The sequence below is a fragment of the Cryptotermes secundus genome, unplaced genomic scaffold, assembly GCF_002891405.2.
Source record: "Cryptotermes secundus unplaced genomic scaffold, Csec_1.0 scaffold517, whole genome shotgun sequence".
Taxonomy (NCBI): domain Eukaryota; kingdom Metazoa; phylum Arthropoda; class Insecta; order Blattodea; family Kalotermitidae; genus Cryptotermes; species Cryptotermes secundus.
In genome coordinates, this window is record NW_019725008.1 from 568,624 (window position 1) to 631,102 (window position 62,479).

Consider the following 62,479-nt stretch of genomic DNA (forward strand, 5'->3'; position numbering starts at 1 on the left):
CGTATAGGGAGTAGTGGTAAAATTGTACGCACTGTTAACCTCGAATTAGATGAAAGTGTCAGCTTAATGCTTCGGCCCCTATACCACCGAGGAAAAATCCCTTGATGTTCACTGGACAGAAGGATAAGTAAGCCTAAGAGACGGTCAGTAATCAGAAGAATCGGGTTCGAATCCCGCTTCCAAGTCTCGTAGTCAACCCACTCCTTTGTTCATGGGTACATTTAAAGGTAAATTTATACTTGGGTTTAATTAATTAACCACCATGCCATGAAAACTCATGGAAGAGTGGAGGTATAACTCCACCATTCTTAACTTCGAGAGTAGATGCAGGTCAGTTGTCAGCCTTATGTCACTGCCGGTGCCCCCCCCCCAGAGCAGTAGGCCCCAATACACATTGTATAGGAGACTGGGTGGGCGTTAGAGCCGGTCTGAACGTTACGGAGAAGCGACGTATTTGTACTTTGTCCAAAAAATGATCAATTACTTTCGTCTTTGGTATTTATCAAACCCCTGTTTACCCCAACGTTCGTGTTCACACCTTTATTTTGTCTGAACCTCGACTTATATCATATGACATTGAAATATTCTTCTTCGTGAATGACATTCATCGGTGCCTTCACTGTTGATGTTTCCCCTAGCAGGGCAAATACTTACTACCCCATAATATTTTATTTAAGCATTCTGTTGCATCAATATATCTCTTGTACACATATATTTCCGTCTTAAATGCAGCTTACTTTCTAGTGACAACCACGATAAACACACATATAGTAGTTATGTTAAACCGCCACCACAACAAATGTATACTCGCTTTAATGTTTACACTTAAACAATTATTTTGCTACATGTTTCGGTCACATAGGACCATCATCAGGCAGTTAATATGGAATAGGTCTAGTCACTGAATTACTAATATGGAGCCATACTAGTTGCAACCTGTCATATTATATAATTACAGACATTTTGCCTCAAGTTCGTAATAGGTATTACACTTAACTATACATATGTTGTGGTGACGGTTTAACGTAACTACTGTGTATATATATATATATATATATATATATTTGGAACACACAACACGATGCACAATATTAAGACCACAATAAATGACATTAAGATGTTAATAAATTTATTTAAGGTTACCTTATTTTAATTAAGAAATATTGCGTTCACACGCGACAATTTTGCCGCAAGGCGCAACAATTTTAGCAAGATATAAGACACTTAATTGTGGACTTATACAACAGAAACACGTAGGGAGAAAAGGGGGTCTAGATAATAAGTTGAATTTAAGGAGAAAATATATATGTTCAAAAAATTATATTATCCCATTGTATTATGAGTATATATATCATTGTGCATTATAAATACTGTATTAAAATTTCAGCAAAAAACTGAATTTGTGTAGGGCAATATTTTTTTAAACAGACTGTATATCCTTCTGCACATTTGTATCACAATACTACCTTCACGTAGCGTAGTCCTTGAAAACCTGATAGTCATTCATGTAGTGGAGAAATTCTCACCTTTTTTTGAAACCCGAAGGCTAGTTGTCGTGTTCTCAGCAGCTTAAGCCTTTCGCGAGGAATTTACGACTAAAATTCTGCATGCAGATTTAAGCCCCTCATGATATGCAAATTTCATCCACCTTGATGTGATCACACTAATAAAATTTATCCAGAATTACAAATTATCAAGTGCATTATTATGCATTTACTTTCGGCCTCCTATCTCAAGCTCAAATATTCATTAACAAATAACTTCAGTTTGTGTTATGAATTTTAGACCCACTTTTCAAATATTAAATTTTACAGGAAAGAAATCAGTTCTGTTTAAATAGAATTCCTAAGTATACCCAAATAATGAATACAATTCCAAACATCAAAATTTACTATCAAAATAACAGCACGACCTAGTGAACTTGTCATATTAAACAAGTTGAAATATCTGCAAAATATCTCTCCTTTATTTTTATATTTCAAGGAAAAAGAAATATTTCGCCAAAAACTTTGAAATTGAGGTCCTTCATCAGAAAAAAATCACATCGTTCTGTATCATCGCAAAAGATATCGAAACAATGCCTCTTTTGTTATGTTAACCTAACAAGATTCAGGCAGTGTCTTTTTTAGGGCCCCATAAAACCATATCGAAAGCAGCTTCTTAAATAAGCTGTACAGAAATAATGATATTGTTGTGCTTGTTATAACCACCCGACAAGCGTCAGCAAACATTCCGTTGACCAAATTTACATTAATTAATTATTTACGTATGCGATGTCGCTTGGTAATAATTATATGAATAAATTTTGAAAGCCAGGAAATAAGATTTGACGTAATTTGTTCTCGCACTGTAAAAATATGTTATAATTGTCTAGTAAACACATCAAACACGGAGAGAAACGAAGATTATATATGTTAGATTTATTTGACTCCGGTATTTACCTCTATTTTCGACGCGTTTAATATTTCAATTTTTGCTTACGGTATGCCACGATAACAATGGATCCGTAGGAAGCAGTTTTTAAAACAGTTTTCTAAACCTTGAATCTGTCACGTCATTTTTATATACAAGGATATTAAGAGATTCACTGGACAGACGTTCGGTGTTCAGCAATTCCAGTTATGTTACCGATTATTTTTTGCAAGATTAGTGGAATAATTTTAATGTAGCAAACATTTTTAATTAAAAATGTATGTCATGGTAGACCTGTAACTCTTTATAATCTTATAGCAAGAATAAACAAACAAAAAACAAACTCCGTGGTTTTAGTCCGCAAGCGAACTATACCGACCGAGCGACCGCCACTTATCGGCGAAGTTAGTGCCAACTTTAGCGGATAGAAGTTGTCGCGTGGTCAGCGCAACGGATTCCCACAGCCGTTAATCTCGGTTTTCTAGACCGGCCTTATAGTAAGAATACGTGTAGAAAATCAGAGGCAATTTTATTTCAAATGTTGGCGCAGTACTCACACGGTAGTAAAACGTATCTTATTTCTCTATGGAATCGCATAGCTATGGAATGCATGTCATCCAACAGCCCGCAATTTTCATGATTTCATCAGAATACACAATTTTTTGTTGGACATTCAGCAATCATTGGACCGCTTCTTACAATTCATAGTTTTTATTTTAGATGCAATTCCAGCAATGCTGTTTCGCCATTTGTCTTGGTCACGCTAATTGATCTATTCCTAGTTTCAACACATGTTACAGTAGATGGCCATCCAGAAAGCGTACCGTAACGTCGTCAGTCTAGCCGCTGTTTATTAAATCTTCCCTTCCCTTAGTAAACTTTCCTCTGACTCATATCGCGATACTGAACTGATACTCTTTCCCCATAAAACTTGCATCATAACGCGTCCTGCTTCTTTGATACACTCCACTAACGCAGTAGCCATATTAAACGTTCAGTAGTATACAAAAGACAATGAAACAAAAAGGGGAAGGGTAATAAAGCTAAAGTTGTGCCTGTGCTTATCTAATTAAGCACAACGCCATGAAGACTTAAGGAGAGTTGATGTATAAACCTACGTTTTCTTCACCTCGGCACTAGATGGAGGTGAGTGGTCAGCTTCACGCCCCGGCCGCTTTACCCACTTGGAAAGAACCATAGTTGCCCATTGGATAGGAGACTGGGTGAACCTCAAAGCCAGTCTGAACGACTTGGAGAAGTGAAAATTCTTGCCTCCACCGCGACTCGAACTTCAACCCCTGAGTACTCCAGCCTGTAGCCAGTCGCTACACCAAGTACGTCATCCTGACTCTTTACATCCACTCCCCCATACGCCCTTCTTGAGGAGCCGCCAATTCTGCAGCTACTCAAGAATTTCCCAGCATTTTATGGAACCCGAAGGTTCATCACCGTGTTCACAAGAGCCCACCACTGGTCCCTATTCTGAGCCAGATTTATCCAATCCATACCATCCCATCCTATCTCTCTAAGATCCATTCTAATATTGTCCACCCACCTATGCCTTGGTCTTCCCTGTGGTCTCTTTCCTTCTGGCTTTCCCACCAATATCCTATACGCATTCCTCGTCTGCCCCATTCGTGCTACATGACCTGCCCACCTCATCCTCCTTGACTTCATCATTCTAATTATACATACTCTTTATATCCGCCACTATTTCAGACATGATTAAAGGAACTGTTTTTATCTTTTTCTTAACTTCTAGGATTTAAGAGACCTGTATATAATAAGCATGTGGGAAAAATGTCGATACAAAATGTTTGTTGTAAACGTTCAAAAGAAGCGACCACTTTAAATGTGTTGATATTGGTTGCAGTATAAAATTATCATTTATCATAATTTCTAACGTTTAGAAGTATACCAGGATAGGGCCACAAGGCGGATCACATATGGATTCAGTAAGAGGTCATTTCTTGCTCTGGTCATTACCTGCCAACATCCGACTGACATTCATTTATTAGAATTCATTAGAAGTGAAGATCCTGCAATATTCCTTGTAACTAAAATCAGTCGAAATAATATCCGAGGTAAATTTATGTAACATGCACGTGTTAATGCAAAGTAGACTTAGTCACCTTTGATCATACAGGAATTCCGATCAAGAAAGTAAACGCCTTAACATTCATATAGAGAACAAGTGGATATTTACTTTTATTAACATTAGCGTATGAGGGAAGATTACATTTCTACTGATAATAAAGAGAAATTCAGTCTTATTAGAGAGTGAAGCAAATGTGTAATACGAGTCTCTTCCGAACGGTGTTAAACCAAGGGAAAAATGAAAGTGCAACAGCTCTTGATATCCCGCGCTTGTACAAGGGCTGGATGGACGTCACTTCCACTTGTACCGAGCCTTGCATAAGTGTATATTAATTTTATATTTCCATATATGTAGTTTGTTCTATTGCGTTAGCGATGTCTGTAGTTACACACGTGGATGGAAGAAGGATTACTTCCTAACTGGGTAGAACATTTGGCGAGAAACCCCGTTAACGCGCTGTGTATTTCACACCTGTATCCGAGTGACCTAATAGCGAGCAAAATATACTAATGTTATTATTAAAACTGAACTGGAAGAATATGATTATAAACATAATTATTCAGAGAAGAATACCGTCTTGTTGGATGTGGTGCAGTGTAGATAGTGTGTAAACCGACGTTTCGGAGGATCGTATCGCCTCTATCTTCAGGGTATAAAAATCCGCCAGCGAGGAACCAGCGTGAGCATATGGATATAGTCTGAAGATGGAGGCGATACGTTCTTCCGAAACGTAGGTTTACACAATATATACACGGCGCCACATCCCAAAAGACGGCATTCTTCATAGTCACCGCCGTTAAAACCTCAAATCTTACATAATTATTCAGGCTTACAGAAGGCTGGAGAAATGTGTATAATAAGGAGCTTCATAATATACACCCTTCGCCAGATCAACACAAGAAGGAAAGGATTGGCAGGGCATGTGACACGCATGGAAGAGGAAACATGTGCATCAAACGTTGTGGTAGGAAACCAGGAATAAAAGAGAGAGCTATGAAGGACTAGACACAGATAGAAATGAACTATTAAAATGGATGTTAAAGAAACAGGATGGAAAAATGTGGACTGGCTTTATTTGTCACAGAATAGGGACAAGCAGCGGGTTCTTGTGAACGTGGATAATGAACTTTCGGGTTCCATAATAAGTTGGGATGGTCATGAGTAGATGAACAACCATTAACTCCTCAATAAGGACTCAGTTCCATAGAGTGAACTGTAATAAATGAACTTCATCATCAAAGTGAATCATTGTGGCATGCTGCATGATGCATGACGCGTGTTTCTCCATTAATGCGACCTTCGAGACAGAGTCAGAAATTTACCAGCTGAGTTACCGAACCTCCCCAATCCCACAGCCACAATAATCTACCCTGAAATATCAATCCATCCATCAGAATTACCCATATGAACCTCATAATCCTCCGGGTTGACTTGGCCGGTTTAAACAAGAAAATTAAATTTGCAACTGGGTCCACTCGGCACGGCGGCTACTGATTGGCCTATTGTAGCCTGCCCCGGGTGATTGTTATGATGGAGAATTTGGTGGAATGAAAATTGGCAGGCGAAACCGAAGTACTCGGAGAAAATCCGCCCCAGGGCCACTTTGTCCATCATAAATCCCACTTGACCAGACCCGGGATTGATCTCGGGCCGCCGCGGTGGGAAGCCAGAGACTAATCGCTTGAGCTATGGCGTGGCCTTCTGGTGGAGTTTGTTAGGATAATGGTACAGTGCCAACAAACTATATGGAACTAAGTCTTAACCACAGTATCCGGATGACAGAGCGACTGTGCAGCGCGTATGGAAAACAGAACGTGTAGGCTTAACACTTATCGTGACAATAACACGTGACAGGACGCAATTCTGTATTCCAGAATATACTACTCTGTGCAAGCAGGCCGTTACGCAAGTGCAAGAGACAGTTATTCAGTAGGTCACGTTGCTATTTGCAGAAGATTAAGAGCGCCGTGTAAGAATCGCTTCACGATGCACTGACAACTACCAGAGTCTTAAGCTTGGTTGCAGGCCTCTCTCTACATTTGGCAGCACTAGTTGGACTCTGGAAAACCTGAACACATGCAACTAAGCAATTATTATTATTATTGTGTACGCGGTAGCGTAGTTGGTTGAGGCACTTGCTACAAGCCGGAAGGTGGCGGGTTCGAGTCCCGATGCTGTGGATTTTTGCAATTGACATAATCCTTCCAGCCGCAGTATGGCCCTGAGGTCGACACAGCCTCTAACAAAATGAGTACCAGGAATCTTCCTGGAGGTTAAAGAGCGGCCGACGCTTAAGGCTGACAAATTTACCGCCATCTGTGAGCCAATTGTCTAGAGAAAATGTGGAAGCCTCGACGTCTCATATCCCTATGCTCCTTCACGGCCTGTTTTAGGGATAGCTTTATCTTTGTATTATTATTATTATTATTATTATTATTATTATTATTATTAATATTATTCGTGGTGTCGGGTGAAGTTAAGTCCAGTTGGTATGCCGGCGGCTAGTGGGACTACAGCAACCAGCCCCTGATGATGATGATGATGATGATGGAGCACTTGGTGGAATTAGTATTGGCATGGGAAACTGAAGTACCTATCTATTGCTTTATAGCCCTTTGTTGGACCTTGGCCGCATTTTCAGTTTCTTGATCTATACACAGTCGGTAGAAGTCCTTGGACTGGGGATCAGCCCGTCGCAAGGCCGCTAACTGCTCACAGGGCAGCACAAACACACAATAAACGCATACAGATATCCACGCGTCAAGTGGGATTCGAACCCACGATCCCAATGTTTTAGTGGGCGAAGAGAGCTCATGCTTTAGGCCGCACGGCCACTGTGATCGGCAAAACTGAAGTATCTACTCGAAGAAAACCTGCCCCAGTGCAAATCTGTCCACCAAGAATCCGACGTGACTATTTTTTTTTCTATAGCTAGTGGGGTGGGACTAAGTCCCTTGTACTGCGGCCACTTCTGGCCTATTGTACCAGCCCCAGATGATAGGTGAGGGTTATTGTGGAGCAATTGGTGGAATGAAGATTGGCAGGGGAATCCGAAGTACTTGGAGAAAACCTGCCCCAGCGCCACTTTGTTCACCACAAATCCCACTTGACCAGACCCCGAGATCGAACCCGGGCCGCCGCGGTGGGAAGCCAGCGACTAACCGCTTGAGCTATGGCACGGCCAGCTATATAACTAACTCTATGGAACAGGTTCGTACCCTCGGACCCTCACAACCTACGTTACGTACTTTCCTAACGTGCACTTTCATGTTATAATCACACCTTCTTCTAGACCTTCCTTGTAATATAGTCTCCTATACTCTGCTATATTTCTTTCACGCGCAAATATTACCAACAAGATGGCTGCAGCGGCAACGCTTCGGACTTCTATTCGTGAGACGCCCGGTTCGAATGTAGGCTGAGACACCGACGCCCTGACTATTTTCGTGTAGTTTCCCTTAGCCTTAGACCCTCCAGAGAAGTGTCCGGATAATACAATAAATTACTCCACGACTGCTTCAATATACTATACAAAGAAACAAAATTATATCCACGAATTTCTGTTGCCCAGGATATTTCCTTGGGCTATAATATTTCTAGAATTTACCATTCAAGCCAGCATGCAGGAGCCACACACTTACATTATGATGAAAACACGGATTTTTTAAAATGAAAGGAAAAATCCAACGTAATAAGAAGCTGCTATCTCTTTGAATTCTGAAGAGTTGTTATAAACACTTGGACCACTCGAACACTAGGATCGAGGCTTAGAATTCCTTTCGGGTAACACTTACACAAGTCGGTCACGGTAGCCGAGCGGTCTAGAGCATGCAATGTCTTCGCTCATTCGGAAGCCAGGATCGTGGGTTCGAATCCCACTCAGGGCATGGATGTTTAGTGTTTGTGTGTGTGTTTGTGTGTGTCTTTCTGTGTTTGTATACAGGTAGAGACCTTGCGATGAGCTGATCACCGGAACAAGGAGTCCTATCGAACGTCTAAGATCTAGTAAACCGAAGTGAAACGGAGAGTTTCTTTGAGGTAGGCCAAGGCCCAAATTGGGGTTTTAGCGCCAAACGAAAAAAAAATAGGTACTTATACATCCGTTGACCGCCTATATGGTCTAGCGGTCAGAGTTCCTGGCTACAAATCCAGAGGTCCGAGTTCGATTACCGGTGCTACCAGGTTTTCTGAGAAGTAGTGGGTCTGGAACGGGGTCCACTAAACCTCGTGAGGATAATTGAGGAACTGTTTCAAGGAAATGGCAACTCCGGTCTAGAAAACCGAGACTAACGGCCGTGGGGATCCGTTGCGCTGTCCACGCGACACCCTCTATCCGCTAAATTTTGCACTAACTTCGCCGACAAGCGGCGGTCGCTCGGTCGGTATAGTTCGCTTGCGGACTCAAGTCACTGAGTTTTTATATACATCCGTTTCTTTCTGTGTTATGGTTTGTTGTTGTTTGTAGTTAATGGCTTTAAGACAAGCGGATCTTCATTCGAAAAGCCATAGCAAATGTCTAAACTATTCACAGTTTTCTAAATGAATTCTTATCGGAACAGAGTAATTTTTTTCATATATATATTTATTAGCAATCATAATTAACAGAGTAAATGGCCTACTAAATCGTGAACGTCGATGAAGAAGAATTTCCGCAGGAGTGTGATGTGGACTTACCGACGGTAAACAGGTAGTGAAAAATTCATTTAACTGTTATTAGCGTAAGTAATGAGTGGTTTCAACAAGACAGTGACGTCAGAGCAGCGAGAAAGAAAGAAAGAAACAAACAAACAAACAAACAAATCGCGGAAGGAAAGGAAGTCTGCGTGACAGCAAAACACTTAACTGAGTTTGCATGCGTCGTAGAAAATATGAGGTACGTAGATATTCTACTTTCGTTTAACGTAGTTATCGTTTCTGCACATTTAATAAAGTTATTTCAACTGTAGAGATTTTAGACACGTGACATTTTTCTTCTACAAATTCTGTCCATTTCATCCTGTCCAATATAGTGGCCTTAATAATAAGAGGTGAATAGTACACGACATGGCGTTTCTCATTACGAAATTTTCCATCCTCTTGTTACTTCCCTTCTGCTGGGTCCATGTCCCTACTTTGCTCAGCCTTCTTTCTCAAACGCACTATCAATGTTCTTTCCTTCGCGCAATAGAAAAACTTTCATACACAAACAAGAATGTAAGGTAAAGTTGTCCCTATGCTTAACTAATTAAGCACTGCGCCTTGAAGGCGTATGGAGGAGTGGATGTATAGATTCATATTTTCTTGACCTCGGCACTAGTTGGAGGTGAGTGGTCAGCTTCACGCCACTGTCGCTTTACCCTCAGGAAAGAGCCCCCGATACCCATTGGATAGAAGGCTGGGTGAACCCCAGAGCCGGTCTGGACGACGTGGAGAAGATAAAATTCTTGACCCTACCGGGACTAGAACTCCAACACCTCCCGTCGTCCAACCCGTAGCCAGTCGCTATACCGCCTGTGCTATCCCGGCTCCCACAAACAAAAAGTAAAACTGTAATTTTTATATTTTAATCTTGATATCTTTCAAATATCCGAAGGGAAAGAAGCGGTTCCAAACTGAATGATAGCTCGTTTTTCTAAATTTTTTTTTTCTCTCTTGATTCCTATGTGAACGTGATTCCTATTTGTTACGGTCGATTGAAATAATGAAATTTCATATTTTCGATGAATTTATTAATCATTTTTATATCTTGATGTGACTTTCATTAGATATATTGTCACGTGTAGGGTGGTACGCGCGACAAAAATGGCGGGTTCTAGTTCAGATGATTGGATTTATTAGTATCTTGGTTACAATCTCTCTCAATCACATACAGCGCTATAGCTGATTTACATACACACTGGTCCTCTCCTGGTACCACAACTCATGGGGGCGCATGGCCAGATATATATTACTGTTTGACAGTTACGGTCTTGTTTCTGTAGGGCGCCCTCTCTGACGAGAGGACGGGTCTGTCTTTTGTATATGCTGCTGGCCCCTGCCAGTGCAGTCTTTCTCGGGTCCGAGTCCCTTAGTACTGGCGACCATATTTTACTGTCTTAGATTTTAGACTTCCCTTTTCGTCGCCTCCTACGACTCGCAGGGTCACGGTGGAGGTATTCGACCCCGCCTCCACACGGGTATTCTGTCAGTTTCTCAGTCAAAGTCAAAGTCATATTGCGACTGACCGTCAGTCAGTAAGCCCAGAACTGAATCATAGCGCCGTTTTTAAGATAACTCCTTTGCACGGACCCCATCGAAAACAGCCTCTATTGTTGAAACTTCTTTACCGAATCATTGTATAGTAACGGTCGCGGCGCGTTCCCCGCAGAAAACAGTATCTCTATTATTGAGGTTTGTTTACCGAACCTTTGCTTAGCAACGCTCTGATCATCCACGTTACAATAAAAAAGCTAATTTCCCGGATATACAGGTATCAATAAATGTACAACATATCAAGAGTAACTAAATTTCATTGCTGGAATTGATTATTTTTCAATGTTAAAGAACATATCACTGTTTTCATCGAATAAGAAGTTTATGGTCGCCGAAGTAGAAGAGAAAGCGTGGAAGCTGCATACATTATTTTCTGTTCTCTCTTCCGGAAGCGTCTCTTATCAAAATGCATAGAACAGGAGCGTTAATTGGTTTACGACAACTACCAAAGAGGAAGGACACTTTCACCACGGTGGACACGGCTCTGTTCCATCTGTCTATTACTACCATATAATTTGTTTTCACGAAGTACTCCATTACACTGTACAGTGTGTATACCTATTAGAGAGTTCAATTATAACAGTGAATACTATTTTTAAATAAATCAATTTACATGCATTTTATACAGGCGTAACAATTTATTCACAGTACAATTTGCTTCAAACTGTCTGCCATAAGCCTAAGGTTATAAAATCTTAGCGAATTAAATAAATTTCTGACTCGCAAGATTTCATCAACTGCAAAAGATTCTCTGTCCGAATGTCATATAATTAGGTCTGCTTAACACGAAATTTTTCTGAGATCTGAAATAACACACCGTAAGGCCATAAATTAAAATTCTGTCGAAATCCGAAGGTTCAACACCACTAATACTAAAGCCCAACACTAGACACGAACCTGAACCAATTACCTCCAACTCTAACGTCGCAACCAAACTATTTATATTATGCCATCTGCTTTTATGTCTTACAAATGGCCGCTTTCGAGAGGTTTCCCCGTTAAATTTCTTTATGAATTTATTGTCACTTCATACAAACCACATATAAGGTCTAAAGCAGCCTCCTACACTTCACTATCCTGCAATACAAAACATCTGTACTATGATATTTTTTTCCCTGACTCTACAGCCCCCTTGGGGCCTGACTTTTGATTTTCAGTTACATGATCATTTTACAGACCGTAAGACCCCTTGGACTAATGATGAGCTCGTCGCAAGGCCTCTATCTAAACACAGGACATCACAAACACAGAATAAACACATACACATATCAAATATCCATGCCTTGTGTGGGATTCAAATCCACGATCCCTGAATCAAGCGAGCGAAGACCGTAAATGCCTTAGACCACTCGGCTACCTTGACCGGCACTACGTTTTATACATGTCCTAAATTAATATTCGTCTTGGTTTTCCCCAGTTTCTCCAGGAAAATTCCGAAATAATATCTCAAATTCTGTTACTTTTTCTTCCTTCGACGTCCTTCCCAATTCATTACTCAAGAATTGCCCTGTCACTCAACGCGGAATACTCTGAGCTATTGATAACATCTTTAAATAAACTGTAAACAAATAAATTAATAAAATCGTAAATTGATTCTAGGGCATTAAAGGAAGGAAATGAGGAACGGCAATTGGAAAAATTGCAATGGAATTTACAGACATCGTATGAATTACATGAATACTCAATGAATGTTTGTACACTCGACATGATCTCAAGAACATCGGGTTTGTTGACAGATGACGTATGCTGAGAGGTTGGTCAGACTGCACATACAATTCCCCCTTGCCTTCACTTTGCCCCTCTAGAGTCCAAGGTCCGATGGAATCAAACACAAGAAGCCCTTAAAAAATGTATGCATCAACATCATTTGCGTTGTTTGTGTGTGCGCGTGCGCTCGCGGATGTGAATGATACTGAAGCTACAATTACTAGGAATTTAAATAGAATTTAATTCATAATCTAACGGAAATTCTAAGGAAGTAACTTCCATGAACGATATGAGAATATGTAAACTCTATATGAGAGTCAAGAATTTGACGGCGGTGAAATTAATCGGAAAGTATGTGGATGGAAGTGATTGTGGCTTGATTTGAGGCATTATCTCAGCATTTACTTGGAGGGACCTAGGAATACCACGATAGCTAATGTGCCACTCGAGATCTGAAACTGCCACTTCCCGAAAAATGAGTAGGAGTGCTACCCAACCAGCCTGGACGATTGGTTCCAATCTACAACGCGTGGAACTTCATATGCACGCCTCTTAAACGCCTCCACAGTGAGTCATGTGAGCACGGGGGTGGAGGGGGCGACTTCTTCTTTACCTTGTACCTGAGTTCTTGTCTAGACAAGTCTGACGAAAATGTCACTGGTTGTACATACGAATTTTCGTTTATAGATAGCGTCCATAAAGATGTGAAGATAAAATTAAAATTGTTCCAGTCCTCAAATCATTATGTACCACTTCACGAAGACGTATGAGGAAATGAGGGCGTAGTTCCACATATTCTTAACCTCGGCGTTAGATAGAGGTGAGTGATCAGTTTCACGCTCCGGCCTCTTTGCTGCTGGGAAAAGAGCCCGGATTACCCATTACATATGGGACTAGGTAGGATTCAGTGACGGTCTGGACTCTGCAAAGAATATAAAAATTCCTTGACTAACTTGTGTATTTGGACTTTTTCCATCGTCCGGAATTCTAGGTAATAGAGGACACGACGTTTCGGAAACTGGATCTGTTTCCGTCTTCAGGTGAGAAAGGAAGACACCTGCTCAGTTGGGCCCATTATAAAGAGTTAATCTCAATCACTGGACCTAGTGTTGTGCATTATATGGTTTTTTATGCTAGTGGGGTGCGACTAAGTCCCATGTCCTGCGGCCACTTCTGGCCTATTGCACCAGTCCCAGATGATAGGTGAGGGTGATTTTGGAGCAATTGGTGGAACGAAGACTGGCATGGGAAACCGAAGTACTCGGAGAAAACCTGCCCCAGCTCCACTTTGTCCACCACAAATCCCACTTGACCAGACCCTGGATCGAACCCGGGCCGCCGCGGTGGGAAGCCAGCGACTAACCGCTTGAGCTATGGGCGCGGCCAGTTATATGCTGTTAGTATCTAGACGATACACGCATAGCGGTAGAAGGTAGGATAACAGACGAAGAGAGATTTGGAAGGAAGCAGCAGGCATTGCCAGCAGGGTCTGAGTAAAGGCACGAAGAACCGTTTACATATGGTAATCTTCCCAAGGGTTTTCTCAACTTCAGATTTTCTGACAAAAATATTTAAGCGTTTCTCACCTCCCCCAATCCTGTGTTATATTCGTCTTTTCCTCTCTGATTTGATCACCTTAATAACATTTGAGGAAGTGTACAAATTAAGAAGTACCCCATTACGTAATGTTCTCCCTCTTCTTATTATTCCCCTTATTTAGAACCCAATATTCTCTTCAGTACTGTGGTCTCAAACAACCTCGATATATGTCTTCTTCTTGGGATCAGAGACCAGGTTAGCACACACATATACCAGCACAAGTCAAATAGACAATTTTGACTATTCTGACTTTTAGGTATTTAGGCAAGACATGGAAATATTAAATGTTTCTAACTACGTAATTTGCAGGAAATATATACCGAACATAATATGCTTCAATGCGTCAGACCTGAATACTCTGTCACGATCGCAGCGTGACTATAAACGGGGGTTTGGATTGGTAATCGGATTTACTGGACTCTTATAACCCGGGACAGCGACTGGCTACGTGTTGGACGACCGAGGAGTCGGAGTTCGAGTCCCGGTATAGTCAAGAATTTTCTCTTCTCCTCGTCGTCCAGACTGGTTCTGAGGTTCACAACAACCTCCTATCCAACGGGTACACGGGGATCTTTCCCCGGAGGTAGAGTGGCCGGGGCGTAAAGCTGACCACTCATCTCCAGCTACTGGCGAGATCAAGAAAATGTGAATCTATACATCCACTCCTCTATACGCGTTCGTGGCGTAGTGCTTAACACTCACGTATAGGTACAACTTCACATAACAATCCGTAACTACAAATGAGGATTATGCTCGCACTGTTCTACACACTTCACAAATCACTATAGGTCATACTAAGTCTTCTCAGACTGTTAAGTCTTCAATAGCCGTTGCTTGGTAACGGCTTTAAGCGGAGGACGTTCCCTTTCCCCTGAGTTCCCGAACGGACCCCGACTTCAGTTACCAGTTCCTAACAGAAAAAAGCTTAGAACAGCTGAATCAGTTATATGTTTGTATTGCATCAATTTGTAAATAAAATAAAATGAGGAATTGCTCATAGAAATCTGGTAGTTTGAGATGATGGCCAATAACCGTTTACCTGTTAGCTTTCACATAGTCTTACGGAGTTTAAGAGAATGTGACTTTTGTTGCTAATATTATTCCCTCGCTGCTTTATAAGTAGAGCTGTACTTTATATAACGACTCCATTCAACGTTAGTTCGAGTAAATCAAGGGGCTTGCCCTACAATTCAAAACACATAGTTCTGGAAAACAAAAAATATCTTCAGAACAATTCAAGGTTTGTTCGCGAATAAAAACCAATATTGCTATGATAATTAAGAGGTTGAGGCCTTTCAGATTGTAGAATAATATCTGTAATTCATGTGCCACTTCCTGGTCTACGTTTTTGTACTTCACGGTCAGTACTTTTTAACGTCTACTGGCCAGTTGTAATTTTATGTTTGCAGAAATCTAACGGAACACAGAAGACGTACCAGAAAGCAAAGAGCAAACACAGAAACAACATCCAGACCTTTATACTCGTATGGTGAGTAATTCTGCAAGAAGTTTCTTCATTGAACCCAGATTCATAACGCACTGAATTAAACATGTAATATTGAAGAAACATGCGAAGCTTGTACAGACTTACATTTTATCCTGGACGACAGATTGATGTATTTATTTCGCATTTATAAATATATATATAAAGTATACTTATGCGATCTCCATTTTCTGTGTCTTTGTGAATCCCCCTGTTAACTTTCGAATGTCTGAACCAATCTTTATGAATCTTGGCATGAACATCATGGCACCTGAGCCCAACTCAACGGCGTGCTTCGTAAATCCCTGCCATAAGTCTGTGTGTCTGTATGTGTAGCCCTCCTATCGTTGGTTGGCTTGAAAGGATTCTGACGATGGTGTATACTGTACTTCTTCTGGCTTGTTTTGGACTTCGTCCATCGTCTGGTATGTAAAAGACAAAAGAACACAACGTTTCGGAGACTGGATCTGTCTCCGTCCTCAGGTGGGTAGGTCAGGATAAACCTACTCAACTGGGCCCGTTAGAAAGAGCTAGTCTCAATCACTGGACCTGAGTAGGTTTATCCTGCCCTACCCACCTGAGGACGGAGACAGATCCAGTCTCCTAAACGTTGTGGTCTTTTGTCTTTTGCATACCAGAAGATGAAGCCCAAAACAAGCCAGAGGAAGTACCCCCTATCGTTGTTAGGCAAAGGCTCGGTGAGGTATGTCCTTCCTTTCATTGTTGGGCAATGGCTCGGTTAACATTATCCTTCGGAAGGAATACATGCAGCAATAAGAGAATTGTTAGGCGCGTGTGTCTGTGTATCCTATCATTGGTAGGTAACAAATAGGTAAAGGCATTCCCTTGACAACGAAGAATTTTTGGAAGCGTCGTTTTCTGTGTGGTCTGTGCCGTATCAAATGAAAACATGCGATTATTTCTTTGTTTTACTCGACTTCTTCGCGACTGTAGACACCGTCTTTTAAAAGCCCGATATAATAGACTGGAAAAAAAAAATCAAAATGAAGATCTTCTTGACATGTACTCTTCGCCAAATATAATTAGAATGATCAAGTCAAGGGGGATGAGATAGGCAGGAATGTAGCACATATAGGGAAGATGAATGCACACAGAGTTTTTGTGGGAAATCCAAAAGGAAAGAGACTACTAGGAAATCGTAGACGTAGATTGGAGGATAATACTAAAATGGATCTTAGATAAATAAGAGGGGCGGTATGTTCTGGATAAAGCTGGTTCACGATATGGAGCAGCGGCGGGCTCTCGTGTACACGGTAATGAATCTTCGGGTTTCATAAAATTTGGGGAAATTCTTGATTAGCTGAGAGGCTGGTGGCTGCTCAAGAACTCAGCTCCTTGGAGTTAGTCAGATCTTACCAAGGCGTTTTATTTCTGTAAAGGACCATGAGTAAGAAGCTGCAAGTGTCTTTTCCTGGTGGGCGAAATCCTTCTACATAAGGAGATGGAAGTGACAAAAGAAAGTCCAATTAGAATTGAAATTCCTTCGGAGAGGCAATATGATTCAATCAGAGGGCGCCATATTGCATGCACTACCTCCATCAACGATGTGAACTATGAGATTTAAGCAAATGTTTCAAAATTTTACAAGTCCTCAGTGGAGGAGGAATATTTCTAAGTAACCTGTTTGGTACCAGCAGAGATCTTGTTTCTCTTATAACGGTGCCACGGTTCAGATGATTCACACAAAGCAATGTACATTCATCATGATCAAGGATTAACCTTACCTTATACGCTTGACGCACAGACCAACAGAAACTTCACTCGAGAAAGTTACCAGATCAATGAGATGCCACTCGGTAATACTCACATGTGTATCCATATTTATATTGACTATTAACCATCAAAATTCTTCGGCGTTCAAATTAATTTATTTCCCTACAGTTTTACGTACGTATAGGTTCGTTGGCTCTTTAATCATTTTACAACTCTACATCTTCTGCAGAGGTTATAAAGTGTCAAAAAAAAAAGATACGGTATAATTGTAATGCTTGGTGTATCGAAAGGTATGTCGGAGCTGTGAATTAAACTCCGTGGTTTCAGTCCGCAAGCGAACTATACCGACCGATCGAACGACCGCCGCTTGTCGGCCAACTTTAGGTGATAGAGGATGCCGCGTGGTCAGGACAACGAATCCCCACGGCCGTTAATTTCGGTTTTCTAGACCGGCGGAGATTATTGAATGAAATTCGCCGGAATTTACATGGAGATACTGAACAAAACTAAGAACACAGTTTAAAGAGGTTTAGATTAGAGGTTTTGGATTAGATCAGACGTCCCCGTGTGGAGGCGGGGTCGAATACCTCCACCGTGACCCTGCGAGTCGTAGGAGGCGACGAAGATGGAAGTCTCAAATCTGAGACAGTAAAATATGGTCGTGAGTACCAAGGGACTCAGACCCGAGAAAGACTGTGCTGGAAAAGGCCAGCAGCATATACAAATGCCAGACCCGTCCTCTCGTCAGAGAGGGCGCCCCACAAAAACAAGACCGTAAGTGTGAAACAGTAATAAATATATGGTCATGAGACCCAGATGGGGCTCGACACCAAGACTTACTGACTGACTGACTGACTGACCGTCAGTCGCAATGTGACTTGGACTTGGATTAGATCAACCGTAGCCCTGCGAGTCGTAAGAGATGACGAAATGGGAAGTCTGAAATCTGAGACAGTAAAATATGATCACAAGTCCCATGTTACTCGGACCCGAAAAAGACTGCGTTGGTGAGGGCTAGCAGCAATTGTAAAAGACAGTCCTGTCCTCTCGTCAGAGTGAGCGCCCCATATCAAGAAACCCGCAGCTGTCTAACAGCAATGAAAATCTGTTCATAAGCCTCAGATGGGTTCTTGATTCCAAGACAGACTAGCCGATTGACCGTCGGTCGTAATATACGACCCAGATTAGATTAGATCAGAGATGAGTATGGAGAGAACTGGACCAGAGTTCAGTTGTCGGTGGGATATAGCCACGGGAATTTCGTAGTTGAAGAAGAATTAGAAGTCGTCCGATGAAGACTTAATGTGTGATAAGAAGATTTAGTCACAGTGAGACTGTTTTAATTCCGTTGCCAGGAGACGACTAGTGGAAACTGAGAATCCTGGTGCGTGTGCAACAGTGAACTGTAAATTGTGTAAATCGGCGATAGCGCTGTATTGATAGTAATTAAGAGAGAATGTAACCGAAGTTCCAATAAACCCAATCATCCGAACTACAACCCGTTATTTGTCACGCGCTCTCCCCACACGTGACAGTATTATCCTCCTGTCTATGCCTATGTCTTCCAGGTCTTCCTAGTGGTACAACCCCTTCAGATGTCTTTTGCGAGTTCTTTTACACTCAGTCAATAGGATGACTGATTAATAATGGATAGAAAAAACTGGAAAGAAGAGTCGTTGCTGAATCGAGTAGTATCTCAAAATTTACCTAGAGGGACTGAGGAAAAGCACAAAACCCTCAGTCAAGATACCGGTTATTCCTGCCGAGATTCGAATCAAGCACTTCTAGGATACGAATGTAGATAGTTACCGCTACGCCAACCACCTTGGCTTCACTCTCATTCATCAATGCAACAGGATGCTCAAATATAATATTACCTTGTGTTCAGGTTCTCCGGCTATAATTTTCAATGTATTATTAATCTCACCCATGCGTGCTGAAGGCTCCGCCCATCATATCCTCCTTGCTTTCATTAGATCCTATTCTTTGTAGGAAGATGCTACAGACTGAATGAGCGTCAAGTCTCCGAGAAAAGTTTAAAGAACGCTCTGGAGTATGCGTACATTTAGCATGCACTTTCTCTGAAATTACGAAGGCCGGAATATGCCTCGCACTTTGCGAACAACTTATTCCGCAGATTTGGGTGGAAATTCCAGCCAAGGATGTAATAAGCCTGTATGACAAGTACCAGCATAGTTACAATGCGGGTGTTTCTTTATAAACGCATTTGTTACAGGCAGTGAAAACATCTGAGAAGCGCATTGCTCCGCGTTTCCTGGTGAAAGTTTTGCTGGGAATGACAGTATTACCGGTGCATAAGTAGTCTACGAACATTTAATTCAGTTATTTAGTCAAGCAGGCATAACTCAGGGAATGTTATAAGGAGATGAAGTAATTCTTTCTAGTAGTTACTATAGGATTCTGACGATGGTGTATAACACACAGAGATATTGGGTTTTCGGACTTTATCCATCGTCCTGGTTTTTAAGATAACACGACGTTTCGGAAACTGGACCTGTTTCCGTCCTCAGGTGAGGGAAAAACACCTATTCTGTTGGGTCCCTTAGAAAGAGCTAGCCTCAATCACTGGACTCAACGACTGTCGTGTTTTTCTTAGTTATCTTAAAAACCAGGACAATGGATAAAATCCGAAAACCCAATATCTCTGTAATTCTTTCTAGTTCGAAACAAGAAAACACCCCGAAATATTAACTCGTAATTCTATTCTTTTGGTTCTCAAGCAGAGTACGACGAACATTTCGTTTTGATATTACTGAGGACTTGAAAAATAAATGTAAAGTTGTCCATGTGCTTAATTTGGGTGCAGTATGCTGTATTACTATGCTGTAATATGCGGTGAAATAAATTTGGGTACAATTGTATTTTAATATACGTTAAAATAAATTATGTAGTACGCGAATAATGAACTTTATATTTTTAAAAGTAGAAATAACTAAAAAAGTTATGGATTGAAAATATAGGAGCCTACAATATTAAAGTCACCCTTGTGCCTAAGACCACATTATGAAGAGGTATGAGAGAAGTGCAGTAAACTTCCAGGCATTCTTAAACTCTACACCGTACATACCGATTAATGGCCAACTTCACACTGTAACTGCTTTACCCCGATGGAAAGGAGTTCCCAGTACCCATTCGATATACCGTATTTACGCATGTATAGGCCGCACATTTTTTGCCAAAAATTCAAGAGGAAAACTGGGGTGCGGCTTATATTCGAAATATTCGAAATCACACTTCATTTATAAAAAATTATATTCATAATTAGTAATACAGTAATTTCTACTCCTGAAATAATATTCCAAGAAAATTATTTTTTCTATAATTTCTGTCTGAAAATTGTGCTGCGGCCTATACATGCGTAAATACGGTAATTCTGCATGGGTTGCATCGCTGATGTGGACTTTATTTGGCCACCCTAAAAATATTTAGTGAATACGACACATTATAATCTCTTTGTGCAACTTCCTCCAACGTCACCGCTTGTTATCTGCAGGCAAATTTGCGCTAAAGAACTTAATAATTGAAACTAACCCTGTGCAACATGTTCTTATATAGAACAATATTCAAAATGCTCACGCCCAGATAGCAGCTGCCACGCCTAAGAATAATAACGACAGAGACACAGAAAGCTGTTGCTGCCCAGGTTGTGAACTGCTACATTCTCGACATCACAAGGGCCAGTGAACCCATCGGTACAAATAAGTCGACTCCGTGTGTAATGGCAACATATAATCTGCGCTCCCCATGATCGAATCGGCACGCTCTCTGAAGATTAACGCTGTATGTCTCAGAATTGCCTGGCTTACGGGCTTATCAAACCCGTTCACTTTCTAGAGCACGTTTTAATATGAAACCTGTTCCGAAGTATCTCAACAAAAGATATTACTTCACTTCAGTGGGTGGACCGCATCCTGTTTTGCATATAGTAATAAACAGAATGATCCTATCATTACTACTACAGAGCAGCGTTTTTGTACTCAGCCTTCAATAAATGAAATGAAAATCGATAAGGTTTATTGAACACGATTCTCGGGTTATTTGGAATAACGTTTTCACCTGAACGTCGAACAGTTACAAGATTTTATGAATCATGAATTTGAAAGGATTAAGAAGGAAGCGATTGTGGTCTATATTAAAGAACTATCTAGTATTTATAAAGAAATAGTGAAGAATCTATAAAAATCCTGAGGATAGCAGGCTAGGAATTTTCTTGACCAACAGCCGCATCCGGGTTCTCAAGGACTGTTCTCTGAAGTTAGGCAGGCCCAAGTCAACACTTGCAATGCGAATGTTTGTCATATTAAATATAACTGTGCGTCCAATTATTGACGCTTCTAACTAGCACATTTAGTAGCAACTGAGAATGAAAGAAACAAAGGAATAAATAATGTTCAAGCCCAGTACCCACAACATCTGAAACAGTAATCCTGTAGCCACTGGAACCGATTCGAAACCAATTCAGTCTAATCCACATTTTCAAAATTCATACTCTTAACATTCTTGTAAGATTTGAGGCTTTCACGGCGGTGACTATGAAGAAAGCAGTCTTCTGGGATTTGGCACCGTGTATATGNTCTTCTCTAATATCGTACGAATGTCTCATTCCCGGCGCTACGCAATCTCGATTCTGAAAAACAGTCTTTAAATAACACGCAGCTAAAAAGGGAACACACATCACAAGACACGGTTTACACAGAATATAAGAAAAACGACCCTCATAGTGGAAGAACCACACGCAAGTTTTAATTAAGACACATAAGATGAATAATCTTAACAAGTTTTAGTGTGTGTAAATTTATTATAGTTGACGAATACGCAATTTTTAAATACTTTTTAAATAATTTTATAAAGACATATAATGGCAAGCAATGCAATAGATTAGCGTAATTAGGACACCTGATGATGGCACTATGTTGCCGAAACATGTCGTGAAGTAACAGGTGAAATTGAGTGCACTACAAGACGGTCACTGTATACATACCATGGACGCAGAAGAACATTATAGCACAGTCGATAAAGTGATTGCTTACATGAGAACATTATTATCAGGGAAGGAATCTTTCTCTTCATCATCATGTTCAGACTGGTCCGGGGATTCACCTAGCCCCCTGGGATTTAAAAACTATAGAGTGATCATTTATCTTCACCTAGTGCTCAGGCTAAGGATTCATAGAGCTTTATTTCCACCCTCCTGTGTATCTTCGTGGCTTGGCGCCTCTTTATAGGACAGTTTATGAATTAAATGAGGGCTGTCCAACTTGAAACTACTGAAGAGACGCATTTTACCTTACATACAGTACTTACCCGTGGGCCGCATTATAAAACACACACACATATGTATTTCCAATATGCCTACACAGATATCTACTCTGCAGTCATGTGATATCAACCGAAAAAATGCACGGCATATTTAGTAAGCAATTCTCGAAAAGTTTTCTTAAAAGTTAACTGTGTTCTTATATCTCAAGAAAGTGTTAATACAGTTTGGGGAAGGAAATATTGCTTTCGCGGGTCTCATGTCACTCCCGTGCCGCCAGTTTGGCAACCCTGGTTTAAAAGACTTCCTAACAACGAACTCCGACAACTTCGTAACGTCATATACTTGTATACAACCGTTTTAACACATTCTTCTAACAAACTAGAATGGCCAGTGGAAGATACGCAAAATATAACAGTAGAATGCGCAAAACCAACTGGAGTTTTTACGTCCGTATTACAAAATGTTTTCGCACTTGAGTATAATCACTACTTGCAATGTAAAAAGAGAGGAAGAACAGAATTTCCGCTCAAAGCTTCATGAAGAAATTTCTTGTGAAAAAAGTAGACTCTTGCGTAATGTTAGCATTGGCATCTCGATGGACTTCCTTTCTCTTAGTGGTCCAGACGCAAGACATTTCAATGATCCTACATTGCTATAAGACTAGGTTCTCAGTTCTCATGTTGGTAACCGCTTGAAACATGGCCGTTTAAGAACAAAGTAACATTTGCATTAAAACCTTCCTAAAGTAATAAAATGAAATGAAAAGAAAAAACTCAATCTGTAACCACCCAAGTGTCCGATGGGGGATGAACCTCGTCAGGGCTATCATACCTAAAGGAGAATGGACGAGTGTGCAACAATGATAGAATAACTATTAGCAGGGTGGGGCACGCGGTAACGTTTGGTTCAGGCACTGTGCTACAACCCGAAAGGTCGCGGGTTGGAGTCCCAATGAGGTGGATTTCTTCAATTTACCTAATCCTTCCAGCCCCACTATGGTCCTGGGGGTTGACTCAGCCTCTAACATGAATGAGTACCAGGAATCTCCATGGAGGGTGAAGGGTGGCCTGCTCATAAGCCTGACAACCTTTTTGCCATCTGTGAGCCGATTGTCTAGAAAAATATGATAGTCTCGACGTCTCACAACCCTATGGGCCTCCATGGCCTGTTAAAGGGATAGCTTTACCTTATAAGCAGCGTAAAGCTGATGGAAGTCGGCCAAAACTTCTTCCACTAGGAATCTGACACGAAATCAGCCAGGATTGAACTCGAGCCTCCAAGGTGAGAAGACAGTGCATAATCACCTGAGTTATGACATATTCCTCTCAGAATTACAAATAAGAAACGTAGTTATGACGGCGTTGAAGTTTATTTCTATAATGCCCAAGGGCCGAGTTGAATTTCTTGGATGATATGATTAAGTCCCTTGTGTTTGAACAAGAACATATCCCTGAATAACATTTCCCATGTTTCCCGTAAGTACTGACTGCGACTGTATTATGGTCTTCTGGGCTATGACACCATGTAGTCTAATAAGTGATTACCAGAGCCCGGATTTTGATGACCTGAAAATATTTAAAAATGACCGAAAAAATAAAAAAAAGACCTAAAATATGACCCAAACATGTAATATGTCAGAATACCTACTAATTATTTTAAAATGTATTTTTAATCTTTATTAACACTGAACTCATCTTTACTCTTTTAAGTTCGTCCTCCTTTTTATGTTGAAAATTAAGCAATATTGATTGAATTTGAAGCTAAATGTTTTAATACGAGTTTTGTATCGTGTTAGAACGCTTACCAAATGTGCATATACGGTATATATTCCAACATTTAAGTGCCACCTCATTCAGAGTTGCAATAGATGACAGTCAACATTCGGAGATTCTCGAAAGTGAGAGAGCGCCTATTGTCCGACAGCACATTCTTGTGCTTGGAGAAACTCCTTTCCACATCTGCAGACACAATGGGAGCGTTCTGCAAGTGTACCAGATCACTAGAAGTAAGTTCTTCTTCAATACTGAAAGCGCTGAAGGACTCTCCTGACNTTAATACGAGTTTTGTATCGTGTTAGAACGCTTACCAAATGTGCATATACGGTATATATTCCAACATTTAAGTGCCACCTCATTCAGAGTTGCAATAGATGACAGTCAACATTCGGAGATTCTCGAAAGTGAGAGAGCGCCTATTGTCCGACAGCACATTCTTGTGCTTGGAGAAACTCCTTTCCACATCTGCAGACACAATGGGAGCGTTCTGCAAGTGTACCAGATCACTAGAAGTAAGTTCTTCTTCAATACTGAAAGCGCTGAAGGACTCTCCTGACAGAATTCGAGAAATTCTGCATAATGTTTCATAACCTGAGTTTTTATCCAGAACACTTTTCATTTTTCTTGACACCATTTTACCAATGTCCCCTGACACTTTCTCCAAATCATTGGCTATTTTTTTCACCAGAGCGAGCGAATCTTCTAGCGTTACTCCTTTCTCCTGCAAGCATTGAATTCCTTATGTCAAGGAACTGAAATGTGCCTTTTTGAAGGCCAGCTGTATTTCCATTTCGATGCACGAGAACTGTTCCTGAGCAGCTTCAATTGCCCTCGCAGCCTCCGTCTTCATTGAATCTACAATGTTTTCCACTACCTGAAAATGATCGCAATAGTAAAGTGCAGCATCAATCCACGTTCCCCACCTTGTAATGACGGGTAAAATTGCATTTTAGGACCTGGAGCCTTGACGAAAATCTTCTTCGTCCTCGACACGAGAGCATCCACTTGAGGAAATTTTGATCTCACTTCCTCCGTCACTCTATGCAGTGCATGAGCTAGGCAAGTAACGTGCACCAATTTCGTATAAAACGACTTGATTGACTTGCCTTCTTTTACAATATATGGAGCTGCATCGGTCACAAAAAGCAAGACGTCGTCGTGTCGTATACCCTCTGGCCACAGCAGAAACATCGACCTGTCGAAGAGTTTACAAATTGTGGAATGATTAACGGATTCTAGCACCTCACTCGTAAGCAGAAACACTTCACCTGGTCCGCCAATTTCCAAGGTTCCAATGATGACGTCTGCCACGTAGCGACCCTCCGTATCGCAGGTCTCATCAAAGGAAACGAAAATCTTCATCCCGTGCACTTTATTCCTAATCATTTCTAGGACAATGCTATAGCACTGGGCAAGATAGTTCTTCCTGAGTGTGGATTCATCCGGGATGGAACGACCACAGTTTACTTCCAGAAAATTTATCAGTTTTCCATTGTTCAGAGCCCAAAACGGAATATTTGCGGACGCCAGAGCATCATACAGATCTCTGAAAAAATCCAATGACTTATTTCCACCTACAGATGAACACTGTTGCAGTAACATTTGCACAGGTTTCTTTTTGTCCGAAATTTGCACTGCTCGTATATGCTTGTCGCGGCCGATATGTTGTACCGTGAATCGTTTTCTGCCGCTACTTTTGTGTCACACATCTTGCAGTATAAAATGTCACCGTCAGTTGAAAATATACCATCTCCAAACTCAGCTACAAATTGCTTTAAATGACACGATTTAGTTGGCTTTGCTTTTGGCATCGTGATAAAATTAATCACTCTTGCGCAACACAGAACTGAACTTTTCTCACCGAGAACCTTTCGTCAACTGTATCTTTATCTATACGGTCAAGGGCAAGGAACTGAAGACAGAAGGAGTTTTATTGAACAACAATGTCATATGAAGCAAGAGATTCCGACTACAAATATGTGTAACTAAGCAAATTGCTTTGTACAATGAGCCGCAGTGTGATTAGTCATCGCCTTACTCTGTTTTATGATATGTATTGTCAGCACTTCCGCGAAACGAACGGAAAGGACGGATTACAACCTATTATTGTATACTATGGCGTTTGTAAAGAGCGCCTAGGAGAAAGAGAAAGAACACTTTGCTTCCATATTATTCATATTTCAGAAAACATATGAAGAAAAATTACCTAGAATGGCCAAAAATGACAAAAAATACCTTTAAATGCACAAAAATTTACCAAAAAATTACCCCAAAAATGAAAAAAATGAGCTTAAACCTAAAAATGACAAAAATTAACTATAAAATTTACATTTCTGTAACCAGCAGCTCATATCCGAGATTTATATATTTAAGAGCATCGCATAGGATACAAGGAAAAAAAGATGATATGTCATCAAAATCCGGGCCCTGGTGATTACCCACATTTCGGAGAAACCTGCTGCTGCAATCTTCCAGTCCTTCTGAACCGGAAGAGCAGGTTCCTTTAAAACGCTGATAAGCACCTACTGGACTACAAACCACATCTGTACCGCAGTAGAAACGCCAACTCTGATAACGGCTGTGTTTTTAAGAAATAAGATGCGCGTAAATGTTTACAAATTATTAACTGAGATCAGATTATCCAATATCTCGACTGTCTATTTGATAGGTCATGGTTTCCAGTGTTGGCCAGGAGACTAGCCGTCCTGCTTGAATTTTTGCGTGGTTTTCTCAGTTCCTAAGGTCAATGGCTAGTTCTAGATTATAAGTACTTTCATGGACTGCGCTGTTGGTAACGCGTCGGTACAGGTAACGTAAAGTTGTCCCTGTGCTTAACTACTTAAGCACTACGCCATGAAGGCGTATGGGGGAGAGGATGTATAGATCCACATTTTCTTGACCTCGGCACTAGTTGGAGGTGAGTGGTCAGCTTCACGCTCCGGCCGCTTTACCCCAGGGAAAGAGCCCCCTGTACCCATTGTATAGGAGGTTGGATGGACCCCAGAGCCGGTCTGAACGACATGGACAAATGAAAATTCTTGACCCCACCGGGATTCGAACTCCGACCCCTCGGTAGTCCAGCTGTACTCGCTGCACTGACTGCGCTATCGTCGACAGTGTAATAAACCAGACGCAATAGGACTTTCGTCGGTTTCGTCCCATGGTCGTAGCTAATTAATACATACTGTGACATGTTGCGCAACGGAGGACACCCACCTCCCCAGCGGTACGTGGCGGTAACGTAGCGCTCTCGTTACTATGGTATAGTATATTATAATATATATATAATAATATAATACTATATTATTTTATAGCATAATATAGTAAAGTGCAGTGTAGTGTAGTGTATTATATTATAGTATAGTATGGTATAGTATATAATAGTGGTGTAGTGTAGTGTAGTATAGTAAACTGTTACCTCTTCATATTTTTAGATAAAAATTGACATTCACGATTTTAAAATTCGTGTCACGACTACTCATGATAAAGTAGATTTTCATGTGATAGTTCTCAAATATTTGCTCATATTACGTATAATGTGGTTGAACGTAAATATTAAAAATATGGAAACCACTACTATTTGATGACCCGATGGATATATTTATTTACAGACGGCATTATAAACGAAAACTGCTTTAATGACGCACCTTATATATTTTGTCAACATTTCCTCTGCAAGAACAAGATCCTGAGCGAATACTGCAATAAATTATAGTCCGTAATGTAGGGCATTTCATGTTCAAAAGAAAAATTAATTTTGCCTCTCATAATATGAGTTTTAATTAATTCTTATACCACAAATTATATGCAAACATATATTTTGTAACGTATCCACTAAGAAACTGATGCCTATATAAAATAGTTATAATTAACTAAGTCCACGGAACATAACTCTCGCATGGTTAAGAAATTCTTTACCTTTCATGGAACTCTAAGGTTTATTGTCGTCTTCATAAGGACCCGGCACTGGGTCCCATACTGATCTGATTCAATTTCACGTCATCATACTTTAATTCCTTTAATATATATATATTTTAAGTGAAAATAGGTTGGAGAAAAGTGCATAATCAGGAGCTTCATAACTTGTACTCTTCTCCAAGTATAATTAGAATGCTCAAGTCAAGGATGATGAGGTAGGAAGGGCATGTAGCACGAATGGGGAGAAGAGACGTGCATATAGAATATTGGTGGGAAAGTCAGGCGGAAAGAGACCACTGGGAAGACCAAGGCGTAGGTGGGTGAACAATATTAAAATTGATCTTAAGAGAGATAGAACGGGGAGGGTATAGATTGGATTGATCTGGCTCAGGATAGGGACCAGTGGAGGGATCTTGTGAACACGGTAATGAACCTTTGGGTTCCATAAAATGCTGGGAAAATATTTGAGCAGCTGCAGATTTGGCAGCTCCTCAAGAAGGGTTCAGCTCCATGAGTGAATTAATGAATAAGTGAATATATACTTTAATATTATCCACACCTCTACATCTGTCTCCCAATTTGTCTCTTCCTTTCAGGTGTTTCGATTAATTTTGGGTATTTCTCATTTTCCCCGTGCGTGTTACATGTCCCATTCAATCACACACTTCATGGTTTAATAATCCTAGTACATAAAGCAACTACAGCGTACCAATATAAGCAGAAACTGTAACTCACCTCAGCATATATTCCTTATTCACTCCAGTTTCAGTTACCGCATATCCATAAAAAATCCATCTGCCTCGATAAACAGAACCGTTGGTTGTATTCACTTTGATTATTAGATCAATGCCTTCAAACATAACTTAAACCGTATATTGCACAAGATGGGTTGCATTTAAATATTACTCAACTTCATTTCCGATCTTGTACTCATTAGTGCGTGTACTTTCTTTTTGTGTCTGAAGCATTCAGAGATCACAGATTTTGGGGAGTTTTACTACAAAAGCACCAAACACGCTCATCACCTCGACAGAAAATCTGTGTACCAGAGGTTATTTCCGACTGCGAACAGTGAATGACTTCTCAAGAAATCGGAGCACTGCACTAAAGATTCCACATTTACTGACAGAAAACTTCCATTAAACATAATAATGACTTTCAAGACACATACGAAACACATGTCGTGTTCTTTTTTATAAGAATCACACAGACCATGACGTTACAAGCAAACGTGTTACACAAAATTATTTTAGCGTCTAAAAGCTGCAGTTCCTAGACTTGCCTGTCAGGTAGAGGGAGACGATTACACGTAGGAGGAACTCGTGCTACTCAAGAGTTATTGCAACAACAGTTACTTTCAAACAAGGCTTTCTCAATTCTATATTTCCCAAAGAGCAGGAATGACAAATAACTGCATTACCTTTACCAAAAGAGTCAAATTCAGCTAACCACTTTCTGATCACCATTTCGTAAATGTACATGTGTCCTGTTGGAATACTATTGTTCGAAAGTTCATGATTAAACTGTACAACAACAACCTGCCATTGCGCTCGGTAAAACCCAAGCATTATACAACGGACATTTTTATTTGTTGAAGAAAAGAAAGGAACTTTCCTATTGGCCACAGGAAATCATTATGTTAGGGATGAAGAACGCCTTTCTCTCCTACCAAACAGGTAGAATCCTATGCATAACCTCACCTGTCGTGTTCACTAAACCGATACACACACCGTTCTGAATAAGTCTACCATGAACACATTTTGACTCGTTTATTGCAAGGGTTATGAGAACTAGCAGATGAAAGAATGAAGAATGTAGAGCTTTTTTTTTTTGCCAAGTAATAGGAAAAACAGACAGACATTCAGACATTTATAACGACTTTAATTTGCAAAGCAACTAAAACAGACGCAAACCTCGTGTGGAATTCGAACTTCTAGTGCCAGCATGCCCTCAGTCATACAACCGTACCGCCACCGAGCTCGGCTAATAAGGCATTTTTACAAAGCAAATCTACAATTTTCTTGTAAATCGCACCGTTACGTTCACATTCATATGTAATGACAGCCCTACCGATCTTGGCCAATACTAAACACAATACGCGAGCCATCTGCCCCCCTTACAGATGATTTATAATATCAGCTTTGGCATTTGGTAATGTCGAATGAGAGACGGGAATATCATAAAATGCGAATGATAAGGAATAGGAAGGAAGCGAGCGAATTATTCTCCACTATCTTATTAATTTGCGGTATAATATCTGTCATTACACCTCGCTACCATTACAGTTGATATAGCATCAGAAGTCAATGTGTAGAGATTAGTACTGTTGTACTAGGCCTATATTCGGGAGACTCTGATATCAGATTTGGATAAGAGATCATTTGCCTTGATTACATCTTTTCGTAGTTGCCCTGGGTTCATCCAGATATAAGCTGGAAACTCTGAAAGGAATTCGAAAGCATTCGGGTCTTTGCTTCTATCTGAATTTCTATGCGGTTTTTCTGTTTCATTTTCTTCGTATAAATGGGAAAAGCACAGAAATAACTTTAGAGTGCACTGAATTATCTGAAAAAACAAAAACAAAAAACTACACATATATCGGTTACTATAACGTCAGAAATATGTTTAACTGAATCTGAATGTAATAACCTTCAGGCGATATTTAGCTGTTTTTTGTGTGGTTTAAAGTTCATGGTATCAGAAATACTTTTTAGGAATTTTCAGTTCTTCTGCGACTTTTTGAATAAAGCAGAGCTTTTTCAGATAGTTTCAAGTTATTCTTTCTGTCTGTTGTTTAATATAGCTGCCATTTCGAACGATTCCATGATACGTGTAGTTCCATTTTTGTTTCAGTGAAGTTTAATTTGGTCATTATGACAACGAATTTCATTTTTGTCTGCCCGGACATATAAGAACTCAAGCTGTAATCCCTCAACATTATGCAAACATTTTTTCTTTCTCTTTAAAATTCAAGAAGAGCGAAAATCCAACCTCCCCTCTCCGGCTTAATACCATTTCAGTGATTGATTTTCATCATGACAACACCTCTTCTCTGCTAGCCATAAAAGGAGACATTGTTCTGGTGACTGTTTTCATGCGAAAAGAGCTGTGGGTCCCATATCAACGCTTGCATCTGAACTTCCCAAATATTTACCTTACAGGGAGTTCAAAAAGTAACTCCGTGGTCTTAGGAGACTCTTTCATTAACTGTTATAAATATTAAAGAAATAATTTGCTTCAATTAATTTGAACTCAAAACGTTTCAGTGATATTCCCATGTGCAGTCCTTTCATAGCACAACAGATATCTAGGCGATAATTGATTTTATCTCATCTCTCGAGTTGCTTTTATCAATAGCTGCAGTGAATTTTGTTTGGTCACCTGTCCTTTACACTCATATATGACAGGCGATGGGACCTCACCTCCATACCCACTGTTTAGGTCCGGTCATTTGGCCTCCGAGATCACCCAATTTCACGTCCCGCGGCTGTTTCTTAGGGAGTTATATCAGATGTGCCGTGTATGGGTGTTCTGCGCAGGTGGCCAACTTAGACGAACCGCAACAGCAGTCACTCCAGCTGTGATAAATAACTCCAGAGATTACCTAAAACGAGATATCGGCTAGATATCCGTCCTTCCGCGAAATGAACGCATGTAGAAATTTACGAACGGAAACTTTCGGAGTTAAACTTCATTTCCGAGAAATGTTTCTTTAATATTTATAGTAGCTAAGAAATTACCCCATAAAAACCCAGAATGACTTTCTGGTCATACTTTGCAGTTTTTACACGCGTCCGTAGCCCTGCGGATAGCCTATTAAATTCATTCCGTCAAGGATTTTCATGAAATTTAATATTGCAGAGTTTAAAAAAAAGTCGAGATATTCTAACATTTGGTTAAAGTCGGACAAAAATGACACTGTACATGTGTTTCTGTAGGTATGTTGATGGCAAATTGCTAACTACACGTATTTATCGGAGCTGAAATATTCCGAACAAATGGCAGAGAAAAGGGAAATATATTCTATGTTCAATACACGTTTTCCTTAAATTTTAAAATTGTTTAAATAATACAAAAAAAGCCACACTACCCGTAAATTTTCTAACGTGTATATTGAAGATTCAATAATATTCTCCAGAATAGTCGCGAAAATTACCATAGTCTATTATTCTACATAACCAAACGAGCATCACCCTACCTGAATATGTAGGTTTACATGAACTAGTTAAAATACAACATATCGTGCTACCGAATTATCTTAGTCTCAGTCATAATTAGCCACTCTACAGAAAAACAGCTGCTTCAATTTTTTCAGCAAAAGATCGTAATTAACAAAAAAATATGCAGTTGTAGTTCTTTGTAGCATGTGAACACACCAACCACAACACATGCACACATATCAGAGGGACCTGCATATGCAACAGCAACAAATGAAAGCAGCGATTTCCTCATTATCTATATTTTTAACACCTGATGATGGCCATGTTGGCCGAAACATGCAATGCATTAAAAAAAAAACTTGTACAGGGGACAACTTTAGTGGAACGCAGTGTTGCACATAAGATGGAGAATGAGCGACGCAAGTGAAAAGTGCAACAGGATGCTATGATACAATACTACAAATTTAATATTATTACACACCTACTGGTAACACTAAACTTTAAGTTGATGAGATCACTCAACACCCTCTACCATAAACAAATAGGGAGACCAATACAAATGACAGAATTATGGAATCAATAGACAATTTGATGCAGAAAGTATATTTCACCAAGGCCATAAAAATATTCTCATTAACATTCTGATATTTTCTATGCACTGAAAATGGTTCCACTCCTTCAGTAATCATGACTCCATTCCAGAAGTATACACTTTCACATAAGAACTGCAAACTCTAGTATCATTCTCTCATATAACATATAACATCAAAGAGCAATGTTCTTCTTGGAAAGACAACACTCAGTTGGTTGAGAAGGTCCTCATTTTTTATGGAGCTCAAAGGTTCCCAGGAACCCACCAATGGATACTATCCTGAATCAGATTATTCCAGTCTTTATCCTTAAACCTTACACAAGGAAAGGGCACAGTCCACTAAACCAGATTGATTATCCTTTATTCAGGAGAAAGTCAACTCTGCCGTTACAAAAAAATGGAGGTAAGAAAGGTAACTAAACTCACAAGTATAACATATGTACAAATTTTACTTTTATTATTACTTTATACATATCACACTTCTGTACACAGACACTCCGCACTTCATCTCAGTCATCAGCAAACTTCACGGAGAAAATAGTTTTTCTGCTCATGGGAGCACATATCAGATATTTAAATAGTTACAAATAAAATAAAATTGGATGTCTGAAACTCACAGGCTCCGACTAGTTACCCGTCTCACATGACTGATATGCCTTTGATTTTGTACATACCTTTCTTTTGTTACGGTCCAGTCAAGTGGACATCTGACTTTTTCTTTCAAGGCAGTTCATGTCAAGAAAGCACTGCTATATTCTGCAAGCCTACTGTATGGCATTTCACTATTAACAGTGACCAATCATGGGTCCACATTTTTGTACATGCAATTTCCATTTCTAACATTCAAATTTTAGAAAATATTTTACATAGTGCCATAGAAAATTCTTGGTGGTGTAAGTTTTTAATGATCATTACTGTAACTGGGGCTATGTGTGATTAATTACATATATGCATCTAACAAATTATAGTACAGACAAACCTCTACTTAGGATCTTTAAAGAAAAGAACAATTTGAATTTATGAACATTGCACAGGCTAACAAATTGTGACTTCCAATTCATTTAACGAAAACAAAATCCTACGCATATGAACATTTTAACAAATGTAGTACTATATCTTATGGAAAAAATAAATTCAACTTACACATTTCAAAGAACACAACATGTTCATCTGTAGTATAACATTTCTTAGATCCCATAAATTATGTAAATGAACATCCAACTCTTCTGTCCTCACATTTTAACACAAGACTTTTACCAAAGCTACTTTTCCTGTCCTCGTCATAGAGTATTTTATTGTCATTTACACTGAAAAGATTAAGAAATAAGGATTCTGCAATAGGAAATTTCTTTCGGTGAGATAAAACATGGGACATGGACAATGATCCTGCCATAAGGTCAGTTACATACATGATGTAAGATTTGAGGCTTTCACGGCGGTGACTATGAAGAAAGCAGTCTTCTGGGATTTGGCACCATGTATATATATATATAAATATGTTGTTAACCGACGTTTCGGAGGAACCTATCGCCTCCATCATCAGGTTAGAAAGAAAAATATAAGAAATCCACAAGCGAAGAGACCGTGAGAACCAGTAAAAGCAGACTGCCACTGCATGTATAGAAAAGAATATATCTCTACATTCACTACTAAAACTTAATCATTTACATCAGAAAGTTGATCTGTTATATGGTTTAAAGCATGGTATGGAGGCAGTTCTCAAGTATGGCACCCAATTACAATGATGGCATAAGTACAAAACATAATGAAAGTTTGTGCCATGACTGCAGGAATTTACAGGCATAACCTGGTATAATTTACAAAAGTAAAGCATATACTACAAGTATAATTAAATCAGGTGGACCTTCACATTATCACCAGAGTCTCCTGTAGTCCTTTGGAGCAGCATGCTTCTCTGAAATGTAGGTCTCCGCCCACAGAACTACATTGTGTCACAAACCTGAAGAGCACACTCTGATCTCTTCTTTTTAAGATAGTCAAGTGACCGGTCTTTGTCACTGCACTACCTCTGAAGAAGGAAGAAGAAAAAAGAAACACTACCCTCCATCTGATAAATAAAACATTACATTTATGTTTACCTAACATCTGTGTTATATCATCTTATGATTAAACCATCAGCCTGAACAGTCCTAGCTTTCAGAATCCCTTTTTTCTCTACAGACATTATATTCAATGATCATAACACTGTCCAAAGACAAGATCAACAAAAGGAAGTGCTGAAAACAACCATAAAACTAAAAATTATTACATGGTTGCGAAACATCTATGAAATAACATCAGTACAAATTTCCATTCTGAAAAACTTCTAGAAGTTTTGGTTCATCAATATGAAAGTTCAATACATAGAATTTGATCTAAGCTTGGCACACATGTACAAGAAACTTTCAGGTCAGGAACATGAATTTATCCGCACTGTGAACTTAGCAGGACCTCTGTGCTATAGGACAAAGCCCAAACTAATAACCAAAGAATGAAATACAAGCCTTCACATAACCACATTTCAGGTGAAGCTTCATATGTATATAACAAAAAAGTCACATGCTACTCAATGTCATCTTGGAATGTTTCCTGAACTTAGAATTTAAAGGCCACATATCATAATTTTTTACACTGACATTAATCTCCAAATTAAAATATGGCTCCAACCCCATAGTACAGGAAGATTTAAAATCCCTGTTGTTAGACAATAAAGGTTCCTGCAAAAATTTTAGCACAATAAGTTTGAAATATACAAATTCAGAAATATTTCTATTCTGAAAATATCAAAGAATACTAAGCACTGAATTCTGCAGAGATTTTCCATAAATCAGAAGAAAATATACTTTGATAGAAATTACAAAAACAGCTAGTTATATGTCTATTTACCATAACAGGGGTTGGTTAGTTAGTTATTGGAGAGGGTGGGTTTCCCCATGCACTGAGACCTGTATTGGTCCATTGTGCTTCCCTCTATGATTTCTACCAGTCTCTATATCCTACCGGTACTGGTGCTTACCATCAGTCCCGCCCAGCCAGCAAGACCGGCTCTACTAGCTGAGAGGTATCTATAATGCTTCCCCATCTACCAGAGGTATTAGAGACTGCTGTTGGGCAGGAAACGTCTGTTAATTTGGCTCAGTGACCTCCTATGGAGATATGAAGTTCTTTTACGTGCTGTAAAGCTACGACACAGGACCCACGGCTTAAAGTCCCTCCCAGAGGACTTGTTCCCTGAATTTTTCCGCCCTTAAAAATTCGACAACCTCCGCCAGCTATTTGAACCCGCGTACTACAAGTCATGAGGTGGGAACGTTACCTCTAGACTACGGAGGCCGCTATAACAGGGGTTACACAGGCTGTTTACTTTCAATTATATGATTCAAATTCGAGTCACTGAACTTCCATTTGGCTTCATTTGCATCACTAAATATCTGGCACATTTTTACAAATGCTGGGAGCATATATATATATATATATATATATATATATATATAGATAGATAGTGAAAAATGAAGTGATGGCCAGCCATGGTGCAACAGCAAGCAGACAAAACACAATTGAAACACTAAAGCCATCAGAGTACAAAATATCACAACAGTGACTCCACACACTGTGAGATGTTAATCCTTTATATATATTCTAACCCCAGTACAACTGAGCACTGATTACACATCCAAAAATAAACGTGTTCTGCTACTGCCTGATCACTCAGTAGAAAGGCTGAAGGTCAAAGCACAAGATTATGTAAATACAATATAAATGAAATAAAGAAAATGAGGAACTGTAATTTATCCCTTATATTACAACAGTTCTCCTCATGTAGAGGTGGGCTAAAATACTTCCACTGTAGCACCGTGTCACAGAAGGTGACAAAAAGGGAACCCAGTGTCCGGGGATATAACTGGGCCACGCTGTCACGGGAGGACATAAATACATGTACCTGGTCCTCCAGGTTGGGGGTTGGACACAAGGCTGACAACCTTGCTCTGTAAAAAAATTACCGTCGCAAAATCCAAAGAGTAAAAACTGGAGGCAAACTGGCAGAATCTTCTAAGGAAGACTATGGTTTAAAAAATGGCTCTTTTGTCAACACTGAGTACAACAGTTCAGGATGCTTCACATAAAGATCAAATGAGAAATTAGGCATAACAGTAATTTACATATTATTCCATAACGGGCTAGGTGATGGGACTTATGTGTAAACAAAAATTCTTACCAACTGTGCTACACAGAAGATAACCTATCAAAATTAACTCTGTGCAGAACTTGCAGACGTTAACATCTCTTGCAGGATTCTCTGGTAGCAATATCTGACACTGCACATTGTGCTTTCCATAAACACGTTTTCTTTCACTGCCATTGTAAAAAAGATCTTAACAAGAGATCCTGTTTTACTTAAAATTTAAAAAAATGCAGTCTTAGTTTAGCGCTTATGTTGCAGACTTTTCTCACCGATTTGACAAAAAAAATCAGACAAATACAACACACTATTGAATTCCTTTACCACAATCTGACTTCACAGGACCCTACCAACATAACAAAATCCCACAAAGTTCCCCCCAGGTCATAATATTGGGGCCATGAATAACAGACACAGCAACGTAACAACTAATGACTGGTAGCTTACTGAATATTGTTCAATTCATGTTACTGTTAATGTCTTACAATTCAGTGCTTATAGATCTGTGTAGGATAGCAAGTTGTGAGTTATCTCTCACTCTCAGTTGAAATGGAACTTGAACTGAAAGGGACTACCATGGAAGTGAGGATGAAATGGGTTGAAGCCTTGGTTTCCTTGTGCTTCAGGGTCCAGTGGATCTTCACCATTATCATATTTGTCACGTTTCTCTGCAAAGAAAACAAATATATGTGTGTGTTTACAGATATGAATATTTTAAAACACCAAACAAACAGAAGGTTTCGTAAAAAATTTTAAATTTGATTTGTTTCATTCTGGTCCGTCACACTAACAGTATTTTAAAAGATAAAACAATTCTATCCAGTGTGACTGGTGAAGTTTTTCTTATTTCAATTCTTCATGCCCTTACATGTTTCGGTCCTTAGAGACCATCATCAGAGGGACATCGATACAGTTTGGAAACCACAATTACAATGGGTGTTCTGAATGTTAAAATATACTACATACAATGCTGACAATACACAAATGGATACAAAATCCAGAGTTTTCACAACTACAGCGGCTGTCTTGATATATTGAAAATTTTTAAAACTTTTGTTATTTAAGTTAGAATTTATAAACCAAATAGGTTCGTGTCCTCTCTCTTATCACCTCTCTTGACAGGGGCCGAACTTGTGCCACCTGACTTTCTTGAGAAGAAGGTTCTCCTACTTGGAATGAAAACTGACTGCTGAAGACCAAGATTAGAAGCAATCAATCAGAAGAATTAGCAGCAACATTAGGCAGCAGCACAGAGGTGTGAAAAGCTATCTAACATACACAAAACTGTAATTGCACTGCTGGTTTCTGCCTGTTCTTGTTACCATGGATCTAATAGGGAACACCCTAAGATATTACAAATTTTACTCCTTACTCTTGCCAACTGTATGGCAGCCATGGCTGTTAAAATGATGCATATATACTTCAGTACAACTTTTGGATGCAATTTGAGTCCTCTTTCCCAGGTATTTCTTTTAATCCTCATCACCAGGCCCCGGATTTTGATGACATGTCATCTTTTTTTCCTTGTATCCTATGCAATGCTCTTAAATATATAAATCGGATACGAGCTGCTGGTTACAGAAATGTAAATTTTATAGGTAATTTTTTGTCGTTTTTTGACATTTTTAGGTTAAAGGTCATTTTTTCATTTTGGGGGTATTTTTTTGGTAAAATTTTGGGCTTTTAACGGTATTTCTTGTATTTTTCTTCATATGTTTTCTGAAATGTGAATAATATGGAAGTGAAGTGTTCTTTCTCTTTCTCCTTTAGGTCATTTTCCTGGATTTTTTCTGTCATTTTATATGGTCATTTTTTAAATATTTTCAGTTCATCAAAATCCGGGCCCTGCATATTACATTTTTGGGTCATATTTTAGGCCATTTTTCTGGATTTCTTGGTAATTTTTTAAATATTTTCAGGTCATCAAAATCCGATCCCTGCTCATCACCAATTTTTCTTCTTTAGCCTATTTACCATATTTTGAAGGGGGGGGAAGCAAAAACAAAAAGGGAGGTTTATGAGATCACCTTGCCATCTGTCTGTGTGTGTGTGTATGCTCTCCTACTGTTGATAGGCAATGGTAAGATAAACCCATTACTGCAACAATGAATACACAAGCAACAGTAGAAAAACGGTAGGGTGGTGCGTTTTCTATGCAGCACATGTCATAACAAATATTCAATATGCAGTGAAAGGAAAGTAGGTGATTAGTTCTTCCCAGAACTTCTTGTATTATATACGTATACTCTAATTTCTTAATTTGAGTTCATTCTTTCTTTAATATTTCAGTTACTATATGCTATGTATTGACCACAAACACAGCCATAATTGTGGCATAAACTGAGAACTTCTGCTAGTTGTTACTAAATAGTGGGAGATGCATATTAACTCTCTCTGAAATATTACATGGTGCCTGTGTGTTTAATGAGCATGATTCAACCTTTCAAGGATGTCTGCCATGTTGCCCAAGACTTCATATCTAACAGACATGCACAAACAGAACATTCATTATTTTCTAGAATTTGTTTCAAACACGACAATTAAAATTAGGAAGCATTAAATACCCTACCGATGTGCAGAATTACATAACAGGGTATAAGATTTAATCATTACCAATGCATCTACTTTATCTTCACGTCAGTGTAATGTGATATAAACCAAATGCAGCATGATATAAAATTTATGAATAAACTAGAGAGCCATTCACTTGGAGGTGGCTATGAATTAATAATTATAAATCATGCAATAATTTACTGATGAAAATGGAACTTGGCAGCACTGTGTACTTTGCAACACTGAGCCCAAGTCTGCTGGGTTCACATCATATCCTCAACTTCTAAAATTCCTCTTGCCATGCTGGGTGCAGCTTTCATGAACATGAAAGTTACATTAGCTTGCATCTCCAGGTGGAGGGAAACAAATTTCAACACCTTCTGTAATCCAATTACCTCCATATTTACTAAGGTATGCAGTTGTAAGTTTCATTTCCATTGGTAAATTACTGCGTGACTACAATTACTGATCTGGGCCTCCTCTTAGAGAATCATCCTGTAAATCAGTGTTCATGGTACATTGTTTCCTATTATCAAAACTTACTTCTGACTTACACTTTAGCCTGAAAGTAGCAAACTGGGCACTATTAAGTTTCATCGCTCAAGCATGAACAACTAACAAAGTGCATATTGAAATTCAACAGGATACGAAAGGAACATGAATTTAAGCAACTTCATTTTTCCACTTACTGTCCCATACATCAAAAGAAGCATATCCTGTGAATATATGTCATTAAGTTTGCAAAATCTGTGTATTATATGGCAATGAAGAATAAAAATAAATTCAGAGTAGTCAGCTGTGTACCTCAAACATAATTAATTGCCAGGGTTTGCAAACGCTATTACTGTTATGGTCTCTTGTTAATATGTACACAAGACAAAGCTGGTCCATCCTATTCTGCAGAAGTGTAACATGTCTTCATTTAAACTGATTGTTCAATAAGCATCAGCACATAATTTTGGCAACAACAGTACTGACTACAGAATATGGGAGCAGTATGAAAGAAGCCAGTTATCACAAAAATGAGCATCTCTTTGCAATAACACAGACATAATTTTATTTACTTGATTATTACTAATGTGGAACATATGCAACCAATTTGGAGAGATGGAACATACTTCATAATAATTCCCCAAGTATATTCTTATTTAAGAGTACCATCTTCTGGGATGTGGTGCCATGTAGTTTTGTAGAGGTTTGCCAACATTTTGGTCGAATGTACTGCCCCCACCTTCAAGGCTGAACATCATGCAGCTGCACTGTGTACTTAAGATATATACAGTATACATACCTCAGACAGCACCATTCGTCTGCCTCAACCACAGAGAAGAAGGTGACTGCACTGTATTCTAAAACAACTTCAACACACAAGCAGCCACACTCCTGAAGTCAAAATTATTCATGTTGCTTTTTATGGGTCTCTCAACCTAAGAGAAAATCACACACTGATGGTGTTTGTGAATATGGTGCTGCAAAGATTACTTTGAATATCCTATACATTCTTAATCTTATAACAATGTGCTGAAACCCCGAAGCATTGGCTATATATTTTTTAGTTCATCTAAAATAAAAATAAGGTTTACCTTGATCTGTTAATACTTCTTTGGCTGCTGCTATATCTATAAATTTCTTCTCTGCTATTTTCTTTTCGTCACCTTGAAAATTATCAGGATGCCATTTTTGGGCAGCTTTCCTGTAATTAAAATTAAAACATACATTTAGAACTTTTCTCTTTGCTGTACAGTACATAATATTACCCTGTTCATGATAGAAAATACTATATATCTAGTGTTCTTATTCTTACCTATAAGCTTTAATTATATCCTTTTTGTTGGCTGTTCTGCTGACACCTAGTATTTTGTAGTAGTCCCGCCGCTCTGCCTGCTTTTGTAGCTTTTGGGCCCGCTGCTTGCCTTCTTTTGCTCGATTATAGTTTTCATCCAATTCTAATGCCTCCTGATAGTCATGTATAGCTACAAAGGAAAAGAAAGTAATCTGCCATCAACCTTAAACTTTGGTAGAATAATGTACATATGAATGTTAAGAAATAAAGTATGATCATTAAATTTCAATTAACAACAGTACGACTGTAACATTTAGAGGGACAGAAGGCAATTGATGAAAGTATATGCCACTCTGAAATTGCTATGTGGGAAAAGAAAAGACACAGAATAACTAAAAAAAATTACAAAAGGGAAAGAACACTCACAAAGTCAAGAATCAAGTTAGTTACAATTTACACATATTTCTAATATCATACAGCTACACCCCATATATCATTGCTTTGTACAACACTATTTCAATATCATGTTTTGAACATCGTTGATGCTTCAGATTTACACTGTTGAACAAACACAATCTGTACCGGGAAACTTCCATTACAGAGACAAGCTTAAAGCAAGTAAACAGAAATCACTTGACTTTCATTTTAAAAGCCCACTGCCCTTGATCCCAAACTTTGCTGCTGAACACATGATAACAGTAATTATAGTGGTTAGCATACAACAGCTGTTACCTTCACTTCTCTTGATTGCAATGAGTGATATGAACAAATCCAAAATAAAAGTGATAATATGAAAACAACAAATTCCTTTATAAATCATTCAATTGTGGATGTGGTTGGAGGGTGTAGTGGGGAGGGGGGTAGCTATGAAAGGAAATGTAGTTGTCAGATGTATGTAAATGGATTCTCAATGACTAACACACCATGTATCCCAGTATCAGGACAAGAAGTTAAAAAGCAACGGGTACTGATGTAATGGATGGAAGCAAAGAACTAAATGTTTTGCGAAGTTATATGAGTCAGAAATAATGTCTAAAGTTTGTTAAAGAGCACAGATACAAAATGCAATGTGGAAATTGACAAACATTCAAAGTTCTTCAATTATCTTTGTACTTCTGCATCCTGTTATGTGACGGTATTAACTAGGTACTGCAATAACTATCAACACAACTTATATTAGTATAAATGTCAATAATAATAAATTATTTATTTAAACCATTACAAGATTTGATCAAGTCGGTTATCCTCCGTTGAGATAATTTAAAAAACTATTATTGAATTACTACCTTGCTGAATGCAGAACCATTTTCGATAAGGTTTACAAAGTATTGTAAAACTGTGAATCATATTTATCAGGTACATGCTACAAACTGATTTTAATTATGCACTGAAACTATCTGGGAGAGTAGTCTATCACAGTGAAAGTGTTTATCTTGATAAAAGAAAATGATGTTATAAATCAGTATAATTAAAATGTCCAAGACTAAGACACTAAAAATATATATAATTAAGTCTTAAATTCACACAGGTAAAATATGATTGAATGAATTAGCTTAGATAAGGGCACACCTTCAGTCTGAGTTTAGATTAGGTGTTGGTGTGTTGAAGTAGAATCATAATTATGATAAATAACAATAAAATATCATTAAATTGTTAAGAAATACATATACTGTGATTACTGCATAAGACTGTGACTGACTGGATTCAGACTTAAATTCCATGATTGTTCCAGGTATCTGTAATGTGCATATTGGATAGAGGATTATCCTTTCACAAGTTCCAGGGCTGCAGTGTTATTGTCTGTAGTTGTTAAGGAGTTCCTGGTTAGGTCCAGGTAGTTGAGCTGCTGAAGAGAGAGACTATCGCCCTTAACAGTTTTAGTATATAATTAAAATCACTTCACAGTATGAACCTCATAAACATAATTCACTATATTTCAATATTCTGTAAACCTAACTGAAAATGAATGTATATTCAACGTGGTATTTATTCAATAAAAAGGTTTCCTATTTGATACCTTCTGCCTGATGATGCACAAAGCAGATGAAACATACAGTGGTTCAAACAAATACAAGGTGGTTCAAATACGACCAGGACTGATTTTTTTTTAAAAAACCATAATTGCCAAACACTTACTTGCACATGTCAGTCTTCAATGTACTCCCCTCCGGAGTCAACACATTTTTTCCAACCTTCTGGAAGCATCCTGATGCCCTTTTCAAAAAAGGCTTGAGGTTGGCGGCATATCCACTCCCGAAAAGTCTGGATGACAACGTTGTCTACAAACCGCATGCCTTGCAAGTCTGATTTGAGCCTTCCGAACAGGTAGAAATCACTTGGGCCAAATCAGGACTGTACGGCGGATGTGTCAGAAGGTTCCATTTCAATTTCCAGAGGACTTCCATTGTTGTTTTGGCCATATGGGGGCGTGCACTGTCTTGAAGGAAGGCTACCCGCTTTCCACCTGTCTTCCGCTTGGATCGGATGTTTTCCTTCAGGTCTGTTGCCAGGAGGTCTGAGTAATAAGCTGCATTGACTGTTCTGGCATCTGTCAGAAAGTCTACATGGATAACCCTCTGCCAGTCCCAGAAGAACGTAGCCATCACTTTTCCTGTTGAACGGCTCCTCGGTGCTCTCTTGGGTTTGGGAGAACTGGTATGCTGCCACTCGCATGATGACTACTGGGACTCGGGAACGAAGTAGCGTACCCACGTTCCATCAGTGGTCACTATAGACTTCAAATATGCACCACCTTCGTCTTCAAACTGCTGTAGGAGACAACTGGGGGCTTACACGCGCACCATTTTGTTCACATCCATCAAAGTGCATGGTACCCACCGTGCATTCACCTTGCGATAGTGCAGGTGGTATTTCACGATGTCTTCTACACTACCAACACTGACGGACAGCATTGCTCCAAGTTCCTTGATAGTAATGCGCCTATTCTCACGAATAAGCGTGACTGCACGATCAATGTTTGGCTCGGTGACGGATGTTCACGGCTGACGATCATGCGGTTCATTCTCCACGCACTCTCTGCCCTCTCTGAAGCACTTACAACACTTAAACACACGGGTCCTTGAGAGACACTCTTCCCCATACTGTTTTTGGAGTCTGGGGTGAATTTGAGCGGACGGGACGTTTTCTCCGAGGAATTTGATCACAATGCATTGTTCCATGGTCCGCGGTACCTTCTGTTCGCTCACTGCTCTAACAACTCCCAGACAGGACTGAACAGTTCTAACCAGAACAGGAGGAAGGGTGGAGGTTGTGGCTTCACTCACTCAAGGTCGCACAGCTACTGCGCAGTGCGGCTTGTTTGCGCACAAATCAGTCCCGGTCATATTTGAACCACCTTGTATATATATATATAACACACACACACTCTCTCTCTCTCTCTCTCTTAGAATACCAGAAGTTCCTAACTCAACAGAAACCTGGATACATACCATCATCATACATTTCACTATTTATGTATGCCTCAGCTCTGTCACAATATACTCTAGGGTCCTTATTGATCTCAAGAGCATCTCGACAGCTCTGAAGACTTAGTGACAACTGATCAGTATGTAGGTAACAGTGACACAATTTCTCCTTTGCCAAGAAGATTATCATCTTTACTGATGTTTCCAATTTCAGCACCTGTAACATCACTGCATTATTCATATCTCCTTTTTGTTATGGTAACATTCACTGTAACATTTTATTGCATTTTCTCTGACTATTTCTTTCTTGACACTAACTGACTGATGGGGTACTTACAAATGTGTCAATTATACATATTATTTACCATTAGTGCCCAATTCATGGATCACAGTGGCCGTGCAGTCTAAGGCATGAACTGTCTTCACTCAATCAAACACTGGGATTGTGGGATCAAATCCCACTCAAGGCATGGATGTTTGTCTGCATTTATTGTGTGTTTGTGTTGTCCTGTGTAGGTAGTGGCCTTGCAATAGGCTGATCCCCCATCCAAGAAGTCCTACTGACTGTCTTAAGATTAAGAAACTGAAGTGAAACAAAGTGTTTCACAGATGCCCAATGTTCTTAAGTGAGATCAACAGGAAGAAGACAAAGAGAGAGCCCAACTCTGTTCATTTCTAAGAGTTGAATAAAGTCTAAAAGTATCTTAAAGAATTTAAAAAAATTAAAAATGTGATAATCTTAAATACCATAATGATACAGGGATATAACGTGATAGAATCTGGAACTTCATACTTGTAGTTCACGTCCAAGGGCAAGAAACTTTCTTTGCCCATCTGGGTTTAATTTTACTGTAAATTGTTTAACATACATTACTGACTGAGACTGCCCATAGGTCTTTGTACATAATGTGTCAGATTGTGGATGAATGAGTTCATATGGAACAATGAAGCTGCAGAAGCATATCAGTCTACAGAAGCACTTTCTGTTAAATTTTTAACAGAAAAACTATCATAAAATGGTGACTATTAAACAAGACAGGATTAAAAGATCGTTCATTTCATTTCCTTGCTACACTAACGAAACATAAATTGTCCCTATGCTTAATCAAGCACCATGCGATGAAAATGTATGGGGGAGTGGAGGTGGAGCTCCTTGCACTAGATGGAGGTGAATGGTCCCCTTCATACACAGCCACTTCAGTCCTTGGGAAAGGGCTCCTGCTATTTGCTGGATAGGATGCTAGGTGAGCCTCAGAGGTGTTATGGATGCTGTGCAGAAGAGAAAAATCTCTTGTGCCTGTGGGAATTGAACTATTGTTCCTCAAGTAGAGTCTAAAGTTTCTGAACATGGAGCATAACCAAAACTAGGGCTATTATTTTGGATTTTGTCCATCATATCAAGAAGAAAAAAGAAAAATGAAGTGGGGAGGGGAAGAGAAGAACTAAAGGAAAGGCTCAATATGATGACAAAGTTCAAAATTACAGTCCTAGTCCCAAATCCTCAATCACCAATTTGCAGCCTAGTCACTACACAAAACGAACAGCAAAATAGCCATAAGCCATGTACATAAAAATCTGTGATGAAGATAATGTAGCAATGCAAAATTCTGTTCACTTTTCATTATAATCTATCATTAACAACAAAGTATTTGGGTACTCTATTACACATCCCTCATGGTTAAAGGACTTCTATTACATTTAAGAAACATTTGTTTCTTAGATATACATATTATTATTCCTCACTTTTACAATCAGGTATATACACTGATGGGTAGAAAATGAGATTAATTCAATTAAGAGGCTCACAAGACATAACTGAGCTGTAGACACCATTCTGATTTATATTGCAACACATGGCACTACAGCCCCAGTGGGCCTAGGCCTACCTCCATGAACTTCTCCGTTCACTTCGGTTTTTTTAGATCTTAGACATTCGGTAGGACTCCTTGGGTGGGTGATCAGCTCGTCGCAAGGCCTCTACCTGTATACAAACACAGAAAAACGCACAAACATCCATGCCCTGAGTGGGACTCGAACCCACGATCCCGGCTTCCGAGTGAGCAAAGACAGTGCACGCCTTAGACCGCTCAGCTACCGTGACCAGCCATGGCACTACTTAGCACTCCTCAATTTTAGGCATACTACTCAGCTTATGACTAAAGTTGCAACAGCAGATGAAATAATTTCCCAGGAGCGGAAAGAGAGCGAGGCCTGACTATCTCATGTGACTGCAACTATCACATATCATGCAACATGCTGTTCTTGTAATTTTAAATGAGAAGCTCATGGATATGTGGTCAAATTTCACTTCAGTAACTGACCAGTCAGAATCTTACACTGACGTAGCTCTATATGGACATTAGTTGTGTTCCACAGTACATGCATCAGCTAACTGCCTTGCCTTCCCTTCAGTGGAAGACAGAAGAAAATTATAAAGATATAAACATTGTTCTCACCTTGTTAGCACTATCAATACAATCTTGATAGTCTTTATGGTTTATGTCCTCCTGAGCATCATTGATAAGCTTATCCACTTTCTTTACAATCTTATAATGAGGGAAACAATCCTTGTGCTCCGGATCCAGCCTCAGACATTCACGAACTTCCCTATAAACATGTGTACTTTGCTTCACAAAAAGTCATGTCACATACCATGGTATAATTATACATGGTATAATTAGGCGACATCTGATGAATGGAATATCTTCACATTTTAATCATTCCTCACTGATGGCCTGTACTGAGTGAACACAATAAGGGGTTTGGCTATGAAAATGTGAATCTTCAAATACCTTATCTTTCACAAATGACTGGACTCCCCTGACTGTGAGCAGAATATGCTATGGGTAACCCAATATGCATTATGCAGTACATGAACAGGGAAAGTGACCATCAGATACACAGTATCTCTCTTAACTGTTAAAACTTTATGGCATGACTGCAGCTGCAAATGACTCACTGTAAAATACATCACTCTTCCTCATATTTCTGTTCATGTAAGACATCAGACATCTGATTACTGTCCTCAGTTATAGTATGGAATTGAAGTGGTGAAATATACTCGTTAACAGCAGCATTTTCTGTACAATACTTATGTGAAAAAATTATATACATCATGAAGAAGAAGGTTTTGCTGTAAGTAACCTGATATTTGAGTCCAAGCTTCATCAATAAATTTTTTAAGTAGTATACTTTTTAGGAAAGAAATACACTTTCTGAATGCCGTGTTGAGGGAGAGCTCGAAGAAACTGGTGTCAGATTAGAACATCCACCTTGCAAATCCCTCCCTGATATGATTAGCAAAACAGGCACAATTTTCAACCACAACAGCATGAACAGCGACTAATGTTACATCTATGGCTATATAAAATTGAAGAGTTTCATGAAACTGAAAATTGCAATTACGAGAAAAGAAAGCATTTATGTAACTGTTTTTCTTCAGTCAGTACATGACACTGTTCTTGACCCAGAACTTACATTTTTTACACATAAAACTTGGTTATCTGATTGACTATATCAATGCTCAGAACAACAGGTATTGGAGCAGTATTAACCTCAAGACATTGTTTTTAAGTATCCCTTCATAATCAGAAGATGTGTGTGTGTGGTGTGCCATTACTACCAGATGAACAATAAACCCACATTTTTTAAATATACTGTGAATACAGAGGGGTGCATAAATAACATTCATCTGTTTCTTTTTGAAAGCATTATGGAAGAAGAAAAGACACGGATATTTTATGCAAGACAGTGTTACAGCATACACTCCTAATTATTTCACTAATGTTTTAAACAAGGTGTTTGAAGGCATAATGACAAGTCAGAGACTGTGGCCTACAAGGTCTCCAGACTTAAATCCCTGTGACTTTTACCCATGAGGAAACCTAAAGAACAAAGTGTATTCAAATAATCCCCACACACAGTATGAACTTAGGGACAACATTTGCGAAACAATTATATCTAGCGAGGTCAGTGAATTCAAACTAACATCAAACAGTCTTCACAAGTTTCTTGAAGTTTGTTTAAGAGTAGAAGGGAGACATTCTTAGCATCTACTGTGATGGAGAGTTCTAAACAATTTTTTTAGTTTAAGCAAGGGATGTCCATGTTTATAGTGTGCAGCATCTTAGCCGCCAATCTAAGACTCCATTTTCTCGGGAGATGACAGCTAAGATTCTGGCTAACAAAATAACAATAAGAAAGTCAGGTGATCTCGCCATTCATGAAAGACAAATACAGAAGGGAGTAATACATGAAATGGTGCATGAACTGAATATTCTAAAACTAAATAAAATCTACAAAATGACCCAAGATCATATCATGCTGTCAGAACTAATGGTGGATATACACAGGGAGAAATAGGCAATAATGATGTCTCAACATGAATAAACTCAATCAGAAACAGAGCTTTTTAAAATCCAATATGCCATATGCAAGTGTTTTAAGTCACTCAAATCTTGAGCTGATCAGCTGCTTCTATGATGAGCTAAGACCATTTTGTACACCGTCTCCATTCCCAACATCAGGATGTTGCAAGCCTCTAAAATGCCTTTAGTTCAACACTGACCTGGCTGATCACCCAATAAGATTTCAGTATGTTCAGCTGCCATGAAAACATCAAATCTTATGTGACTCCGCAGTTACTTCGACAAAAAAGTAATTAACCAGTTTCCTGAAGATACCGAGTTTTTATGTACTCTCATGCTTGACAATTGCATTAAATCACCCAAACTTTTACTTATAAATCAAAAACATTGTACTGCCTGGTGTTACAAGCCATTTCACATAAACCATGGGCACTTTCATTCATTCATTCATTCATTCATTCATTCATTCATTCATTCATTCGTTATTGGAGGGGGTAGGTTTCCCCATGCACCGCGATCAGTTGTTGATCTACTGAATGTCCCCCTTTGATATTCTACCAGTCACCATACCGTTCCAGTACTGGTGCTCGCTATCAGCCCCGTTTGGCCAGCGAGTTCGGCCCCTCTACTGGCAGTGGTACCCGATACTTGCCCATCTACCAGAGGCATTGGAAACTACTTGGGTGGGAAACTTTTTACCTAATTTTGCTCAGAGGTCTCCTAGAGACATGAGGATCTTCTACATGCCATAAATCTACGACATGGGACCCACGTCTTAAGGTCCCTCCCAGAGGACTTGTTCTCTGAATTTTTCTGCCCTTAAAAATTCCACGACCTCCACCGGGTTTGAACCCACGTACCTTGAGTCATGAGGTGGGAACGTTACCCCTAGACTACCAAGACCGCTTAACCATGGGCACTTGGTGAGTATAACAAACAGGCATTAGACAATTTTAGGCTGTCCAGTACAGCCTAGTAAAACTAAGGAGAGCAGCAGGGACCTGCATTTCTTTGCCGTTCTACCTATCATTCAGGAGCCATACTGCATTCACAAGTGTACACATATGATCAAACAACCATAAGGGGTTCTTTATGTCAAAGTATGCTATAAAGAAACATAACTGCACTGCAAGTAACATTCTGGTTCATCACCAGTACATGGAAAGCCTATTCTGAGCACAGAACATTCATTTGAGTGATCAGCACTCCCAGAAGTGCTGTTGGAAAGTAAACCCAGGCAGCTGTTCTGACAGCTTTCTGTGGTTTCCTCTAGTTGCTCCAAGCAAATGCTAGTACCTTTAACAGGTCATGATAACATCCTCTCACATTCTTTCCAATTTATCACTCACAAATCACAATTTGATGCTACGTAACTAGTACAGTTAAAGAAGCATCCTCAAGTAAACATGGACTAAACAGTCTCCATTCTAAACCACTGAACACACATGAATTAATGATGATCACATATATTACTTACTTCAGTGATTCACTGGGTTCTCCACGCTGATAGTAGAGAACAGCAAGTTTGAAAAAACCTGCAGTGTTGTCAGACCTTAGTTTTGTTGTAGACCTTATATCAGATATGGCAGACATTGTGTCTCCCAGAGCCACATGGCAGTCTGCACGTAACTCACGAAGATCAGATGACCAGGGACATACCTTACATCATCAGAAAGAATAATTTCAACCTCATCTAATGTGATTTTAGTTTAAATACTGCATAACACAGATCAGTATGCATTAGCAACCCGACCTTTCTGGATGGCTCTAGCTGAGATGTGGATGGGTAAGGATAGGTAACTCAGCTGTTAGAGGTCAGACACTGCCTCAAGGGTCGCATTAATGGGGAAACACTCCAGTCATGCATCATATGACAAGCCACAATAATTCACTTTATGGTAAATGTATTTATGTAACTTAAAAACTGTAGTCTTAACAATGAGTTCCTGAATATGCACAAGCAATGATGCTCAATTTTTACATTGCGCCACTTTAGCAACTACTGGTATTAATTCATTATAAAGAATTTCCAAAGTTACAAAACATATATTGACTGATGAAGATGAATGCCCCGCCCCCCAAGATGATTCATACCAGTGATGCATCAACTCCAGGCAGTGGTATCTGATGCTAACACCAGTTCCTCATTGCCAACTGGCTGAATTTTAACAGAATTCCTCACCCCTACATTGAATGTAGGCATCATATTAGTTAAAATCAATTAAAGTCATGTCATCCTATGTAATGCATTTCACACCTGCAAGCCATCAGATCAGGACATTTGAAAGAATGCCATAAATTCTAAAACAATAGGTATAATAAACTAAAATGATAGTCATGGCCTAATACAAGTGTGTGTGTGTGTGTGATGTGTGCTTGTGTGCAATATGCACCCTCCTGCACATTACAAGCTCAGGGGTCACTTAATTTATTTTCTGTTACTGACCTCTAAAATCTTTGTGATTAGCTCAACAGCGTTTCTGTAATCTCTCGCATGGACCAAAGCTCTGGCTTGAGAAATGTCAACTCTTGTTGGTTCAACCTTGCTAAGTCCAATTAGAGCATCTTCATTATATGAGTCCTCTTCCAGCTTAAAAATAAAACGACAGATAATGCAAGAACAACATTTTCAAATCAACATGAGATAAGACAAAAAATTGCAAACATTTTCAAGAATATAGATGAGAGAAAAAATTTTCTTTACCAGACCAATTTTTTTACTTTAATCACACTTTATAAAACTAGCCACATTAAAAAAAATACTAAATCTACTACTTATCCCTTCTGACATCAGACACCAATGCTGTACATAGAAATAAACAAAGACACAATGTGGGCAGAGGGGGCATGCAGTAGCATAGTTGGTTGAGCCACTGCACTACAAGCCAGAAGGTCATGGGATCGAATACCGATTAGGTAGATTTTTTCAATTTATGTAATCCTTCCAGCCTTGACCTTGGGGTCAACTCAGCCTCTAACAGAAATCAAGACCAGGAACCTTCCTGCGGGGGTATAGGGCAGCCAGCGCATAAGGCTGACAACCTTACCACCATCTGTGAGCCTACTGTCTAGAAAATGTGGGAGCCTCAACACCTCACAACCTTGTGGGTCTCCACTGCCTGTTACAGAGATACCTTTACTTTATTTACAATGTGGGCACAAGAGAGGGGGGGAGACTTTGTTGACAAGTTACTTCATGCCAGCATTCCCAATCACTAAGACTCCAATGGATAGGGGATTTTGTATAGCAAAAACAGTTATCTGAAAATTCCCAGTGTACACAACTAAAAAAATCAGTGTCTGAATCAAGATAAGAGATATTTCTTGCTTAAATTTAACCGCAAAAGTTTAAGACTTGCACACACCTAAAAAGACGAATTTCATTGGGTTCTGCTACTGCGAGGTCAGTTATGACACTGTATTTTTGCTTCACAATACTGAACAATCAAGACGTCGAATAACATGTGACATCTAGCCATGATGAAAAGCTGATTCATTCTAACTGCAATAATCAACACAATTTTGTCTAAGTAGTGGTAACTGTTCTCACATATCCATTATTAAACTATGTGTGTTAATTTCTCTCTTTATGAAATCAGATATTTAAAATGAAATATTTTAAGTTTTGAGACTGTTATATGGACCTTGTTCCTGCCTATCTGGACTAGTAAAAGCAGGATTGCAGCCCGTGACAGTTCACATATGCATGTGCACATGCATGCACACACAAGATACGATGTTTTTTTAGTCAGTATATACACCGGCAAACTTGTCAAAAGTCATACATCTGCTGGTGCATTGTAAGCCCTGACCTTGAAGCTAAATAAAACTCAGCATGAATAAAGCAAACATGTTTTGGAAAAAGAAAAGCACTGTCTGTGTGCATGCATATATGTCTATGTTGGTATTTCTCTCATGTTCTCTTTTAATCTGTGTGTGTGTGTTACGATGTGTGCGTGTGTGCATCAGATGGACCTCTTACCACTTTCTTGAAATCCGCCTTTGCCTCACTTAGTTGCGCCTGCTTCAGGTGAACATTTCCTCTCTGTAATCTTGCCTGAAAATAGAAATTTTGATCTAATGAAACTAGACTGCACCCTTCACTGACTCCCAAGCTAGAATCACGTTCACCATGAACAACCTATTTGCTGTTAATAATTATTTAATAATATTAAACTTTCACAATTTCTGATCATCTAAGAAGATTCTGGAGATTATCTTAATAGAGAGAGGGACTGTGAAATGATAATTATGAATTACAATATAAAATAATTCACGTTTTTTGGTTCAACAATAAATAAGAAATGACACAAAGGAACCTTATGAATGGATTCAGAAGGGCTGAACATGTTTGTTAACATGTTACACAGAAATAATAATTCGCTTGAAATTTCAACACATTAACTGCCACAGGGTCCTAGTTCAAAATTCTCTCTTCTTCCTGGGCAGAACTGGATGATGATCAGTTGCCTCTCCTTCCCTGCACTCCCAGCTAGTGTCATGCCTTGATAATAAGGAACCACTTTAATGTGTCTACCATAAAACTATCCAAGTACCTGTTCCTCACCCAGAATCTAAAAATGAAAGAATGTAACATCATACTCTTTTCTGTTATTTGCTGTTCAAATGCCACACTGTGGTAAGGCTTATAAATGCTGATTGCATTTTGCATTAAACCATATATGGTTGCCTAGTGATAACAACATTTTGACATACTTCACTTCATGCATTAAACTTAGGTGATACAGCAATCATCAGGCAGATGTGGCAGAATGAAACGGGGAGAGAGAATGGTTTCCTATCCTAGCCACACAGTGGAAATGTTCATGTACATCACTAAGTACAATGGGTTCAACTGAGATGGAAATATGCTATTGGTGACAGTGCAGTACTAGTTCACTGCATGACCAGAGGGCACAGTGCAGGGGGTTTCCATGCCTGTGATGCTGAGTCTGACTACTGTACAAAAATGACACAAACTTACCGTATTTTGTAACAACTACGTGAACTGACCCCTTCCTGTCTACAAGTAAGACACATGAATAACTACTGTGACATGCTGTGAAGTTCTAAAGTAAATAATTCATTGCACACTTACACTATGTAATGGCATTTGCTGAATGGCATAATGATTTTTTCACTCCTTATTTGTATAGTTTGTATATTTACATGACTGAGGAGTTAAATCAGGGAAGTGTAGCAACTTGGTGAACAGAACGAACACTACATTTTGTCTTCAATGAATATAATGAGTCAGTCATCTGTGCAATCATCAAACATGAAGTAATCTAAGACAGTAACATATATTAGGGAATTCAGAGGTTCATTAGCAAATCCATAAAAAAGGAATTTCCATAGAGCTGTGTGCATCAAAGCTTGTCAGAAAGTGACACAACACAGGTTCAGTTTGTGACAAATATTAACAATCCATAAGAAATGTGTTTGATTTCCAGGCATGATTATAAATCAGTACTTTCAATATGGTAAAGTTAAAGGTAAAGTTGTCCTTGTCCTTAAATAGATCCAAAATTTCTTGACCTCGGTACGGGTTGGAGGTGAGTGGTCAGCTTCATGCCCTGGCCGCTTTACCTCCCCACTACCCATTGGATATGAAGTTGGGTGGGCCCTAGAGCCGGTCTGGACGACGTGGAAAAGAGAACAATTTTTACCCCACCAGGACTCGAACTCTGACCCCTCAGTCGTCCAGCCCATAGCCAGTCACTATCCCGGGGGCAAAGAAAATCCTCATGTCATGCAACAAATGCCATTACAGTATTAAAAGTAGTGGTGAAGTGTGCATCGATGCATGGTGAATTACTGCTTTAGAGCTTCAGAACATGTCATAAAACTTGTTTACATACTGCAAGGTATACCTGAATGCAGAAAATGGACAATTCCATCAGTTCTTATTCAATATGATGGTATCTTCTACAGTCATCACTAATGAAGGTGTTTAGGTAGGCAGCATTGCAGGCATGGAAACAACCTATATTGTTCTCTCTACATTCATGCAGTAAACTACTGGCACCACATTGTTTCAATCAGCACACTCCTGTCTCAAACGAATATTCTGTACAGTAGCATTACTTAGGAGTTGCAATCTTTCATTCCTTACACAGTATAGTTAGTGCCTCGTAACTTTAGCCGTGCAGAAATGTAAACACTGTTGTGGAGCACGCGAAGCAGTACACTTGCTGTGGTGATGTTCAGAGCTACTCCCCGAGCGGAAAACATTACCTACGGAGACCAGGAGTAGTACTATACACCTGACCACACTCCAAGACGCTACATTCCAAACTGGTAGTACCCACTCTGACGTAAGCTGATAAGACTGCTCCCCCAGCTGCGCGAGAGATGGTATGAGCCTTCTACCACGGAGAGTCCGAGGAACTAACAGTAGTAGTATAGGTGCTGAATTAAGGATATGGGGAAGAGTAACAACTCTTCCTCTCTTGTATTAATATTATTCACAATACCTTTCTCCAACATTACACGTTGGATACATAAGAGATGACTACATTACCACAGCTCAATTCACAAACAGGAAAAAAAATAAAAAATTAACTCTGACTTAAGCAGCTAGTTCTCTGCTATTCAAAATACTTACTGAGTTGAAGTCAGGTTTCAACTGCAAAACTCTGTCTAGATCCATAAGAGCGAACTTGGATTTACCTAATGCCAGATAGACAGTTCCTCGTTTGAAGTAAGTCAGATAGTTATTAGGATCACCCTCTAGAAAATCAGGACAATTAATGAAACAATTAAGAATTCTGAACTAATGCATGGAGTGAAAATGTCATTTATCAATCAATTTCAAGCATAACTAAAGCACATGGTGACAATGGCTCCTAATTTGGATACTGGTCACCAGAAAACTTGCTTTAGTTTGAAATACAATTCCACTCTGCATGAATGGTATCAATAAAAATCACTTTCTAGAACATCACATAAAATTGATAATATGGATAAAGTTAAAAAATACACAGAANGAATTCGCTATATAAAATACGGCGTGAAGTTATTTGTCGCGTCACACACCCAACATGCGACAATATTATTCACAATACCTTTCTCCAACATTACACGTTGGATACATAAGAGATGACTACATTACCACAGCTCAATTCACAAACAGGAAAAAAAATAAAAAATTAACTCTGACTTAAGCAGCTAGTTCTCTGCTATTCAAAATACTTACTGAGTTGAAGTCAGGTTTCAACTGCAAAACTCTGTCTAGATCCATAAGAGCGAACTTGGATTTACCTAATGCCAGATAGACAGTTCCTCGTTTGAAGTAAGTCAGATAGTTATTAGGATCACCCTCTAGAAAATCAGGACAATTAATGAAACAATTAAGAATTCTGAACTAATGCATGGAGTGAAAATGTCATTTATCAATCAATTTCAAGCATAACTAAAGCACATGGTGACAATGGCTCCTAATTTGGATACTGGTCACCAGAAAACTTGCTTTAGTTTGAAATACAATTCCACTCTGCATGAATGGTATCAATAAAAATCACTTTCTAGAACATCACATAAAATTGATAATATGGATAAAGTTAAAAATACACAGAAAAGAGAAGGAACAATTAAACATTATGTAGGTTTTGGGTTTTGAGCTTCTCACAGCAGTGGCCATGAATAGTTCCATCTTTATCTACACATCAGCTTAGTCACTAATTAATGAACAAGGCAAAAAAAACCCAGTGATCCCCCCATAATTTTTCAACCAATATCAAATGATACATATCAAAAGTAGATATGGTAACAGTCAGTCTTCAGTCCAGAGTAAACAAGCATTAAAACACTCAAATTTGGTGTCACATGCTTTAGGAGTTCTGAATGATCAAACATTGTAGGCTTCAACAATTTAATTGCTACATCTTTCAGCTGCTAGGTCACACACCCTTACAAGATTCCTCCTACCTTTTTCATGATTTTCATAGGACTAAAGTTTCTTGGCTACCATATGATTCCAAAACCATCTTCAGGTCTTTTATAGGTTTCACTGCATGGTCCTTTATCTGCTAGCATGCAACTGACTCTAAAATCAGCTAATAAAGAAGCTAAAATTGGCCAACTCGGAAGCCCACTGGTCAACCCTAATATAACAATACTTAGTAACACAGGTGTTATACAATAGCACAATGCTACCTACTATGATTCTGTATTTCAGCATCCCGTTGCAATTGTTCAACTTAACATCCATCATTTATCGTCCATCAATACTGCAACACTTCTTCATTCACCACTCGATTTTAGTTTAACATTATACACCTTGACACTACATGTTTCGGCCCCAAACAGCCAGACTAGTAAAGACAACACCACACACGCTGTGGAGGAAACCAGGGGCATATGGCAGTCATAACTGAAAAGTATGCTACGAACGTGAGGGGCAAGCTGCTGTTACAAAACACCCCGGACAGACATACATTTATGAAAATGGACGACACCCCGTGTGAGGTGAAATAATATGCACCAAAATAACGTGGGTATAACAGAAACTTTAAAAGATTTTATCTGATTTTACCTTGAAAAGAGAACTGCAGTGTGTGATTTTAACACGAACTAAGACAGTGTAGCAGTATTAACACAGTTTAATAAAAATATCTGTAACATATTAAGAGATCTGACATTGGCCGTTTGGGGCCGAAACGTGTAGTGTCAAGGTGTATAATGTTAAACTAAAATTGAGTGGTGAATGAAAGAGTGTTGCAATATTGACGGACGATAAATAATGGACGTTAAGCTACCTACTATAGTAGTGTGTATCAATCAAAATGTTAAATAAAACTAAAACTTGCAACAGATGTGTTTATAACATGGTGTTATATTTTAATGGAATAACTAGAGTCATATTTTAAATTAATGACTGGATTTATTGGACTCTTTGATACAGTGCGCAACTACACTTTATAGTTCACTGTTATATACACACACCCACACACACCAGTGTCCACAGTCACACCTTCACCATTCTTCTGGTAACGGCTTCCAATGGCGAATGTTCCCCTTCCTCTGGGTTCCCAAACTGTCTCCAATCGCAGCTACTAACTTCAAATAGCAACGATCATCAAACTAACTCACCATCAACCAACTCACTAACTCCAACAGAATATTCTAATTGGAATTAAAATTGAGTTATGTATTAAATGCTGTGTTTGTGCGTGCGTGTACACATACATACTCAGTACATTCTTCTTTTACTTTATGTTGTCATGTCCGTTTTGTTCTGTGTTGCCAGATTTTTAGATGGTGTTCACCAATGTGCATTCTTGTTTTTCATGGGATCTTCAATGATCTTAATTACGAATGTGTTATTAATGCGTGTATTATAAGTGTGCATGTTTTGGTAAGGGTATCTGTCAGTTTTCTGTATCTTATGTTGCTGTTGTGGTTGTATGTTGACCTACGGGTGTCTGACATGTCTTTTGTGTGAAAGTTGATTTTAAAAGCTCTATGTACCTGATGATAGCAACAATAGGCTGAAACATGCGGTACATGCAAATGCATGGTATAAACACCAGAATTGTACTGACTGAATAATAACAGGCATTATCTTACACACAACATGGTGATACAGATAATATTTCTAATGACAAGTTATAGTTATTCATCAGTGATTATCAACAAACTGAAACATTCTGCATTGTCACTTTCTTCACTCACCAAAATTTTTTCTTAATAAAATTTGGGTATTATTTAAAGATTTACCACCATTATTAGAAGTATCCAGATTATATGACACAATCACCATTCTATTTAGCTTTTCTGTCAAAAGTGATCTTAGCAAAAAATGTCCATTTTTCATAGACATCCCACCATAAAACTTCAAGACAATATGACAGTGTTGGTACCACCATGAAGGTTACACAGGATCCGTAATGGAAAGTTTAACAGTACAAAATTAAAAAGTATCAATGTGGCCTATGTGACCTCCAGTGGCATGAATTACATAGTGAGTTTTGACTAGCTGGTATGCATACCTGCACCCTTACAAATACTACACCACTACATTTATTTGCACTTACTCATTCTACAACACGTATGAAAAAGTGTGCCCATAAGCCCAAACAATAAACACACAACATATTCAATACCAGCAGAAATTAATATTAAACCCTTCCGTTTACATCGCTGTTATTTACAACATACAGAGTGTCACTACATACAGTAATATTATATTCTCATCAATTATAATTTTGTATTTGACCGCTAAAAACACTTCTGTTAATTCTCTGTAATGTTGTTTGGTAACAATATCAAACTCAAACTCACCCACAGCTGCGTGATAATGAGATAATGCATCCTGTAACTGCCCTCGGCTTAACAAATCTCTCCCCATCTCCAAATGTTTATTTATTTCACTTTCTGATGTGCTGTCACTACCTGGAAAAAAAAAAAAAGGTAATGAAAGGAAAAACATAGCTAGGAGCCCTCCTATAATCGGTTGCTCCGCCATCCTTCGTAATGCACTCTAAAATAACCTAGATCGTTTCTAGTCACATAAAAAAACTCAATTTTAAAAAACACAAACTAAAGGCAAAGGAAGGCCGACTGCCTCCAACACGACATATTACAAGTTTCTGCGAATGTAACTCAAAATTACTTTTGAAAAATTGGCACGATATTTACTACTTATTTAAATAAATAAAAATAATTTTACTTAATAACGGAGCCACATGAAAGGTTAAAATCAATCGTACCATCAAATGTCAAATCAAGAATTAAAAGAAACACCCAAGCCGACGATATTCGCCAAGAAGACAACGACTTGCAGTCCATTGTTATACACGAATTACTTAAAGCAGAAGACTATGTTACAACATCACTATAACATCAATGTCAACACTAATTTCTCATCATACACTAGCATTAAGTACAACTCCATGGTTTCATGATATTCGTGGTCTTTTCTGATTGGCGAATTCATTATTACTATCGACAATTCGAGCTATCGAAATACTGCAGACTATTCCAACTCGAAGCGGGCAACAGTCATAAAGAGTCTGGCATTCCGTGATCTGGTGACATCTTGTAGTTATTGTAGTTACCCACGGATCAGGCTACCTATCGCATGTAGATTATTCCTATCATCATAGTCAATTTTCTCTGCCTTCATTCAGGGTCACCGTGAGGTCGCGGGAGCATTGCTTTCGCCATCTACATTCAGATTTGTGCCTATTAATACAAACAGGCCGTCGCCAGTGCCGAAAGTATGATCGGTAATAATGTATGCTATCATAACACCGGCCCACGCGTACTGCCCCGAACCCCCGGGCTATGGAGCTGATAGTTCACAAGAACAGGAATAAATGAGGTTGCAGATTTATCCCTTGTATTGTAGAGGTTCTTATTCCTTTGTGTGTGTGTGTGTGTGTGTGTGTGTGTGTGTGTGTGTATGTGTGGTTTCTTTTAACTGAGCTTAATATCACTTCATTCATGTTCATTTGGAGAAAGTTTCTCAGCAGTGCCCATAAAGTATGATTGAATTGAATTGAATTGAATTTATTTACCTTCCGTAAATCCAGTACAGGTGAGACACCATAGGATATGGAACAAGTCAAGTTAGAATACATAGTATCTATACAATAATACAGTAATATTGCAATTAAATGAGGTAAACTTATAATACTTATAATACACATTAAACAATGATCAAGAAATTTATCAAGATTTATCATGGACTAAAATAAAATAAAATTTCCATTAAGACGTTCATTCATTACTCATTCCATTAATCAAGTGCGTCAAATTAAAATGCATATAAAAAAGACACTTATCATACAAAATTCACTTATTAAAACAATCAAAAACAGTAGATTAGTCATATAATATAAAATAAGCATAAAAATAGTTGACAACTTCAGGTGCAACTTAGTCAATAACAGAAATCAAAAGCACGCAAGCCAACATGCTACAATGCATAGTCATACACATACCGTGCATATTTCACCAAAATATAATTCATGATCACATATGCAAAACTTCACAGTAATAATAAAATGGTTAACAGACACTTGTTCAAACATGTTCTTCAAACTATCATACAAGATGTAATACCCATCAAGACAAATAAAACAGGATAATTACGTAATTTGTAGTTTATGACATATTTCTATATAGTTCATTTGTCGTCACGATCTGTGTGTTCTCTTACATTACACATTATACCCATTATCTCATTTACATCAACCCAACACCTCACTGAAATGCAATTGACCATGTGAGCTATAAAATTCATAGAACTTTTGTGATTAGAAAAGCTGTAGGTGGGTAAACTTGAAAGAAATTCTGTTTCCATCAGAGATACCTGTATTCAACTTCATAACTTTGCTTACAACTTACACAGCTACATAGAATATACATGGGATAGAGTCCAAATAAAGCCTAATAGTTCTGTATTGGGATATTTGTGTTCAGGAAAACTGAAGGTGGGAAAATTAGAAATAAAATTCTGTTTCCATCAGTGATACGTGTATTCAATTTCATAAATTTGCTCAGACCTTACACATGAAAACTACACAGAACAGAATTTTATGTTACATTAATATATCATAAATTATGTACAGCAAGCAATAATACTAAGGTTTTCATTTATTATTAATTTCAGTACGTAGTATGATGAAATTCGAGAATCTGAAATACCATCTTGCTAACAAGATTAAGATTGCATTCAGTAATATATGAGAATCTTTAAATCCTTAAAGGAAGTTTCTTTATGGATTATTGCTGAAGGTACACAACTTTCCATATTTTGTATGGATTCCCAGAACTGAGCCCCTTCTACTTTCAAGTGTGCATTGCAACATAAAAATGATTTTTGTGACACATTCTTATTCTCAAGTAACTAATACACTATAGAGTTAGAGAACACCACATTTCAGTTTCTCATTGTTTAATGGATCTGTCAAGGAGCGTGAGGATCTTCATGGCTTCATATTCATATATTTAGCATACTGACATAATCAGTAAGAAAATGTAGCAATACCATGAAGATACTTGTACAGCGAATGCCTTACCAAGGAAGCTCTGGATGGGCTCGGTGACTTCAAAGTAGGAGGGCAAATTATTCAAACTGTGAAATATGCAGATGACCTTGTGTTAATGGCTAAGGAAGAAACTGTGCTACAGGGCATGATTGATAGACTAATTGAAATTGGAAGGTGCTATGG

The 62,479-nt window shown here is 38.8% G+C and overlaps 2 protein-coding genes across 3 annotated transcripts in view; both read right to left on the reverse strand.

Moving 5' to 3' along the window:
- The window catches only part of LOC111863195, a 168,621-nt gene extending 139,101 nt beyond the window's left edge, over positions 1 to 29,520 (reverse strand). Inside the window, exon 1 of the mRNA XM_023849279.2 lies at positions 28,974 to 29,520. The gene's annotated coding sequence lies outside the window, so the exon portion shown is untranslated. The remainder of the gene's footprint in view (positions 1 to 28,973) is intronic.
- A 6,735-nt stretch (positions 29,521 to 36,255) lies between these two features.
- On the reverse strand, positions 36,256 to 60,214 carry LOC111863201 (dnaJ homolog subfamily C member 3). 2 transcript variants are annotated; one of them, XM_023849288.2, is made up of 11 exons: positions 60,011 to 60,214; positions 59,583 to 59,693; positions 56,497 to 56,621; positions 53,281 to 53,355; positions 51,745 to 51,888; positions 50,776 to 50,957; positions 47,388 to 47,538; positions 44,956 to 45,148; positions 41,528 to 41,696; positions 41,307 to 41,416; positions 36,256 to 37,838 (listed from the first exon to the last, which is right to left on the reverse strand). In XM_023849288.2, exons 1-11 carry the CDS (start codon positions 60,087 to 60,089, stop codon positions 37,711 to 37,713), a joined length of 1,467 nt encoding a protein of 488 aa, XP_023705056.1. In that variant the 5' UTR covers positions 60,090 to 60,214; the 3' UTR covers positions 36,256 to 37,710. The 2 variants fall into 2 exon arrangements, with proteins under 2 accessions (XP_023705056.1, XP_023705057.1); XM_023849289.2 differs by lacking the exons at positions 56,497 to 56,621; positions 59,583 to 59,693; positions 60,011 to 60,214 and adding an exon at positions 55,906 to 56,056.
- Between the last annotated feature and the right edge of the window lie 2,265 nt (positions 60,215 to 62,479).

Coding starts and splice junctions, on each gene's coding strand:
- LOC111863201 (XM_023849288.2), bottom strand. CDS start 60,089: ATGGACTGCAAGTCGTTGTCTTCTTGGCGAATATCGTCGGCTTGGGTG. Junction 59,694..60,010: donor TCTTGATTTGACATTTGATG/GTACGATTGATT, acceptor TTTTTTTTCCAG/GTAGTGACAGCACATCAGAA. Junction 37,839..41,306: donor AGAAGTATTAACAGATCAAG/GTAAACCTTATT, acceptor TTTTCTTTGCAG/AGAAACGTGACAAATATGAT.